At 45.3% G+C, this 62155-nt stretch overlaps 1 protein-coding gene across 2 annotated transcripts; it reads left to right on the top strand.

Annotated features, from left to right (window-relative positions):
• The first annotated feature begins 11048 nt into the window (after positions 1-11048).
• On the top strand, positions 11049-57425 carry Dsg2 (desmoglein 2). Of its 2 annotated transcripts, none has more exons than XM_075969250.1 (15): positions 11049-11217; positions 27301-27336; positions 28941-29075; positions 32831-32992; positions 33119-33263; positions 34375-34541; positions 36982-37119; positions 37217-37402; positions 40323-40588; positions 43672-43814; positions 44077-44304; positions 46632-46859; positions 48396-48517; positions 51449-51793; positions 54297-57425. In XM_075969250.1, exons 1-15 carry the CDS (start codon positions 11170-11172, stop codon positions 55311-55313), a joined length of 3366 nt encoding a protein of 1121 aa, XP_075825365.1. In that variant the 5' UTR covers positions 11049-11169; the 3' UTR covers positions 55314-57425. The 2 variants fall into 2 exon arrangements, with proteins under 2 accessions (XP_075825365.1, XP_075825364.1); XM_075969249.1 differs by having other exon boundaries at positions 11049-11220.
• The last annotated feature ends 4730 nt before the right edge of the window (positions 57426-62155 follow it).

Here is a 62155-nt window from a genome sequence, read left to right as displayed (position 1 = left end):
GTTGTTTGCTTTTGGTTTTTTTGAGACAGGGTTTCTCTACATAGCCCTGGATATCCTGGAACTTACACAGAAGATCAAGCAGGTCTCGAACTCAGAGATCTGAGTTCTCTGACACCTGAGGGTTGGGATTAAAGACTGTGTCACTGCTGCCCTGCCACGACCTCCTCTTCTTCCTCCTCCTCCTCCTCTTCCTCCTCCTCCTCCTCCTCCTCCTCCTCTTCTTCTTCTTCTTCTTCTTCTTCTTCTTCTTCTTCTTCCTTTTTGGCAGTTTCTTTTTATTTTTCTTTAATTTTTATATTAATTATTTTTAAACTTCTTGCTGAGCCCTACTTTGGTAGGGCCACCCAGATCTGTATGGCCCCAACAGCAGCTTGATTTTCAAAGACTAACATGACCTCAGCTGTCAGCCCAGACTGCAGGCCATAGCAGGTCCATGGACCCAGACACGGCCCTTAGCAGCAGCCCAAGCCCAGACATCACCATGGTCCATCCACATTGGACCATTCCTCACCACACTTGCCTTTCCAGATCTGCCTCTCTCCCTAGCACATGAACCCTTCTGCCTCTATCTCCCATTCCCCACTCTGTATTCCTTCACCATAATGGTGCCCAACAACGCAGCACCATGGGCTCAGGGTTGATTTCCACCTGCCCAGGCCAAAGGGCCTGGGGTGGAGGTAATAGCCTTTTTTTATGCATATGCTCAAATCAAGCCTGGGGGATGACTTGTTGGTGGATGGCTCATTTAAGAATGAGCTATCCTCAGCTACAGATTGAATTTAGGCCAATCTGAGCATGAAACTCTGCATCAAAACCAATGCATACATTTGGAGTGATGGCGCACACCTTTAATCCGGGATTCGGAAGACAAAGGCAGGTAGAGCTCTGTGAGTTCAAGACCAGCCTCGTCTACAGAGTCTACACAGTGAGTTCCAAGATACCCAGAGCTATAAATGGAGAACTTGTTTCAAAAAACAAAACAATGCAAAAACCAAATAAATCATATATTTGCTATCTGTCTGTGTAGCGCCATCTCTGTGTAAATAAACACCTTGAACTCAGATCTCCCATTCTGACCAATTGGTTTAATGCTGCTAGAGACTGAGAAATAAAAGAAATCAGAGGGCTAGAGAGATGCCTCTGTGATTAAGAGCATTGGCTGCACTTCCAAATGTCCTGAGTTCAATTCCCAGCAACCACATGGTGGCTCACAATCATAGGTAATGAGATCTGGTGCTCTTTTCTTGCCTGCAGGCAAACATGCAGTCAGAACACTGTATGCATAATAAATAAATAAAATCTTTAAAGCAAAACAATAAAAAGAAATCAGATTTGACTCTCTTCTATTGGGAGAAAGTGGTCATTTTCAATATCCTACCAAATTCTAAACTGAAAGTCAGGGTATGTATTCTAGGACAACAATTATCCTCTGCTGCATGTTTTGACTTTGTTCTTAAGATGGTATCTTAGCTAGGGTTTCTATTGCTGTGAAGAGACACCATGACCATGGCAACTCTTATAAAGGAAAACATTTAATTAGGCTAGCTTACAGTTTCAGAGGTTTGGTCCATTATCATCATGGCCTAACATGAAGGCTTACAGGCAGATATGGTGCTGGAGAAGGAGCTTAGAGGTCTAAGTCAAGATCTGCAAAAAACAGGAAGTGAACTGTGTTCCACACTGGGCATAACTTGAGCATAGGAGACTTCAAAACAATGACCCACTTCCTCCAACAAGGACACAGCTCCTCCAAATAGTGCTACTCCCTATGGAGACCATTTCCTTTGAAAACACCACAGCATCTACTGAAAATTCTGAGACAGGCTGATTGTCTCACAGTGCTAACTAATGGAAACTCACGTGCTCTTAGCAACCACAGAATTCTTCATATACATATCCTCCAAGGCCTCCCTGGAATACTGCCCTGCTTAACTTGTTCACTTGACATCCATTAACCAATTAATTTAGATGACAGCTCTAATCCCAACATTAAGAAATAAAAATAATGTCAGACTTTCTTTCTCTTACATACCCACTGGAAAATTAATCAAAACAAGTTTTTGTTGTCAGGCTTACCTTTATTGTAGCTGAATTTGCATGAAACCTGTGTGACTCATTCCAAAGGTCTGACATCACTTAGATATTGTTGCTTCAGTAAAGGTTAAGAGAGACAGTCTGGTAGTGAGTGAAGTAGAAAATTATGCAGAAGTTAACTGACAATTACCTCGCTAAATGACAAGTCACCTTTCAAGGTATACAGTCATGTTTGTAATAAACATTATGATTTTTACTGAAAATTAACCATAATATCCTTATACAAGCTAGTAAGAGTTACTGTGATTGTGAAGTAAAAAGCTTTCCCATGTATTTCTTTTGTATAAAACTTCCTTTCCTCTATATAAGACCTTTCTAGAAAGGCCGCATGTATCCCAAGCTAGCCTGGAATTCATTATGTAGCCAAAAATGACCTTAAACTTTGGTCCTCCTAACTGTACCTTCACAGTGCTGGGACTGCAGGTATACTCCAGACACCGACTTCATGTAGTTCTGGAGCAAACTCAGGGCTCTGTGCACGCTAGGCAAAGAGTCTGCCAACTGAGCTACATCTCCAGACCCTGTATCAAGTTTTGTTTCATTGGTTGCTTAATATTTGAACATAATTCTTTTTTAATAAAATCTCTACTTTGAGGAAGAATTAGAAGTGATGAAAACCAAACAAGTTCACAAAAACAAAGCTGTAATAACGCTAACAAAACAAATTTTAAGAACTCTTCTGAGTGTTGGGGTGGCTTACCTTTAATCCCAGCACTCAGGAGGCAGAGGCAGGCAAATCTCTGTGAGTTTGAAGCCAGCCTGGTGTCCCAAGTGAGTTCCAGGACAGTCAGGTCTACACGAAGAAACCCAGGCTTGAAAAACCAAAACCACTCTCCTGAGATGCTGAACAAGGCTCTGCTGCCCCTCCCAAATAGTATGTAAAAGGCTGATTCAGCGTTCCTGTTCCCTGTGTGTTTATCACAGAAGTGGACTTGACTTAACTGCCATGTTTCCTGCTCTGAGGTTCTCGATTACTTTTGCTACAAAAGTAGAGTTACTGAATAGAAATGCCATTCACAATGTCAAACTGGAAGTCATGAAAATCATTTCCCGTCAGAACAGTTTGTGCAAATAACCCCCATAGCAATGGTTTCCACTGTCTTCCCTGGAGGAACAAACTCTTGCCCTCTTAAGGACAAAAACACATGGACACTTATCTCTCATATCCTGGTGGGATTTACCTCCTACCTCCTTTTAAGAATGCAAGCCAGCGACATCTTTGTTTTCAGCACCTAGACTCAAACCTGGGGCATACGAGGCACATCTTCGAGCATCGCTAGGCTCCCAGAAGAACCATCACCATTGTATACCCTTAACTGCACTCTAAGCATCTTAACAGAGTCAACCATCCATGGACTTCTGAACATGAGGGTTACATATCAGCTTAAAAGGCATCAACATTCTAAAGAGATCATATTCATGTTTGTGTATTTTAAAACAATCTTTAAAGTGGATTAAAATAAATATTTTCTTTAAGGCCTGAAGAGGTTTATTTTTGAGATTTTTGTGTGTTTGTTCTATGATCTAAGACATCATGATAGGTCATTTCAACGAGATTTTCAACACAACATGATTCTGTCAAGACCTTCTGGGGTTGTATTCCAAAACTATCACATGGTATCTATTTAGCTTTTTGTTGCTATTGTTTTGGGTCTTTTGTTGTTGTTGTTTTGTGGTTGGTAGATGATTGGTTGGTGAGGTTTTTGTTATATAGAAAAAGGCTACTTATCTGTGTACAAGTGAATGAAACATCCAAGAAATTTCTTTTCATCTTCTGATGGTTTCTTTCTATGTGTTTCTACGGGCCCATGAGTCATCTTTGGTCAGTAGTGGCTTGTTTCTGTTGAATGTTTTCTATAAACGCTGCTGTTGGCCTCCTGTAAAACCCTACCCACTTTGTCAGACCACAGATGGATTCCAGGCCACTGTCAGCAGCCAAGGACACCCTCCTCTCATTCCTGACCATCACTGGTGACTTTATCTTTCTAAGAATTCCCATAAACAATCCCAGGACAAAACCAAAGCCATAGATTGACCATGAGTGGATAAAATCAACCTTCCTAGTATTGGATTCCTGTAGTGAAGGTCTGTTCTGCTTGGTACCAGACAGAACGGGACTTTCCCAATTGCTCATGTTTTCTCATTCTGTCCTCCTGGGTGTTGGCTGCTTCTCTCTTTGATGTAACAAGATACCTGACAAAGGCAAGCAACTAAGGAAGGATTATTTTGGTTCACAGCGTAAAAGCATGGTCTGTCATGGTAGGGAAGGCATTGAGGCAGGAGCCTGAGGCATCTGGTCACATTGCACCCCAATGACCAGAGAGATTGAAAGCTGGTGCAGGCTACCCTCGCTTGTTGTTCAGTCTGGAACCCCAGCCAGTAGGATGGTGCCGCCCACATGCTGGGTCAGACAACCCTTCTCTGTTACATCTTTTGGAACCACTCATAGCAAGCTCAGACGTGAGTTTCCATGGTGACACTATGTCCTGTCAAATGGGCAATCACGATTGACTGTCACACTTCGGGTGGACACATATGTTTGCCAGTGGCTTCTAAGCTTCCCAGTTTCCCAGTCACCTTTGAACAAACGGGGACGTCAGAAAATTTTGTCCTTCGTGAACGAGGTTCAACCACGCCCCTCCCTCATTTGGAGAGTTACCCATAAGCTCCAGGAAACTGGGATCTTCTTGCTCTTTCCCCACTTTGCCCTTATTACACACCACACACACACACACACATGCACGCACACACAAACACACACACACGTATGCACACACCTTCCAAAAACTTTCAAAAGCCTATTCACTTCTTCATTTATATACTTAACTCATAGTTACTGGATGACTGCACCTGTTTAATTTTTGATTACATTTGTTCTTTGACGTTTTCAAGGATGCACGCAGTGGCTTCTGGGTACCCTCAATCCCTCCCTTCCACTGTGTCCCTCCAACTCCTGGGAACTTCTCTCTGCAAGCCCCTTCCCATATGCATGTGTTTTTTCACAGTGGTGCTTTTCCAAGAGAAACTGGAAACACAGCAGAAACACACAGAGAGACATCCCAGCCTGTACAGAGTTTGCATTCTGGGCAATGTAGTAAGAGAAATATAAACTGTTAGGATGTGATGTGCCAAGGAGAAACAGGGCACAGAGAAGCACGGAGAGGGGCAGTGACACCATTAAAGCCGCGGGGCAGAGAAGGACTTTATGGAGAAGATAAAGTCCGAGAACAAAGAAAGTGAAGAATGAAGAAATTATCAGCACAGATCGTGAAAAGGGAAAAGCCACTGGGAACAAAGGCTCTAGGGGGGGAGCACAGAGGGTACATTTGAGGTGGAAGAGTCACACGCAGATCATGGACAGTAGGTCAACATGCCACCTCCCCACAACACTCACTGGATACCAAGGGAGTTTTCAGCAGGCATGACTCAGAAGGAGGGTGTGTCAGGCGAGGAGTGCAGTACCACCTGCCTGGGCTTTCCCAGGCCCGCTCTGTATACATCACAAGACAGCTTGATCACATTTTGGTCACACTGGAAAATACTTTGACCCAAGAGTAAACACTTTGTCCCCCACTGCACAAATTTCTCCTTGCTACTTTTGCATCTTTTTCTATTTCTCCTCTTCCTCGTGATCAACTAACAGTTTCCTTAAAATACTTGGGTTAAGGGACTCTGTCCCCACAGTCATGGGTCCTAGGGTGTTGACTCACACAGAAGGTGTGGGGAGCTGCTGAGTGAGACACCAACTCACTGCGGTAGACTATGTCATTCTTCTCAAAGATCAGTGTCCTTGCCAGTGCTCAGGGCTGCGTCTGCCTCCCAGGTGCTGTTTATTCACAATGTTGCTGCCTCCTCTGAGCTCTGCCAGCTCTCCCACTGCTGACTTTACCTCTCCGCCCACCTTTCCATCAGCAACTCGTAGCCTATAGTGCTTCCTTCTCACTTCCTAAGCTCCTGCATTTGACCGCTGGTCCAAAAAGTGAGGGAATCCAGACACTTCAAGACCCGGCTATGACGTGTCTGACGCTCATACCTTTGCCTCTGGGGCATAGGACACGGCTCCCTCTCCTGGACTGAGAGGAAGGATAATTCTGTTAACTTCTCCACCTTCAAGGTGATGAACTCTGTTCTCAGTTGGCTCCTGGACTCCGACGGCTTCACCCTCCCCCTCCCAGCCACACTCAGTTCCATGTATATCCTGGATACTTTAAATCTCTCAGCCATCAGCCAGGGTGCTCCACAACCTGACTCACACCTTCTCTGTTTGGCTGCAGGGTTGCTGAGGAAACACACATACACAGATCACATGTATATGCATGTGATTACATTCACAGAGAGAGGGGGAGGGAGAGGGAGAGGGAGAGGGAGAGGGAGAGGGAGAGGGAGAGGGAGAGGGAGAGGGAGAGGGAGAGGGAGAGGGAGAAGGAGAAGGAGAAGAAGAAGAAGAAGAAGAAGAAGAAGAAGAAGAAGAAGAAGAAGAAGAAGAAGAAATACACATCACAGAGCAGCTTTTTCTAACTAACCTATCAATTCACTCACGAATGGTATTCAAAGCATTATCCTTCTTAATACTCATTTTTCACTTATAATTAATTAATTCCTTCTGGCCTGTAAGCTAGGTCCAACGAATTTGTATCGCTCTTCCTGTATGAAACTGACTAGGGCTGAGTCGCTATCTTAGAGAACTAACAGTCTTCAGACAGCAGGCTGGGAGAGCTGCTGACCTGGGTGAAACAGCCATGTATCACAGCGATTGCTGCTCCACACAGGGAGTAGGATTCGCTGTGGATTCGGGAGTCCTAATGGGAGATTGAGAATGATAGAGAGGGTCCGGCTTGGGTAGCTAGGTGACAAGGCCACCACTCACTCTAACAAGCAGGTGAGGAATGAGCACACCTGCTCTGGGGAGGGGGCAACAGGACAGAAATCCTTCTCTGTCGGCGTGCTGAGTGACAGCTTGCCACATCATCATGGTTGTTTGAGGTTCCCAGGCAACATCCACATGTGTAGTAATGGCTCGTGTTTGAAGCTTAAAAGAAAGACTGTGACCGATCTGCACAATAGAAACAGCTTACTAAACCTGGATGGAGGTGGGTGGTCCTTGGACTTCCCACAGGTCAGGGAACCCTGATTGCTCTTCGAGCTGATGAGGGACAGGGACTTGATCGGGGGAGGGGGAGGGAAATGGGAGGCGGTGGAGGGGAGGAGGCAGAAATCCTTAATAAATAAAAAAAAAAAAGAAAGAAACAGCTGCAGATTATGCCCAGTGTCGGGGAAGAAGAAGGAAGTGAAAACACACCTCAAAAGACACATCATTGTGTGAGCAGGCAGGGAAGGGCCAGGAAAGAGCAGGCAAGATGGCTCAGAGAGTGAAGACGTGGCTGCCGAGCCTGAGGACCCCAGTTCTCCCAGGAACCCACACGCCATCCCCCGACTCCATATGTGTGTCTTCTACTTCCAGCCTTGACACCCGCACCTCCGCCAACACACACAATGACAAAATAAGTGTAAAATCATTTTTAATAACTAAAAGGGGGAAAAACCGGAGAAAGAGATTACTTGACCATTCCTTCCCCCACAAATCTAAACCAAAAGCAGATTCCTCCCTGTATTGTCCTTCTAGGTTACGTTGAGGTATTTCATATTTTGTTCTGTCTTTGTCTTACTTAGACTTATCTTTCTATCATCTATTTTATGGTGTCAGTGTTATGGATAGGATGTCAAGTCCTCCACAGAATCATGTGTTTAATTGCTTGGTCCCCAGATGGTGGCGCTGTTCTGGGCAGTGGTAGAACCATCTGGAGATTGGGCCTAGCTAAAGGAAGTGGGCTGCTGGACTCGAACCTTGAGGGTTTACAGCCGAGCCCCACTTCTTTCCACTTCCTGACAGAGGACTCAGTGGAACCAAAACTTTAGTTTCCACCACGATGCCTTCCCTGTCATGATGGACTCTACCTTTCAAACTGTGAGCCAAACAAACTCTTCCCCTCTTCCTTAAGCTGCTTCTTGACAGTTATCTGGTTATGGCATCAAGCCAAGGTAGGGCTTAAACCCAGGGCACCAGTACCAGCCAAGCAAGCACTCTACCACTAAGTTACATCCCCAAATTGGTATCATTTACTAATTAAAATTCTGAAGGTAAGCCTACTGACCACAACAACTTTGTGCCTTGCGTGATTTTCTGGGGAGGTATTTTCTTATGACAACAGCCAAGTTGGGTTTTCAAAGTCTGGAAGATTAACTCTAATAATGCACTTAGAAGGATTGTCAATGGAATTACATGGTCAGCTAACTATCTGACCTTTAGCTAAAAGACGTCAATTATAAAACTCTTCCCAAGTGGTGGGAAGAGGAGGCAGTGATGGTAGGGAGGAGATACACGAATTTTTATTGACCTTTAAAACATTTATTTTAGGTGATATTAGGAGTGAACCCAAGACTAATCACTTAGAAATTATCATCATTCCCACTATGGAAAACAGGCAAATTTTAATGCCTGTGTGTGTGTGTGTTTGAATGTTTTGCCTGTGTGTATACATGTGCACCATGTGTGTGCCTGGTGCCCAGAGAGGTCAGAAGAAGATGAACCCCCAGGAATTGGCATTACAAATGGTTGTGATCTACCATGTGTGTTCTGACAACCAAACCTGGCTCTTCTGCAAAAGCAACAAGCAGTCTTAACCACTGAGTCATTTCTCCAGGCCAATTTCAACATATTTTAATATAGTTATTGGAACAAAATATGTTTTGTGCTAATAAGCTTAAGCATCTAAAGAAAATATGTGTACCATAATCTTAAACCACTTTAGGTAGGAAGGAGCCTAGGAATTAAATTTTTCACATCTTGTCAACATTTCCATTATCCTGAAGTCATCTTTACTGCTTCATTGGAAAGGACCACACTTAGCTTTATAGGCAGAGATTTATTAAATAAGTTTAACATCATCCAGGTGTGAAGAAATCAGAGCCTAAAGAGGTAGATATGAATTATCTGGTTCTCAGAAATTCCCCTCAACTGAGCCCTAGGCTCAGAATTGGCAAAGTGATGGCATCACACGGTGCAGGTAGGACTGACACCTGCAGGTCCTGGGACAGAACCTTATAGAGGGATGCTGCCTGAAGCTTACTTTGACAGTCCCATAGGCTGTTGAATAATTCAAGAGAAATAAAATCTGTATCCACTAGTTCTTACACTGGAAGCTACAATTATCTATCTTCATTAGGAAACAGTTCCTGTGGTCTTAATAAGGAAGCATAAATACATGTCTACAGGGCTCAAAGACCAGAGTGCTCTTAGATAGAGCTGAGAGGAAGCTTCCTGGGACGGTCTGCAGACACATTTTGGTAAGTCCTGCTGTCTCCGGTTCGTTCTTCCAGCATTGTGAAGAACGAGTATTACTGCAGGTTATGGAGTACCCACCCACATCTAGCTCAAGAGGAAGACATAGAAACTGAAAGACACTCTTCCCTCAACATTTAACTGTGTAACCAGGCAGAGGGGTTCGCTCCACTGAGGAGGACAGTGAGCAGAAACTCATCTGTCACCAGCTCATCTACTGACCACCATATACAAAACAGGGTAAGTCAGCCAGAGACCAAACTTTATAAACAAGAGGATGTGCTTCTCAGCTCATAGGACGCTTTGCAGACTCAGGACAGGGGCTGACAATAACATAGATAAGGATGGCATTGAACTGTGAAAACTGTCAGTTTGCAACTGAGGGGCAAAGAGTAGGGGATCCTCAGAGAAAAAAAGGAGCCACTTGTGACTACAGCAGTAACTAGGCTGCTCGAGCTAAATTTAGCGGCTCCAGTTTCCCATCAGCCCTCTGCAAACATAGAGGATCTTCCACTACTGTGATAGCAACCAGAAATAAACAGAAGTGTTAATAAGATGTGAAAATTAAAACTTACAAAGCCCCCATCAGCTAAAGATTATGGCAAACACCTTTCTTTAGATGCTGTACTGTGTTAGTTCAAAATATATTTGTGCAGATAATTAATGCACATATGATCAAATTTACCTGAGTGTTTTCCATAATACTTTACTTCTTATGTGCTAAAGGGGATTTTTCTAACCTGTGCTGACGTCAATGTCTGGACACCCATATTCAGTTTCTGCTTTTCATGAATTTATTTAACCAGGCCTGGTAGCACACTTGTAATCACAGAACCAGACAGGGAGGATGGGGAAGGAGGATCTCAAGTCTGAGGTGGGCCTGGGTTACAAGTGAGACTATGTCTAAAAATAATAGTAATTAGAATAACAATGTAACAGAGTTCAGTTTAACATTTACTCACTCTTGCAATAATATTGTTTTAATTTTAACAGCTATCACTGAGTCCTAAAGTGCTGGCTACTGCAGAAAGATTCATAAAGACTTTGTAATTTTATTCCTACAGCAGCTCACTGTATTGGACGTTACTAACCGAGTTCAGCAGGACAAAGACCTGACTCTGGTGCCTAGCTATGAGAGCCTTCTACGGCCTTCTGGGTCTCCTCGCTGCGGCAGAAAAGTTGCAAACCTGCTGGAAAGGGCCACACAGATGAGTGAGAGGCCCTTAGAGGGACACTACTGAAGCCTCGCTTGCAACAGCAGGCCCCACGCCGCGTGGCCCGCGTGTCTCCCGGTCGCCACCTGCGCTCATTCCTGCACCGCCAGCCCGTTTCCACAGCAGCCTTGCGATCGTGGGTTCCGAGTCCCGCTTTTTAGACCCTGTTTCCTGGGGTCTGGACAAGCTGCTAGAAAGTTCTCTACTCCAGCTGGTCCGGGAGGAAGAGGGGATCAGGGAGGAGACACGACGGGGCGGGGCCAGCCACTCAAGGTCCCCAGCAGGGGACGTCACCGCCCCAGGTGCGGAGGGCGGGAACTGGCTCGCACCTCCCCGCGAAGCGCATTCCCCACCTCCAGGCTCGCGGGCCGGCCCCCGGCTACCCTTTCTGACCCGGCCACACCTGGAACCGCACCCCGGGCAGGGCTGAGGCGGAGAGGGGCGGCCTCGGGTGGGACCTGGTCTGGAGGTTCCTCGGGGCGCCGGCGAGGTCCGGAGGCGAGGGTGCGGCGGAGCGAGGCGATGGCGCGGAGCCCCGGCGGCCAGTGCGCCCTGCTGCTGCTGCTGCTAGTGGTAAGTGCAGTGACCCCCGCCCCCCGGCGCCCCAGCCAGGAACGCACCCGGTGTCCCCGCTGTGGGACAGCATTGAGCCCGACTTGCAGCGACCCCGAGGTAGGACTGAACTGGGCCCGACCTGTGGCGACCCCGCGGTGGGACAGCACTGGGCCCGACCTGCGGCGAGCAGAGTGGGCAGAATTCACGCTCAATCACTCTCTCTTTGACCGTCACATTCCGGCCCTCGTGACCTTTCTAACTGTGATCTGTGGGTGCGGTGAGCCCAAGGGCAGGGAAATCCCTTCCTGGGGTCTCAGGACTTGATTTGTAGCCTTCTGGACAGGGAAACATGGAGGCAGTGGGAAGCCTCATGCGCACCCTCTTTCAAGTTTGCTAAACTTCCCGCAGTTTCCCAGCTCCTGAAGCTACTGATAATGTCCGTGAACCGGGAAACCAGGAAAGACCTGAGTTCCTAGAGTGAAAAACTGCAACTGAAAATACCTTCTTTAAAAGTGGTGTTTTCAAAGCTTAAAGTTTTTAGGAGCTTTGGTCACTCGCCTGAACGGTTAGTACTTTCCCGGTATTAACACGAATATGTTTAATAGCTTTTGTAATTTAGAGGGAAATCGAAGCCAACTCCATCAAAGTGGGTTTTCAGAAACGACCCTTTTAAAGAAAAGGGCTTTCCTCAGAAGAGGCAGGGCTCTAACCCAGAGTCTAGATTTCTCTTACGTTTGGTTTCTATGATCAACTTGGATTTTAAATGGCTGAGTTTGTTTGTTTGTTAGCTAACAAAATTGCATATAATTTAATTTCATTGGTTTGCCCACTGGGTTTTGGTCAAGTGTGGGATCATATCGCCGAGACTTCACAAATAGGTTCGGAGAGATTAGATACAAAATCACACCTCGTTTTCCTACATCATTATTGTGATTTAAAAAGCAAATGTTTTCACTTTATTGTAAATTCTTGCCTCTGAACAATGAATTTAAAGTTATGGTGGTGGATGGGAGGGATGAAGGGGGGTTGTGATGAGAGGGGGTGGAGGGAGAAAATAGATTTTTTTTTTAAAAAAAAAGGCAAACCAGAATAAAAGATGAGTAAATTCAACCTAAAGATTTTGATGAGCTCACTTTCCACAGACACCTTGGTAACCAGGAACTGCAGGCTGTTGGTACAGTCTGTTTTGGTTTTGCTTTTCCCATATTGTTGAGGTAATTTTTCATGAGATATTTCTATGACATAATGTTGGGCTTTGTTTTGGCCTGAGGAATAACTTTATCCCTCAAAGATAAAGCCAACAGCCGTTGGCTCACCTGGAATGTTCGATACAAATTATCTCCTTATAGGAAAAGAAACTTCATTTAACTTCCACATGGTATAGTAAGCAAGCCAGCTCATAGCCAGAGAAACAGGTGAGGTGAGGGTTTCTATCCTAGCATTTTATATAGGTTTTTACTTGCTTAGACGTGATGGGCTACTCCTTTGGAAAGGGACAGAATCTTCCAGCTAGTCTATATATTTCTAGAGTGCTTTCAGTGATATGAATCCGAAGGGGAGTGGTGACCCAAGAAGAGTAGGCAAAAAAATAAAAACAAATAAACACACAAACGGAAAAGATCAGGAGGCATGCCAGCATTCTGCTCTCAGTTTGTAGACGTTGGCCCAGCCATGCTTGGTAAGGGGTGGAAAGCAGAAGCAGTGGGTGCTTCACAGCAGGGAATGTAAGTTGTAGCCAGTTTGGTCAGTTCAGGCCTGCATGACAGCATTTACTCTAGCCTGTTGGGGGGGGGGGGAGTTAGGACAAGAGAGGGTTCAGCTGAATAAATGTTTATCCTGCAAGCAGGAGGTCCTGAGTTTGATTCCCACAATCATTCAAAAGTGTACCTAGTGCAGAGGTGCTCCTTTATAGTCCCAGTGCCCAGGAGGCAGAGACAGACATACTTCCTGGGACTTGGTAGGTGACTGGCCCAGCCAGCTCCGCAAGTTCCAGGTTTAATGAAAGCCCTGTCCCCAAAGACGACGTGGTCCTAAGAAACACGACCCATGCGGCTAACAAATGAGGTTAACCCCATACCCAAACAAGTGTACGTGCGCGTGCGCACACACACACACAGATATCAACACGAGCACACTCACAGGCACACACACACAAAAGGGGTTTATTTTAGAACATTAAAGTTTCACTCTATATGAAAAAAAGGATTGCAGAAATCTACACCCATTTGAGCTGTTGAAATTTCAAAATCACAGACCCAGCCACGCAGAGAGCTGCTGTCTCAGCTGAGGTCGGGGGCCACACTGTCGCTCCCACAATCTAGCGAACACTGTTAGTGGACCACATAAGAAGCTTCATGTCTGTGTCTTGCCTCTGGCCACCCACGGATTCCGCAGAGGCTACAAAACCTCAGGTCATCCTCATCTGTGCACCGGGAGAAGAGCAGCCAGGCAGCCTCCCTCGAGTGCCATGGGAGTACGGGTGGAGTGTCCTCACCTGAAGTGACCCAAGAGCATTTCAGACTGGAGTTTTAGATTGGAGATGCTTTGTCAGTAAAGTCTGCCGATATATTGGTTTTGTAAAAAGACTGAAATCTGATACACATGTGGTCCCAAGCATTTCAGTTAAGGGTACTCTACTAAGAGTGCCCAGGCCCAGATGTTGAGCACTGAGCTGCAGCAGTCTCTGGCTTGCCCCTTCGGTAGCACCCACAAAGTAAGGGTTGACTGTCAGCCAGGTTTAGGCCAAATCTGTCAAAACGACAAAGAGAGTTTCTGAATAAAACCCAAGAGTACCCAGATGATGTCTGGAAATGCAGGATCATATGTGCCCATGTGTTCCCATGCGGGGACTTATGTACACGTGTATTCCCTTGCGGGGACTTATGTACATGTGTGTTCCCATGCGGGGACTTATGTGCATGTGTGTTCCCATGCGGGGACTTATGTACACGTGTGTTCCCATGCGGGGACTTATGTACACGTGTGTTCCCATGCGGGGACTTATGTACACGTGTGTTCCCATGCGGGGACTTATGTACACGTGTGTTCCCATGCGGGGACTTATGTACACGTGTGTTCCCATGCGGGGACTTATGTACACGTGTGTTCCCATGCGGGGACTTATGTACACGTGTGTTCCCATGCGGGGACTTATGTACACGTGTGTTCCCATGCGGGGACTTATGTGCATATGTGTTCCCATGCGGGGACTTATGTACACGTGTGTTCCCATGCAGGGACTTATGTACACGTGTGTTCCCATGCGGGGACTTATGTACACGTGTGTTCCCATGCGGGGACTTATGTACACGTGTGTTCCCATGCGGGGACTTATGTACACGTGTGTTCCCATGCGGGGACTTATGTACACGTGTGTTCCCATGCGGGGACTTATGTACACGTGTGTTCCCATGAGGGGACTTATGTGCACGTGTGTTCCCATGCGGGGACTTATGTGCACGTGTGTTCCCATGCAGGGACATGTGCACGTGTGTTCCCATGCGGGGACTTATGTGCATGTGTGTTCCCATGTGGGGACTTATGTACATGTGTGTTCCAATGCAAGGACTTACACGCACATGTATTCCCATTATCCTCTAGCTGAGATTTCGTATTTGTTTAAGTTGTGGTGACGTGTCCACATTAGCAAAACTTGTGGCATCTTCACAACGTGTCTCAACATTTTGATATATTGGTTATTTCAAGATACCATTCATTTTAAATTCCACTAATAAATTCTAGCATACTCTTTAAACTCACGTTTCAGTAGCAAAGTATGTGAAGTTACTATAACCTTTTTAGTTTATAAATTCTGAAGTAATTCTAATATACTTGGGCTTATAATGCAGTATGTTGTATACATTTAAAGCCATTCTAAGAGGGCAGGTAGCTGTGGATGTAAAGGTATATTGGTTTGCCAGGCCTTTAAGAAAGTACTAAAACTGGGTGGCCTGAACCAGCAACTGTTTCCTATCTCCCAGTTCTAGAGCTGGGAGGCCCAGGATCAAGGTCAGAGGGCCCTGGTTCCTGCATCCCCTCCATGCCTCTTTCCAGCCTTTGACAGCCGGCAGGCTGTCTTTGACCCTCCCTCTCTGCAGCTTACTACTCTAGTCCTCACACACACGGTTACTCTGTACCCCTTCATGTGTCTGTGCCCAGGTTTTGAGAGAACATCAGTAATGCTTAGTGAGGTCCACCCTCAGGGGCTCAGCTGAATCTGCATAGACCCTTGTTTGCAAGTCATTAACATCTCAACACCTTCTTTTAGGGGCACAGTTTAACAAGTGGGCTCCACAAATTGCCAGTAATTAGATAATTATGCAAGCTATGCAACTAAATTGCCCAGATTTAATAATAAAGTACAAATTGCACAGTCAACATTGATGCTCATAGGAATGATCAGATATCCGTGAATTTCGAAAAGGACAGCTCATGTGTTTTGCTTTCTAAAAATGAGTTAATAGGGAAATGCCAAGAGTTTTTTTAATTATAAATTTCAGTCAGCGGACTTTACCAATGAAGCTGTGCCAGTCTAAATTCTCCCTTATAGTGAGGAACTCTTAAGCTAAAGTTGTCTAAGCCTGAGGTCCAGAAAGATGTATTTACAGACACTTCAGGTAACCTTAGAATTACTGGTCTATATTTTCCAAAATACGTGAAAGCATACCAGTGCCCACATGGGCGAGATGTTACACATTAGTGCCAGGTTTGGCGGTACACATCCATGATCGCTGCACGTAGGAGGCTAAGGCAATAGAGTCATGAGTTCCAGGCTACCCTGGGCTACAGTACTGTAAGTTCCAGACCAGCCTGAATTACATAACAAGACCCTGTCTTTAGAAAAGAAAAAAAAAAGTCAAATGTAGATTGGTATTTTTAAGTTTTTCTTCAAAAGGTTTTTTGTGTGTGTGTGAAAGAGAGAGAGAGAGAACATGTATACCACTGTGTACATATGTAAGTCAGAGGACAAGCATTCTCTACTTCTACGATGCGTGTTCCAAGAATCAAACTCAGAACTCTGGTCTTGCACCAAGCACCTACACTGCTGAACCATCTTGCTGGCCCCAGGGCTGATACCTTTTAAAATGGTCAAATTCTATCAAATTAGAGTCTTTAGAGTTTTATTTATTTTGTGTGTGAGCGCTGTGTCTTCATGTATGTAAGTACACTACATACATACAGAGCTCAGAGGCCAGAAGAGGGCATTGGGTCCTCTGGGTCTGGAATTACAGACAATTGTGAGGCAACATACTGTGCTCTGAGACCCAAATCCAGGTCCACTGCAAGAGCTGCAAATGTTCTTAACCACAGAGCCATTTCTCCAGTTCCCAATTTGAAAGTAGAAATGAGCCAGCTGTGTGTAAGCCTCCCACTTGCGACTTCTTCCCCAGGGCTGCCACGAAGCTCAGCTGCTTTGGAGCACTCTTTAACCGTGTGCCTATGACGAAAGACGTCGTCCCAGCTCAATTCATCCTAACATTTCAGAAGTATGCCTCGTACGACGTTTAGCTTCTTTGCTTCAAAACCCATTGATAATTGGTTTGATAATTAATATGCAGGAATTTGGGGTGCCAGGGTGTCATGGTAAGATGAGAAATGCATGTAAGAAAAGAAACCAGTTATGTATAACCTCTTAGTGCCAGGCAGTGTGCTAGACACAAGAAGTCTGAAGCAAAGACAGACATTCCCTGCGCACATGATGCCTCCAGTCTCGGAAATGGTACAGTGAAATGACGAACTTCCCTCTGGGTGAGAAGAGAACAGCGATTAGCACAGGACAGAAGGAGCAACCAGCCCAGCTCTGATTGTTTCAGCCAAGATATGAGAAATTGATCTGAAATTTATAATATGAAATATTATAAATTGATATGCTGGCAGAAAGAGGGAGAGCATTCTAGGTTGAGAGGACTAAGCACAAACCCAAAGGCCTGTTCTTTGGAGGAGCTAGAGGAGTCCACTTTTGTAGGTGGAGCCTGCTTGTTCATTTCCCAACTGCTCAGACCCAAATAATCACACAAAAACTATATTAATTATAACACTGTTTGGGCAATAGCTTAGGCATATTCTTAGCTACCTCCTACATCTTAAATTAACCCATTTCTACTAATCTGTGTATCTACTAAGGCTGTGGTTTACCGGATAAAGTTTTGGGCATCTTTCTCCTTCAGAAGCTACAAGGTATCTCCCTGACTCCACCTACTCTCTCTAGCTCTGTTCAGATTTCTCTCCTGTCTTTATTCTGCTAAGCCATTGGCGGAAGCAGCTTCTTTATTAACCGATGGTAATAAAACATACTGACAACATACAGAGGGAAATCCCACATCACATGTTGCCTTAACACGGACTGTGAGGCTGAAGGGTGTCTAGGATGTAGGTCTTCGGCCTCTAAGCTTAGGGAAGAGGCCGGAAAAGTTCCTTGCCGAGTGGGTGTTCTGGGAGAACATTACCTAACTTCACGGTGCTGTGAGCAGTATGCCCACAGAAGCAATCCAAAGAAGGAATGATTTATTGTGGCTTTTTGTCTTTAGTGAGTTCTGCCTGTAACCCAGTTTTTCCGAACAAACAGGATGTAAGGACAGTCATAGGTGCCTCACTGGAAGACACCACATAGGACTAGAAGCTGGGACGGAGTAGGTGGCAGCAGCTGAGAGGGTACAGGCCTTGGGATCACAGGAGTAAGAAGGCTGGGAGGTTAGTGGTGGCCAGGCTGGGTATCTCTGACCTGAGCACCCCACTGTTTGTCACTCCCTAATCAGTTTCCTCAGCATCCTAGCTTAACATAGCTCCAATGCATCCTGAAAACTCAGCCTTCCAGATACTCACCTGTAAGCCTGAGTCCTCCTGTGCCTCCTTCCGGTGCTGTCCCCACACCAAGGGCATTACCAAGGATGAACCCCCACCCATCTGTCTCATTTTTATTACCCTAGGACTGCTTCCATTCCTCCTGGATTATTCCTTTCATCTTCAAACTGTCACCTGCCCTTTTCGTCACACTGTAATAGCAGAGAATCCTTCAGAAGCCCAGGGGCAAAGTCCCCATTCGAAACTGGCGGTGACTCATTCCTCATGGTCAGAGAAAGTCCTTCACACTTTTGTCTGATTTCGCCTTGCCACCACCATCTTACAGTGGGTGCTAGAGGCAGCACTTCTGCATGACTTCAAATCTCTGTCTTTTGATTTGTCTTCTATCTACACAGACCAATTCTGTGCCCTCTCCAAAGCCACGCCCATTGCCACCTCCTCCCTGCCAGCAGGAAGTACCTTCTGCCTCCCACAGAACCTTGTTTGCAAATGGTTGTCACAGTTAAGACTGTCTCCCTCAGCAGCTTTTAGTCCCAGAAGTTGTAATTAGCCTTGGCCAATCATGGTAGAAAACTATTAAATAAAGAGCTCAAGGTATAAACAATGCATACAATTTAAATAACTTTTACTTTTGTACAGGATTGAAATCATTTTTACAGTTGTTGTTCATCTCTTACTATGCCCAACTTACAACTTTCTGTTGATATGATTATGTCCGAAATAATCTCATAGACACAGAGGTCAGGATTATCTGGTCTGGAGTCTCGGGCCTCCATGGGGTCTGTGGACCCTTCCGTCTTGGGAGGGATAATGACTTGCTTATTCTCTCCTAACTAAAACTCTGAAAGTCATTAGATGGTGTCCTTGTTGCATATGCCTGGAAACTCACTAATTTTATTAGGCACAGAAACGATCCTTCAAAATGAGCTTGTTTCTCCCTGTGCTTGAGAAGCTAGCAAAGCAATTTGAATTTCACTGAAGAATTTGCAAATAAAATTGGAGATTATTGCCTTAAGCAAAATAGGCCAACTTCAGACAAAATGGCATGTTTCCTCCCACACATAGAATCTCCATTTAAATGATATTTTTGTGGAGCACAAAAGTTTTGTTTTGTTTTTCTTTTTTATTGTTTTTATTGAACTATATTTTTTTCCCACCTCCTCTTCTGCCCTCTCCTGTGGTCCCCATGCTCCCAATTTTCTCAGGAGCTCTTGTCTTTTTCCACTTCCCATGCAGATTAGATCCTTGTATGTCGCTTTTAGGGTCCTCATCGTTGTCTAGGTTCTCTGGGATCGTGAATTGTAGGCTGGTTTTCTTTGCTTTATGTCTAAAAACCACTTATGAGTGAGTACATGTGATAATTGTGTTTCTGGGTCTGAGTTACCTCCCTCAGTATGCTGTTTTCTAGCTGCTTTCATTTGCCTGTAAATTTCAAGATGTCGTTTTGTTTTGTTTTGTTTTGTTTCTGCTGTGTAGGAATGAAGAAGCCTAAACAAAATGGGAAGGGAAGCAATTATGGGATGTATGTCATAAAAGCAAAAGTTAGGACTGTTTGGAGAGAAGGGGAACGACAAACAAGGGGTTGGGACTGTGGAGGAAAAGGTAGGCCAGAGTGCAGTCGTGTACACGTAAAATGTCACCTGAGATCCGTTACTCTGCATGCTAACTGGCGGGAGGGGGCATAAATATCGAGTGCCTAGATAGACTGAATAGGAAATACTTGACTCCCACGCACTTCACACTCATGAATTGTGCGTGTGCAAAACGGTCTTCTGGGTGCACTCACACTCTCCTGTGATCATGAAGCATACAGTGGGGAAGAGGAGCGTGGATAGCACCCTCACACGCCAGTGCACGGAGCCTCGATGAAATGTAAAGCAAAATGTACCTAGTTCCATGGCTAGACTCCTGCAAACGTGTTCGTGCAGCTCTCCAAGCCCTTCCATATGCCAGTCCACTTTTCTGGAGACAATTGTTGGGTCAGTTTCCCGTGGTTCCTGGAGTTGGCCTTCCTGGCAGACCAGTGCCACCTAGTGGTAGGAAGAAGGCTGCATTCTTAAACCTCAGTGATGAGGAAGACCAGTTTCCCTCGTTTTATTTTTTTAGAGTAATTTTCAGAGATAACTATCTACAGAAAACAAGAGAGAGAGACAGAGATGGAGAGAAACCGCCCACAGTTTTTATTTGTCCAATAAAGTGAGCACACTGCACACTTTAACTTCTGTTTTGCCTGATTACAAAGGCATTTGTAGCTGTTAGAGAAATGTGGCGATAAAATGGTAATATTTTTAATGACAAATGTCCAGGATTGGTGAAACTTGTAAACTTGAAGGAGAGATAGAAACCAGAAAGAAAACACCTTTGAAAGTGATCTTGGGACTGGAGAGATGGCTCAGCAGTTGAGAGCATTTACTCTTCCTGAAGGGGATCACTTAGGTTTCCACATGGGACAACTCTCAACTGTTGGGGACCTTCTGGCCTCCATGGGCACTGGCACACATCACACACACACACACACACACACACACGCACGCACGCACGCACACACACACAAACACACACACGTTCTAAAGCAATCCTACGGCACATAACTGGCCCTTACAAGATGAAGTCTTCTTGTCTTGAATTTCACCATTTAGAAGTCATGTCCGTACACAGCTCTCGGCATCAAAGCGTTCATTATCTGGTTTATAAATTGCCCCGGCTCAGGCTGTTATCTTTTCTCCTTGCTAGCCTGTGATTTTTTAGGCAGTGGTTTTTAAAACTGGCCTTCAAGGCCATGAAGCAACAATGTTACCTGGAAAGTGAAGAGAAATGCATGCCCAGGACCAAGCCCAGACTATGAACAGGAAGTGTCCAGGGTGGGCGGGGCCGTCTTCATTGTAATCAGGATGCCACCCAAGTGTGAAAAACACTTCACATCTCTGTATGGTGAAAATGGGAGTAGAAAAGAATAAACATTAGAAAAGCTTACTTTGCTAACCATCGGGGTGTCTTTGGAGAAGAATTTAGGAATCCACAATGAATGAAAATTTATTTTGACTTTTTTGAGGTTTCTGTCAGTTTGTCTAGGAACTAACCATAATGACACAGAACTTCACTGGATATAAAAATTCCTTACAGAATAGAATGGGGTAGCACAGTATGGCTCAATTCATGTTTCAGAATTCTGAGTCAGTAAAATGGCACCGAGTAGATGCCTTCCTGTTGGAGCCAACTTCAATAGGTGATTCATCTGAAGTCAGAGTCATTACATCGAGATTAGCCTGGTGTCTGAAGAGCAGACAGGAGATTATGGCAATCATACACTTTGCTAGTCACCTGGCAAGTATTCATCAGGTCCAAATGCAGAGCTCATAAATTAGAAAATAGAGTTCAGAGTCCTCTTTCCTCTGCTGTTGAAGAGTTTTCCAAGTTAGCATCTGAGAAATACAACAGCTACACCCTTACACCGACTGTTGAGGGACACTTGTTGTAATATGAACGGCGGCAGGGTTGCGTCCCCAAACACCCCAGCCGCCTGCCCTGCCCGGCTAGCTTATGCCCCAAATAATTACACGGACACTGTATTCTTTTAAACACTGCTCTGGCCCATTTCTAATAATCTATGTAGCGCCCCTAGGTGCGCTTACCGGGAAGATTCTAGCCTAAGTCCATCCTGGGTTGGAGCTTCATAGCGTGCGTCTTCCCTGGAGCGGGCAGCATGGCGTCTCTCTGAAGTGTCTGCTCCGGAGAGCAGAGCTGCGGAGTCTGACCTCACTTCCTCTTCCTCCCGGCATTCTGTTCTGTTTACTCCACCCACCTAAGGGTGGGCCTATCCAATGGGCCTAGCAGTTTCTTTATTGCTTAACCAAGGAAATCAACAGATTGATATATGACACTCCCCCATCAGACACTGTCTGGCTCATTCACAAGTTGAAGGTTTAAATTGGATTATTTATTCATTTATGAGTTCATTTATTTACTGACTGACTTACTGACACAGGGTCTCACTATATGTCCTTGGCTGGCCTGGAACTCACTATGTAGACGAAGCTGTGGTGTCAGACACAGAGATCCATCCGCCTGCCTTAGCCTCCAGAGCTCTGGAATGAAAGGAGTGCGCCATTCTGCCTAATGGGATTTTTATTTATTTATTGTGATTATTATTAGGGGGAGGACACAAGCAATGGCACACGTGGGAGTCCGCGAACAGTTTTATGGAGTGGGTTCTCTCCTTCCACCTTTACATGGGTCCCAGGGATTGAGTCCAATCAGCAGGCTCATGCAGCAAATGCCTTTACCCACTCCCACACCACTGTCCCCAAAGTTGGGGTTTTTTTTTTAACTAAGTTTTAACATTTACCTATAAAATGAGAACTACAAAAACTAATCCCACTTCATAAAAAAAAAAATAAGAAGAAAGGATGGCCTTTTAAATTTCAGAATAAATCTGGTCCACATCAGATTTATCAGAAAAGTGCTACTAAATCATGTCACTCTTGACAGCACCAAGTCCCGACCTCTGTCAGCCTTGTAAGGTCCTATGGCTGCAGAAGCCCTGTCAAAACCTTTGAAGCTACCCAGGGCCAGATCTCCAGCTCTGCTGATACAGACATGAAGTAATAAACAAGTGGCCTTCAGTACCCTCGGTTTATCTCATCTTGTTTACTTTTTTCATCCAAAGTTGAACTCATTTTATGAATGGACTTGAGCAGAACCAAGCATCCTCAGTCTAATGCCTTCTATATAGCTCAAGGGGAAACAAAGGATTTTGGAATATTCTTCATGGTTAGACAGGTGGGTGAAAGTGTTCTAGAATGGTCTTGAAAGTTAATAGGAGTTTCTCTTGTCGTTGCTAACACACGCACACACACACACACACACACACACACACACACACGCACACTGTAACTTCGGGCTTACTCTGACTCACCGGTTGAGAGTACAGCCCATCACAGCGAGGAAGTCCTGTTGGGCAGAGCCTGAGGCCGGTGGTGGCCTCATTGCGTTTGCTGGCAGAGAGATGCACACTGGCGCTCACTTCCATTCTCCTGTTATTCAGTCTGGGACCCCACCATATGAAATGCTGCCATTATCCCTGATCACCAGCAACTCATAGACGTCCCCAGAGATTTGTCTCTGACGTGGTGATAGATCCTGTCAAGTTGACAACATTAACCAACGCAGAGAGGGTCTGAATTTAAAGAACAACCAGCCATGCTAAGCCAAACCTGTACAGAACCCAAACCTGAGCACTGTTCGCCCTCTCGGACATCCCTGCTAGCATGGAAATATCGCACTACCGCCATGCCTTCAAGTTGAAACAATTTGAAATTACTTCCTGCACCTCTATATTCAGTAGAAGATACTAGTTTGAGATGTTGAAGCTTGAGGGTCACCCCACCATGGAACCACAGGTCCACAGAAGGAAGTTCAAGGTCACCTGCTGTGGAGGAAGATTTCACAGGGCTTGTCAGCCAGATGGAGCTATCAGCCAGCGACAGCCAGTCCTCCAGAGTGCACTGCTGGCGTTTGTCAGACGGAGCTGTCAGCCAGGACAGCCAGTCCTCCAGAGCGCACTGCTGGCGTTTGTCAGACGGAGCTGTCAGCCAGGACACCCAGTCCTCCAGAGTGCACTGCTGGCGTTTGTCAGAGAAGCCTCAGAGCAGGAAGCCTTTCTAAAGCTGCTGCACATTTTCCAGTGCTATTTGGCCTTCCTTACTACTAAAGTTTTGTTTTAACTGGTTGGTTTCAGTTATTGCCTGTTATCAGGAAGGCCAAGTTTTACATGAGGCACCGGACCTAACAGTAGACACATTTAAGCTTTTGTGGCATGAGGGAGCTTTTGAAGGATTTTTCTGGTTCATCTAAAAACATTGTTTGAGCTAAGTACACAGAAGCTTACTTTTCTCATCCAGGCGTTGCACGTGACATTTACCTGTCATCAAGTTCCCTAGGAGGAAAGAAACGAGTCATGACTGCTCTCCTATGAGATGCCTGTTCCCATACTTGAGGAATGTCTTTGCTGCCTTCTAATCTGTGTTTCTAAGCAAACACCTAGGAAACCGGTCTCAATAAATCACTGAAGATTCTCACATGATCGGTTTACTTTTTAGTAGACAGTAATAAATCACTTCCTTTTATCGAGGAAAATGCTATTTGGTTACAATGATAATACTAAAGTAACACATGAGTGTACTTTTTTGCTAGGGCCAGTAAGATTTTAGACAAGAATGAAATGGGAAACTGAAGACATGACTCAACAGGTTAACAGTCCTTGCTGCTCCTGCAGAGAACCTGAGTTCCGTTCCCAGCACCACCCGTAACTCCAGCTCCAAGGGACTCTGACGTTTTCTTCTGGCCTCCAGGCACACCCCCCTAACACACATGGGCGCCCGCGCATGCCCCCACACACACACACTAAAATAAGAAAGAAAGAAAGAAAGAAAGAAAGAAAGAAAGAAAGAAAGAAAGAAAGAAAGAAAGAAAGAAAGGAAGAAAGAAAAGAAAAGAAAAGAAAAGAAAGAACAAAAATGTTTTCTTTTTTAGTGGCATACGAAGTCATAATCTATCTCAACATAGCCACCATGTCATTGAAAATATAAAAGTTTGGGCAGCACATCTCAGTTAGACATTTCTAGCCACTGCCCACTAGATAAAGTAATTTATATCTGGCTATAACATAGAAGGTGGGTAATTGACTAAGGCTGCTGTATTAGTTAATTTTCTATATGCAAAGACATCATGACCAAAGCAACTTACAGAAGGAAATTCCCTTGGGGCTAGATGGCAGAGTGGAGGCAGGTGGCAGGTGATTAGAGCAACATCTCATAGCTTTTATCTCAAACCTCAGAAAGCTAACTCAAAATGGCACGAGTCTTTTGAAACCCCAAACCCTGCCCTACAGCAATACACTTCCACCAAGGCCACACCTCCTAATCCTGCCCACCAGCCACCAGCCAGGGACCAGTTGTTCAAATGCTGGAGACTTTGGCAGACACCACCATAGCGCCTCTCTGCCCGGAGGCTCGCCTTAGAGCCTTTTAGATGAGGTGAGGAAAGAGAGGGTTAAGTGTCAACACAAAGCGCGGGCTGCACAGGAAACCACGTGAGTATGAAGGCTGTCCGAGAGCTCACATTTTCAGAGAAAGCCTTGATTCCCACTTTGCATGGGCTTTGTGGATCTGTGTTTCCTAAGACACCTGGGGAAAGGCAATCATGGCTGCAAAAATCCAAGCTGAAGGCACATTACAGTTACTTCATACACACAGTGGAGAAGCAAAGTCAATGGAGGCAAGCTATTCCTAGTTCAGACGCAGAAGGGTTCAAGCCTAAGAATTCAGTGTTAGCAGAAGCAAAGGCAAGTCTTCTGAGATAAGAAAGTCCCAGATGGGTTTGGTTAGCCATTGCAGACAGAACAAACACATTTAATTAGCCTCAGAAAATGGTGGACGCTTAGCCAAATGGCCGCGATTCCTGAAATGGCGAATGTGAGCTAGCTGAGTTGAAAGGAAAGTATACAGTTGGTGGCTAAATGTGGCAAGTCCTCCGGTCGTCTCTCGGCCTGGGGACGAGGAGGGGGTGACTGAAGGTGTGCTCTCAGATTGCACGTGGCCTCACTGAACAGTGTGTCTGTCCGGAAGTCAGTGTGACTCCCTGGTTTTGAAGTTTGAGATGCCAGTGGTGGGGGATACAGCGAGTGGGGACGAGACCACAGCGGTGGCTGTAATTTGCAGTCTAACTGGAGTGCTTTTGCAGATGGGAACAGTGCTAATAGAGGGACTTCCTAGCAGCAGGTGTCCAGCAGCTGAGCCACTCCGAGCAAATGAAAGTGAGGTCGCATAGAAAGAGTCCCCACTTCCACGGAGAAGCAAAGGATGGGCTGTTAAAGGTCTATACACCATAAGCTCGTCTAGCAGTATGGCCAGAGCAGAGAGAAGCTAGAGCAGTAATGGCTTACCAGAGTTGGAGAGAATGAGAGGAACGAATAACAGAGGGTTAAGGAAACAAGTCTCCCTGGCTGCCATTGGTGACATTGTGAGGACAGCTGGCTGGTCTCCAGTGATTAAAATGACCTCATTCTGCACTGTGCTAACAGTAGCTACTGGGGCTGTTGTGAGCACTGAGCAACTAAATTTCTGACGCCAAATGTTTTCGTTTTCATATAAATGTGAGAGGCAGTGCTCATTGGATGAAGCTCAAGAGGGAAATGAGGCCAACAGAAGACTGATGGACAGCAAAGAAATTTCGCCAAAATCAGAAGTAGGAAGGGGGCTAGGGAGCAGGCTGAGACGAGGACTGGGTGTACTACACCCTGTTCCGCATTGTGGGGACAGCCACACTGTAACGGTGCCTGCAAAGGACCGAGTAAGGGGAGCTGAACATGAACTAGAGGTCAGATCGCAGGGCAGGGAGGGGTGTACATGCGCGTGCAACCATGGGGATGTTGGGGATCCCCTTGGAGACTCATCGCTGACCTACAGCCCTGAAGAAAAGTAAGCATGCCCCAGAAAGCATGAGATAAAAACCACAGGGTGAGGAGAAACAGTTGAGATGGTCTAAGGCTTCATGAAGCAAATAATTTTTTTTATTTTTAATTTTTGTTTATTTATGCATGTGAGTATAAGAAGACAACTTTTGAGAGTTAATTCTCCCCTCACTGAGGCGGTTTCTCTTACTGCTTCTACCGTGACAGACCAGCCCCCAGCTTCTGGATGGTCCTCCTTGCCTCTGTAGGAGTTGTAGCTGGCATTACAGATGTGTGCCACTGCAGAGCTGGGCAGTCAGGCTGGCGCAGCTCACGCCTTTACCCTTGAGCCACATTCCCGGACCTATTTTGTTCATTGAAAGAAAGAAAGAGAGAGAGAGAGAGAGGGAGAGAGAGAGGAGGGAGAGAAGCTAGTTGTTCTCAGGGCCAGCAAGATGGCTCAACAAGAAAAGGCACTTGCTGACAAGCCTGAGGACCTGAAATCAACCCCCAGAATCTGGGAAGACGGAGCCTCTTAGATTATTCTCTGATCTCAGCATACACCCTGTGGCACATGTATACCTTCCCATACGTGCGTATACATGGACATATAAATACATACACATATGTGTATGCATAATATATATGTCTATATGGTGTATATACTATATAGGGATATGTGTGTGTGTGTGTCTTCTCTGAAGGAGTCTCTGAGGACCAAGGAAAAAAGAAATTCTGCTCTCTGAGTCTGGTTTTTTGTAAGGGAGAACATTATAATTTGTTTCTTTTCCCAAATGATGTTAATGATAGTTAGTCGTATTTTTCATGTCTGTAATTTTATTTTACAGGTCTGCTTGGATTTTGGAAATGGACTTCACTTCGAGGTGAGGAACTATGGGAGATTAATCCCATTTTGGGGACCCAGTGCCTTGGTTTTTCTGGTGAACAAGTTGGCTATGCCTTACTAGATTAGAGATTTACACTGTTTTGACCTGGACCATCTCACTCAAACAAACACAGAGGAAACCACATCAAAGAATACTCAGCCTACAAAAAAAAAAAGACCTTGCCAGGCATAGAGGAGCACACGTTTATGGTCCTAGCACTCATGAGGCAGAGGCAGATGGGTCTTTCCATCCAACTGGAGGCCAGCCTGGTCTACAGAGTGAGATGAAAGGCCAGCCTGGTCTACAGAGTGAGATGAAAGTCCTTTACCCATGGCTGTGAACTGTGTGCCCAGGGAGATCATGCCAGATTTTCCTTAAGACATTAACATGGAATGAGTTAAGAATGGGATTTCTACAGTTTTTTATTGTAAACTTTAATGTCCTCACCTGCTCTTAGAGAGAGAACATGAAGTTGGGTTGGGAAGATCTGGGAGGAGAGAAGGGAGAGGAAAACATGATCATATTGCATGAAGGTTTTTATTGAAAAATATTTCAAGCTGTAATTCACATTTTATTAAGAAAAAAGTTTCAAATAGAAACAAAGGAAAATGAGTGGCAGTATAAACACTGCGAAATAAAACACGTGGTTATTTAGAATAACAACACGGGTAGATGAGATGAACCTGGTGCGGAATTACTCTGATCTTAAGACACTAAGTCAGCTGCAGTGAAATTTTCCTTGGATAAAAAATATTTACAGGCCAACAAGATGGCCCAGCAGGTAAAGTCGCCTGCGGTCAAGCCTTAGGACCTGAGTTCAGTTTCCAAGAACATGGAGGAAGGAGAGAAATGACTACTAAAGTGGTCCCCAGACCTCCATGCACACCCCCGACACACACACACACACACACACACACACACACGTAAATAAATGTTTAAAATATATACGCAATCTCTATAAAACCTAATTGAAAATACTCTAAATAATTTTCCCATGTCAAGTTTTAAAAATAAGAAAAGGGCAAACTTAATTATTTACTAATGGTAGAGCTGGGCTAGGCCCATAGCCTAGGCTAGCCTCAAACTTAGAATCCTGCCTATACTTCTCAGGTGCTAGGATTACACACGCACAACCGTGCCTGCTGGGGTCAAATTTATATCAGCCCATGTCTGAGGAGAAAGTCCTAAAACACAGAGTCATGTGTTTTCAACCCAAAAGTCATCACAGAAAGTTAAACTCAGTTGTCAGTCGGAAAGAAAGCCCTTGACAAAGTATTCTTTCTAATCTGTAAGGGACTAGCTTGGTTGTTGGGCTTCTGTGGACATTGCCTTGGGAACCTCTTCTTACTATGGAAAGCGAACCCTTAGAGGCCCTCTCTCTCATGTGCCTGTAGAGTTTGTTAGAATGTATACATTTCCTCTACGTAAGTGCGGCTTGTTAAAAAATGCAAAACATATCTCAAGTTTTGCACTATTTTGTTTTTTAATCAAATAGGTTTATTTTAACTAAAACATTAAAATGTGCGCTATATTTAATTTTAAGGCAGAATGTCTCACTACAGCTTTGGGGATGTAATAATTGAAGGTAACCTTGTTAACAGGTTTTCAGCACCAGTAGAGAAGACAAAGTGGTCCCTAAGCACAGTCACTTGCTGCGGCAGAAGCGGGCGTGGATCACGGCTCCTGTGGCTCTCCGGGAGGGAGAGGACCTTTCCAGAAAAAACCCAATTGCCAAGGTGAGGAATATGGCTGTGGGAGTGTGTGCATGTGTGAGTGTCTGCATGTGTGAGTGTCTGTGCATGTGCAAGTCTGTATGTGAGTGTCTAGATGTGCAAGTGTGTGTTTGAGAGTTCTGTGCATGTGCAAGTGTGTGTGTGTCTATATGTGAAAGTGTGTGTGAGTGTCTACATGTGCAAGTGTGTGTTTGAGAGTTCTGTGCATTTGCAAGTGTGTGTGTGCATGTGAGTGTGTATGCATGTGCAAGTGTGTGTGTGCATGAGAGTGTGTGTGCATGTGAGTGTGTGTGCATGTGCAAGTGTGTGTGTGTGCATGTGAGTGTGTGTGCATGTGTGAGTGTGTGAGTTTCTACATATACAAGTGTGAGTTTCTGCATGTGCAAGTGTGTGAGTGTGTATGTGAGTGCCTACATGTGCGAGTGTATGTATGTCAGTGTATATGTGTGCATGTAAGTGTGTGTGAGTGTGTGTATGAGTGCCTACATGTGCCAGTGTATGTATGTCAGTGTGTGTTTTGTTTTCTTTTAACTGTATTTATTCATTATTTTCACATTGGATTAGTGGAGAAGCTCCACAATCATGTAAGGTCCGAGGACAACTTCTAAGAGTCTGTTCTCTCCCTCTGCCATGTGTGTTCCAGGCACTGAAGGCAGGCCATCAGGCTTGACAGCAAAGCGCCTTTACCCAGCAAGCCATCTTGCTGAACCTCCTTTATGCTTTCATAGTTTTCCACATACCCGCAGTTTGTCACTTCACAGCCTGCTGCCCTCCGCTCCCCTTCTGTCTGTCTTCCTACATTGTCCAGAGTGACTACACCATTAGAAATGGCATCATCTCCTCCAGCAACCGTGAACAGTCCTGCCTCCTCAGGAAGGGTGGCACTCATAGACCCCACTCCTCCTCACGATGGAAAGTTAGAGGCCCCTACCTAGGTCTCAAGTTGGAAATCTAGCCGTTCCTATCAATTTTACCCTCAAAACACAACACAAACCATCCATTTCTCAGCCCCATTGTCAGGGTCCCTGTCCCCTCCACCTTCTCCTCAGCCCCCCTGCCAGGGTCCCTGTCCCCTCCACCTTCTCCTCAGCCCCCCTGCCAGGGTCCCTGTCTCCTCCCCTTCTCCTCAGCTCCACTGCCAGGGTTCCTGTCACCTCCTCCTCCTCAGCCCCACTGCCAGGGTCCCTGTCCCCTCCACCTCACACCTGGTCTTCCTGATTTCGCTCTTGCCAAATCTTCACCCACGTAACATCTGTTCTCTGGAATTAACAAGAGCAAACTTCTGAAGACAAACCAAAGCATGCCCACCCATTACTGAGGCCTGAAATCAGCTAAGGGAAAGGCAGAGAGGAAAATGCCCCCTGCCCGGTCTGTGGAAGCTCATGTGCTGATCTGGCCACTGTTTGCTCCAGCCTCTATCCTGGGTCCTTGCAGTTCTCTCTTCCCGGAGTCGGTTCCCCGGGGGATTTTTAATACATAGCATCATCACATCCCTGATCGAGTGTCGCCTCCTCTCCACCTCCCTCTCTTTTCTGTCTGTGCTCTTACCTGTACGAGTTTGGCTCACAGCATATTTGTGCTAGACATTGGCCAGGCTCTGCTTGCTAGTTACCCACCCCCCTCAGCACAGAAGCTCCCAAGGACGTAGTCAGTGCCTTGCTTACGAAGTGGGTGCTCAGTAGCATCCACATAAATGCATGCTCGCCTGCATCTGAGTTTGATCTTCAACTTTCCGGTCTTATCTGTAAAGGGTTTCTATAAGAGAAATACAGTTATAGAACCAAAGACAATAGTTTCCTTTTTCCAGTACCATGTTGTATTTACTTTTATTTGTTTTTTTAAACATGACCATTGTTTTTTATTTTTATTTTATGTGTGTTTTCCCACATGAATGTGTGGGTGCCGTGCCCACAGAAGCTAGGAGAGGGTGTTGGATCCCCCAAAACTGGAGTTACAGACAGTTGTGAGCCACCATGTGGGTACTGGGACCCCAACCTGGGTCCTCTAAGAGAAAAGTCCGTGTTCTTTACCACTGAGCCATCTCTCCAGCCCCACCGAATTGTTTTATAAAAGCCTTCTCAAGTCGAGACTTCCTCTGTGGCTTCACAAAGCCGCGTGTGTACAGCAAGCAGCTGAATGTGGGACTTCGCTTGCTTTTGGTTTTGTTGCTGTTTTTTGTATCTGAGACCTTCATACTGTCTGTCAATAGGTTTCCGTAAAACTGACTCTTATGAGTCTAACAAGTGTTTTCTGTCCTTATTTATTTTAATTACCCAGTTGTTTTAAGTAAAATTTTCACAAAAAGCAAGGGGCTGGAGAGATGGCTCAGTAGGAAGAGCACTCGCTTGAGTTCAGTTCCCAGCACCTCCTGCGCCTCACAACCACCTGGCCACCGTAACTACAGCGCCAGGAGATGTGATGCTGCCCTCTGGCCTCTGCAGGCCTCTGCATTCACATCCACAAACTCGCCCATCCCCATCTCGCTACATACCTACGCGTAATTAAAAATAAAATTCATCTTAAAATACTTTATACGGAAGGCAAAATATCTCAGGAAATTCTCCATACTTTCCAACTCCCCACCTAAAAGCAGTTCTCCCCACAGCCCCACCCCAGGGTATTTGGGAAACCGTGGGAAGAATGTGTCATTAATCCTAAGGTGTCAGTCCAGAGAGCTGGTTGGGCCGGTAGGGATCTATGTCTTCAGTGATGTGTGACGACAAACTACAGACACGGAGAAGCCTAGGGGAGGGAGCACAGGGAAACACGACTAATGAAACATAGGTGGGAATAAGACCGCTTGTGGAGAGCAAAGAGGCTGGAGGGCACCCAGCAGGCTAGCAACAGTATTGATCCGCCAACGTATTTATTCCAAACAGAGGAAGTACTTAGCTGTATCTACCCCTGTCTGGGAAGATGCTCTCTTCATACCTTCCAGGCAAATGGGTGGATTTATGAAAGTGATTTTTTTAAACATTTATTTATTTATTTATTTATTTATTTATTATGTATACAATATTCTGTCTGCGTGTATGCCTGCAGGCCAGAAGAGGGCACCAGACCTCATTACAGATGGTTGTGAGCCACCATGTGGTTGCTGGGAATTGAACTCAGGACCTTTGGAAGAGCAGGCAATGCTCTTAACCTCTAAGCCATCTCTCCAGCCCATGAAAGTGATTTTTATTCTGCAGTGTTCTACCTGTCTGTACCAAATTTAAAATATACTCCCCCTGAGTCAGGCTTAGTGGAACGTGCCTATAACCCCTTCTCTGGGGAGATAAATGCAGGAGGATCAGGAGTTCATGGTCAGCTACACAGCTACAAGCAAGCTGGAGGCTAGCCTGGGCTGTATGAAATCCTATCTCATAAAACCTACTTTCAGTAAGTAGCTCAGTAAGAGCTCTCTGCCGGCATGCGTAAGTCACTGGTTTCTATCATAGTACACCAAAGAAAGATGAAAAATCCTGCTGCCCTCCAAGATGTGCTCCAACTATATCTTAATTCCACAACAGTCGTAAACGGTGAGCTTTATCCTAGTTTCCATTTCACAGATAGGAAACTGAAACCCAGGGAGGCCACTAGCCAGTGTCACACACTCGTGTATGCTGAGAGGGGATTAGACCATGGCTCTATGTGACCACTACATGTCTTGGGCCACCTGCCTCCTGTCCATACCGTGGCATCTTCAACAGGACATTATCATTAAAATGTCTTATAAAGGTTTTAACTTGAGACATTCCCTGTTCTTTTTGCATCAGATACATTCTGACCTTGCAGAAGAAAAAGGGATAAAAATCACCTACAAATACACTGGGAAGGGAATTACAGAGCCACCTTTTGGTATATTTGTCTTCGATAAAAACACAGGAAACCTAAACGTTACCAGCATTCTTGACCGGGAAGAAACACCGTATTTTCTGGTAAGAGAAATTTTACCCTTATTCATTGTTCTTCTTTGTTTTTATGTGTTTATGATTTTTTATGTTTATACCATAACAATTGATTAAGTTTAGCTTAAATCTGTTCTTGTTCCTGTCACAATTCAGCTGACAGGTTATGCCCTGGACTCCAGAGGAAACAACCTGGAGAAGCCCTTAGAGCTACGCATCAAAGTTCTCGACATCAATGACAACGAACCAGTGTTCCAACAGGATGTCTTTGTTGGGTCTATTGAAGAATTGAGTGCTGCCCGTAAGGACATGGCTTCTTTTCTTTTAATTCTGTGTGTTTGCATGTGAGGGCTTGACTGTATGTGCATCACCTGTGGGCAGGTGCCTCTGGAGTTACAGGCAGTGGTAAACCACCTGATGTGGGTGCTAAGAACTGAACCTGAGTTCTCTGCAAGAGCAGCCAGTGCTCTTACCCACTAAGCCATCTCTCCAGACCCAAAACCCAAATATGTTTCCTTTCTTTTTGTTTGTTTGGTTGGTTTTTGTTGTTGAAATGTAAAACCAAGGTTATTTATTCCCCATATATAAAAACATAAAATTCTATCTTTTAGTAAAAGTTAAGTATTACTCAGGAAGAATGATAATAAATCCATCACTCCAGGTTTGGACCTCTTGTTATTTTAAATTTAAAGAACCTTAAGAATCATGACCTTTCTGAAAAAGATGATAGATTAGATTAATGCAGCAGGTAAGGTCTCCACAGCAACTGTTCAAACCCGCGCCTGTAAGGGGAAGTCAGCTATAGACACTGTAAAATGGGCAGGGTTGTGTTCTAGTCAAGCTTTGTGAGCAAAAACAAGCAGCCTCCTGGCTTGGGGCTACGTGGGGTGTCGTTGACCTCTGACTTGTATTATTTCACTATTAGACCTGCTGCTGGTATTGTTCGATGCAATGCGCTCCCTAAGACCTGAAGGAGAGCGCTCTCTTTGGTCATAATAAAAAGAACAGTTGTACTAATCCTAATTTGCTTGCATCTGAATAAGCATCCAGGATCTTGGATAATAAACATGAGTGGTCTTGGCTATAAGATTAAATGTGTGGCCCTCATATAGCAATTTTTCAAAACGTTCCTAGTATTCTATGTATAGTTATTCATGTGACAAATGCTTGGCGTGAGAGAAGAGCCTGTGAGGGTCAGTTCTCTCCTCCCGTCTTGTCGCCCCAAGTATCTATCTCAGTTTGTCAGGCTTGGCAACAAATGCCTTCAGCCCTGAGCCATCTCTCTGTCCCCATCCAGATAAATTTCCGATAGTGGTATAGTGTCATTCTGATAAGAACCATAGATCCCTGTAAGGAAAAACCAAGAGGATTTGTAAGCACCCTTACTTCAACACTTTTATTCCTCACGCCAGATACACTCGTGATGAAAGTCATCGCTACGGATGCGGATGACCCCACTACCCGCAATGCCGAAATCGCCTACAGAATTGTCTCTCAGGAGCCTGCCAACACTCCCGTGTTCTACCTCAAAAAAGACACAGGCGAGATTTATACAACCAGTTTTACTTTGGACAGAGAGGTAAGTTAATGTTATATACGATCCTCCTTTTTTTACACTCTCTCCTTTTTTAGTCTTTCCACTCTTTATTTTTCTAATTTTCACTTGTCCTGCATTCCTCACCTGTGGAATAATGTGGGGAAAGGATCATCGTGTGGGAATGCGCTGCCCGACATGGTAGTTGGTAGCCTTGTGTGGCTAGTGTGCTCTTGGAATGTGACCAGGCCAAACTGAGGTGTGTCGTGTTCATGCTGAAATGGGTGAAATAAGCAACAGATTGGAAAACTTAGCACGAAGGCTCAGACCGTGAGCACATCTGCACTCCTAGCTCTCAGAAGGCAGCTCAAGTCAAGGCTACATAGGGAGCTCTGCCTTGCTCAAGTTCAAGGCTAGCCTGCTCTACATAGGGAGCTCTGCCTTGCTCAAGTTCAAAGCTAGCCTGTTCTATATAGAGAGTTCTTCCTTGCTCAAGTTCAAGGCTAGCCTGTACTACATAGCTCTGCCTTGCTCATGTTCAAGGCTAGCCTGTTCTACATAGGGAGCTCTGCCTGCCTTGCTCAAGTTCAAGGCTAGCCTGCTCTACATAGAGAGCTCTGCTTTGCTCAAGTTCAAGGCTAGCCTGCTCTACATAGGGAGCTCTGCCTTGCTCAAGTTCAAGGCTAGCCTGCTCTACATAGGGAGCTCTGACTTATCCTGGGTGACATAGTGAAATCAGCTTCACAGACAGTGCTTGGCCTGATAGCGCAGGCCTTTAGTCCCAGCGTTCAGGAGGAAGAGGTGACTAGCGGTGAGTTGAGGCCAGCCTAGTTTCCATAAGAGAATTCCAAGCCAGCCAGGGCTGGATAGTGAGACTTGCGCTCAATAACAAAAAAAAGAAAATCAAAAAGCTCATAATGGAGAAAATTCTTGCTTTGAATCACAAAGGAAACTTTGAGTTGTTCCCCAGAAAGATTATTCTCTCGAACCTTGTTCTTTTTTATTTCTAATTCAAAAGGAGTTTTAATTTTATGTATGTGAGTATCTTGCTTGCACTGATGTATATCTGTGCTCCGATGTGTGCCTGGGGCCTGTGGAGATCAGAAGAGGGCATCAGATCCCCTGAAATGGGAATTATAGGACAGCTGTGAGCCGCTGTAGATGCTGGAAACAGATCTGGGTCCTCTGAGAAAGCTTCCAGGGCTCACACTGAGCCATCTCTCCAATCCCTAAGTCTAATATTTAATCAAAGGGGAGATCAATAACCTTTAAGTGCCACATGCGCAAAAATGTTAACAGCATAGCAGAGTCAAGTGTTAGCAGTTCCAAGGACACAGCACTTTTACCAGACGTAAATCTGAACAGACGCACTGTGTCGTGTTTGGGAGTCAACTGCTCAACAGGAAGGACCTTGGCCAGCATTCCTGTTGAGATCTCTCTGAAACGTAAGGTCTCAGTGAGTCCTAACTTCTGCTGACGCACTTTCGCCTGAATCTTGAGTGGGGAAGACTCCTCTAGTGCTCCTCGAGAAGCTGCTGTTTCCGAGGTGTGGGCGTGGAGCTGATCGTCACAGCTGCCACTCCTCGGGCAGCCTCCAGGTTTATCTTGTGTGCGTGTGCGGCAAATCCAGCTCTTATTCCCATCTTACACATAAGGAAACTGGGGCTCAAAAGGATTAAGTCTGTGTCCAGACAAGCAAGCAGCTAACCGCAGAGATGAGACTCTCCTCTATCCCACACAGGACCCTCCCACACTGAAGTGGCTGTTAAGTCCCTTTAGCCCCAGACTCGATGAATGGAGCCATGGATTGGAGACCACATATAAGAAAGGGGTTCACTTTCTCTATTGTTTTGCTTTGTGCTATGATCTGATTTTTTTATGTTTTCTCATGGAGCTGAGGATGACCAGGAGCTTCTGTTCCTCCTGCTTCCACCTCCAGAAAAGAATACACTATTTTTTGTTTGGCTTTGGTTTGGGTTTTTTTTTTCTTACTTTTGAGTGACATTTGACATCAGGGCATCTGTTGGACATGTTTCCTAGGCGTCCTCTCTCTACAGGAGTCTGGACCAAGCCTTCCAAGTTTTACCTCCCCTGGCCAAGTCTTCCTGACTTGGCATTTAACTTGGATGAAATTGTATAGGAGCAGAACAAAAGTGACCGCCTCAGTCCCACAGCTTCCTCCAGCACAGAACAAGCTACATCTCGAACAGTCCACCTTTGTCTGAAGAAGCCGTCTCCTCAGACTGTTCCCAGTGACACAGTAGGATTATCAAAAACTCCCCCAAGTTTTCCACCTTTCTGTAAAAGCTCTGACTACATATAAATAGCATTCCCAAACCAGCAATAGACCACGGAGGTTACTTGTGAATGAACTAGACAGTGATTCATTTCCTAAGGGTAGGGTGAACCAAAACCAGAAAGGCAGCTTCCAGAAGTACTAATTCCCTCCTCAGATGGGTCTTCTTCATTTTTTATTGTTCTGCAGGAACACAGCAGCTATTCCTTGATAGTGGAAGCAAGAGATGCCGATGGGCAGATAACAGATAAACCCGTACAGCAGGCTCAAGTTCAGATTCAGATCCTGGATGTCAATGACAATATACCTGTGGTGGAAAATAAATTGGTAACTTATTTTTATAGTACATTTACTATTTCTTGAGTCCCAACTAAAATTGATTTATTGCATTAATAAAAGCTGTGTGTTTCTTCATGTTTTGCAGTATGAAGGGATTGTGGAAGAAAACCAAGTCAATGTGGAAGTCATGCGTATCAAAGTGACCGATGCAGATGAAATAGGCTCAGATAACTGGTTAGCAAATTTTACATTTGCATCAGGAAATGAAGGGGGTTATTTCCACATTGAGACTGACACGCAGACTAATGAAGGGATTGTGACCCTTGTCAAGGTGAGTTGTGAGTGTTTGCCATCAGAGCAGACTGCGGCTGTTGGAGAAACCAACATATTTTGAGCCCCATACTCTCACGGGTGCTTTATGAGGACATGATCAACCTTGCTCAGGATCAGAGACATCCTTACTGGGCCAAGTCAGGAACTCAGATCCCAGCCACATGGCCTCGCATGGCACACTTCCAGGCAGCTCACTATCTAGCGTGAGCTTGGTGGGCCAGGGCTCCATAACTTGCTGTTTGTTATGATTTTAAAATCATATCGTGATTTTACCGCAAGTGTTGTAAGGGCTGCACTTTGGAACACAGTAGTCTGCTTTCCTATGTCTCCTGGGTCAATAAAGGAAAAACTGAATTAAGTAGTCTTGGAGAGCATGTGTAATTCAGCTCAGCAGTGGACGGCCTACCTAGTATGCGTGAGGTCCTCGGTTTAATCCCCAGTGCCAAATAAATTAAAACTTGGTGGGATATGGTGATTTGGACCTATAATCCCAGCATTTTGCGGGAGACTGTTGAAAGTTGAAGGCCAACCTAGACCTCATTAGAAATTCCAGGATAGCCTGGGCTACAAAGTGAAACCCTGTCTTAAAAAACAGTGATGATGATGATGATGATGATGATGATGATGATGATGATGATGATGAACATCTGTGTGGCGGTGGTGGTACACGCCTTTAATCCCAGCAATCAGGAGGCAGAGGCAGGCAGATCTCTGTAAATTCAAAACCAGCCTGGTCTACATAGCAAATCCCAGGACAGATGTAAAAAACAGCAAATCCACAGGGAAGGGATCCCGAGATCATCCAGTCACTAGGGAAGATGCAGAATACGCTGAAGCACAAGCCCACACCTACCCTACTCAGAACACTGCCAGAGATAAAAGCGATGAAAGGCTAGAATCCAAGTGAATTTGGGTAGGTGATTTTTTTTTAATGATAGGCTATATATAAGTCAATACAGGGGAAAAAATAGCTGCATAAAAATTCTCAGAACAACATCAATTTTATATAAAAATTGTAAATTGCTCAAAAGCTAGTCACAGATTGACTAAGTGAGTTAAGTGTAGCTTAATACCAATATTTATTTTTAAAATTGAGAGTTAGAACATACACTATGTACATGGTGATCACACAAACTGCCTAGTGGGTGTTGTAAATAGCAGAGTTTACCAAGAGCTTGCTGAAGGAAGGCTGATCTGCCTTGGACTCAGCAGCCCAGAGGAAAGATGCTCATTGCACTGCAAAAGTAGGGAGCAGGCTATTGTTTAAATGTATTTCCCTGGGCTTTCTCTTTACACCAGGAAAGATCAGATTCTTTAGCATGTTAAGGTGCAGTGTAAAATCTGTCTTAGGATCCAAGCAGTGGTGGCGCACACCTTTAATCCCAGCACTCAGGAAGCAGAGGCAGGTGGATCTCTGAGTTCGAGGCCAGCCTGGTCTACAGAGCTAGTTACCAACAGCCAGGGCTGCACAGAGAAACCCTGTCACAAAAAAAAAAGAAAGAAAGAAAGAAAGAGAGGGGGGAGGAGGTAGGCAGGGAGGTAGAGGGAAGGAAGGAAAGGAAAGAAAGAAAGGAAAGGAAAAGGAAAGGAAACCTTACCTTAGGAACAGAGCTTGCAGTGCCATTGTCTTAGAGTCATGATGAAACCCACTACCAAAAGTAAGCTGGAGAGACTGGAGGCAGGAGCTGATGTAGAGGCCATGGAGGAGTGTTGCTTACTGGTTTGCTCGTCATGGCTTGCTCAGCCTGCTTTCTTATAGAACCTAAGACCCCAGCAGCCCAGGGGTGACCCACCCCCATCAATCACCAATTTTATAAAGGCCCTACAGGCTTGCCTACAGCCCGATCTTATTGAGGCGCTTTCGTAATTGAGACCCCATCTTCTCAGATGACTCTAGCTTGTGTTGAGATAACTGTCCAGCACAGCCACCATGTACTCCACACCCATTCATCAAAACAAATGCATGGAACGTGTGTTACTAAATATTAATTTTTACTAAATGCCCATGAATTTCCCTATTGCAAAAAAAAATCTTTTACTTGTAAAAAAAAGGTAGAAATATATGCTTCTGAAAACAGTTATGACCTTTATAAAAATCAATCGAAAGTACTTGCTTTGTTAGACATGGAGGATCAGGCCACCTAAGGCAGCACCTACTGCAGGGAGCAGAAAGATGGAGAAACATCCAAGGCCAGCTTGGCTTGCAGAGTGAGTTCTAGGCCACAAAAGAGCTATATTTTTTGTTCCAAAAATACTAATAATTGTAAGGGCCAGAGGTAGTAGATGACTTCAAAGATAGTGTTTCTTGTCACATGTGAACTCACAGAGACTGTGACATCATATATAAGACATGCTCAAGCCAGACAAACTCCTGGCATGGAGGGGAAAGTTGGGTACCAAGTTCCAGCCGTTACTGGGAAGCTATTGGCATTTGAAGGCTGCTGGAAAAGGAAGAGTCAGTTTTAATGGCGTGGCATAGACACAGTCTATGGCAGACCTCTTACCCAAGAGTAACTGAACAGCACAAACTGGACTCCATGGGTTGAGAGAGAGAGGAAGAGAGAAAGAGAGAGAGAGAGAGAGAGAGAGAGAGAGAGAGAGAGAGAGAGAGAGAGAGAGAACACAGAGTTCAGTGAGAAGGAAAGTGGAGGCAGAGCTGGAAGGTTGTGAGGTGGACGTGAAGCTGATCAAAATCCACTGAGTAAAATTCTCAAAAAATAATAAAAAAAACAATAATAATGAAACCTCCTAAACCTTTCATATTTATGGATTTCCAAGCTAATAGGATTTGCAGCTGGTTGCTGTCGGTGTGACAGTGGACTGCCTGTGCAGCTGTGTCCCCAGGTTTAAATCATGTGTCTCTGCGTGTGCTCATGGGCTCCTCTTCCTCTGCAGTAATGTTGGCTTTGTCTCTCTAGGAAGTGGACTACGAGACAATGAAGGATCTCAACTTCAGCATCGTTGTCACTAATAAAGCAGCTTTCCACAAGTCTGTTAGGAACAAGTTCAAGCCCACGCCCATCCCCATCACGGTCAAGGTCAAGAACGTGGTTGAAGGCATCCATTTCAAGAGCAACGTGGTCTCCGTCCGAGCCAGTGAAGCGATGGATAGATCCAGCCTCAGCCAGTCGATCGGAAAATTTCAAGTTTTTGATGAAGACACTGGACAAGCAGCCAAAGTAAAGTAAGATATGGCTATGAGTGTGCTTCCAGGTTTCAATACCTTACATGCCAGGTTTTTAAATGTTGGTTTTCAAAACTCATTAGAAAATCATAGCAGCTCATTCCTTCACACCCCAGAATTACAGTTTGAGGAAGGCCCTAAAATCAGTTCTCCCTAAACTGAGCCTACCGTTAAAGGAAGGCGGAGTTTCCATCTTTCCGTCAGCCTCTGTGTGGAGCAGGGCTGGGCTGGTTACTAGAGAAGGCTGAAAGTGTCTCAGAAAATAACTGTAAAATTCTCTTATTTCCCAGCATACTAGGAGGTGAGGAAGCAGCAGATAAGGTTAACCACATGCAAAAGATGCCAGCACACTAATATAACCAGGACTGTGAAGGCTGAGGCAGGGGGATTCTGAGATCCTGGCCAACCTGAGCTGTACAGTGACACCCTGTCTCAAATAGGTGAATGAAGAGAGAATCTTGTCACAAATTCTACTTTACACACGCATCGTTTTAATAGTTTCACACGTTCCTGGGCTTGGGGATTTAGCTCAGAAGTAGATTGCTTACTTAGCAAATGCAAGGCCCTGGGTTCAGTCCTGAGCTTGAGAGGATGGGGATGTAATTTCACACATTTCAGTATGGGAGTAGTAATTTATGTACAAATAAATTCTGAGACTTAATCTTTATTTAAGCCACTTTATTTATTTCAAGGAGAGGTGAGATTTTCTCCTTGTGCACATGAATAAATATCTGTACCACATGTCTGCATGAACCCACAGACATCAGAAGAGGGAGCCAGGCTCCCGGATCTAAAGTTACAGGCACTTGTGAGCCACTTGGTGGGTGCTGGGAATGGAAGCCTGGTCCTCTCCAAGATGGCTAAGCACTCTTGACCACTGAACCATCTTTCCAGGGAACTTGGGTATTGGGGGTGGGAGAGGTCACAATGGTCATTACTAAGAATACATCTGCAGTCACCGTGCTCAGAAGTTCATTTTGCCCTGTCTCTATAGCTTACACTAACATCTTTTAAGATTATCAGAGTGCATCTCTCTATACAAAGCTGCTGTTTATTAAGTTACGTAGTTGAGTTTGAAGACTTCCTCCTGCAGCTCAGACACACAGGCTTGGAGACCTTCTGCTCTATAACAAAGACGCTCTGGTGCTCACCTTCCTTAGGCCTGTGTCCCTGGGTGCTGGCGCTTCATAAAACATCTAAAAACAGGACCAGCTGTGGCAGGAAAGCTCCCCAACTGTCTGATTATATTTCCTGAGTCTCCATTAATGGAATCTATGGGCCATAGAGTGGGTGACTCTTCCCCAAATTGGTACTAATAAGTGCCTTCCACTAACGTCTTTGTAAGCATCTTTTATTCGCCCTTTCACAGGGGTCTTCTTTTAGCTTCTGCTACTCTGTGTGCCCCACAGGGCCACATGTAACCAAGTCCCCAGACTAGAGGACTCTGTGTGATTTTTCTCCACATTTGCTGAGAAGCTTGTATGTTCTAATACTATTGAGAATGGCCTCCTGGCATTTTTTTTAATTTTTGCTATTTGTATCAAGGCCTGTGACTATTATGAAAAGGGTGTGCATTCTTTGAAGAAAATAAAATATGCTTCTTTACCAAAAGAGTCTTCCTTCCTTCTTTAGCGTGCACTTTAGAACAGGAGTGACCTAACCATCCACTCGCATTTGTGAGTTTTCATAAGTTCTGGGAGGCACAGCTAAGTTAAACCATTTAACTCATTAGTAGTTCCTGCTTTTGAAGTCTTCATAAAGACGGTAAGGTCTAGAAATGGCTCGGCACTTAGAGCACCTGCAGCTTTTGTAGAGGACCCAGATTGGTTCCTAGAGCCTCAGTGGCCCACAGTCACCTGTACCAGCTCCGGAGGCTCTGACCCCCTCTTCCGGCCTCTGAAGGCATCTGCTTGCGCATGCACACATCCACACGCAGATAAGCACACTTACACATAATTCAATATTAAAATAATAAAATCCTTTTAAAGATATACTAAGGACAGCAAAAGAATCATGTCTTTAATTTTGTCATAGTGTGGTATTGAACTGATTACCCATCCAGTGATTTATGGATATAACATGTGAGCTGCTTGTCCTGCCCAAATGCTGAGTTCCACAACGGATCAGTTGCAAAGCTCCTTACATGGCATCACGTAACACATGCCCTGTGCCGTGTCGATTAGACGACTTAGTTTGAAATGGCTATGGAAATGGATAATCGGGGCAGGCAAATTCCTGACGGGCTTTCAGAAGTACCTGTGAAAACCCAAATGTGCTGCCATCTGCTTTTTACATTTTATTTTCACGGTTTTAGTTTTACAGCTTTAGGTGTTGTTTGTTTGTTTGAAGACAGAGTGTCATTAGCCCAGGCTGGCCTTGAACTCACTATGTAAGACAAGAATAACCTTCAACTCCTGATCCTTCTGCCTTCACCTCCCAAGTTCTGGATCATACCTTCCTCTATAATCAGTTACTAGTAACAACGGCAGGCATAAAAGGCAGTTCAAGCATACAAGTGGGTTATTTCCAAATAGTGTACACAAATATTACTATAGATCAGCCATCTGTTCCCATGTGCTTAAATAGCTACTTACTAGAAAATGAATTATTGATTTCATTGAACCAAGAGACTCGTGTTTGCCTTGTGTTTGTAGTTTATATATTAAACTCAATTGTACTTGCTGTATACAATTCTGACAACTTAATATGAGCATATTTCCTGTGCCTTCTTGTAGCTGGCTTTTCACACTGATTTTCCTCACTTCAGAGAAGAAACCTAGAATGCATCGTCTTCACTTTTAGCCTGTTCACTTGAAAGTCATCATTCCTAACAACATACAGCATCGCAAAATGTTTAGGTGCTTCCAATTGAGGCAACCACTGTTTTCTAAGTTATTTTTAAATATTGGCAACATCCCAGTATACTGTATACCATAAGCCTATTCCACTACCACGTGACATTCAAATCCAGTGTGTATAACAAGTACCTGCACAATGGGGTGTAGTTAAGTTGAAGGAGGGTACGGATGTTAGTCCCAGTGTGCCCAGAATTAAGGATGAACTTGGTGTTTGTTTTGAAACAGATTTGCGAAAGTGGAAGACATAGACAACTGGGTCTCCGTGGATTCTGCCACTTCAGAAATTAAGCTTGTAAAGATTCCCGATTTTGAATCTAGATATGTTCAGAATGGCACCTACACTGTAAAGGTTGTGGCCATATCCAGTGGTAAGTTGTTAAACAGATGTTTTGTGTGACTAAATGCATTCAGATGTTATCTTTCAGCACAGGAAGCATGTGTTCTGTGTATAAAAGTCTCATCTCTTTGGTGGTTATGCCTTCATATTCTTGCTTACATAGTGACTTAGAACTGACTCAAATCTGAGACCCAGTTGAGATGGGAGGTGCCCTCAGCGGCTAGCACGCCCTCCTTACCTGATTGGCTGGTGTTCAGCCATAGACTCAGAACGCTCTCCTGTTTATTTTCAAGATCATCCTCAAAAAACCGTCACTGGCACTGTTGTTATCACCGTTGAAGACAGCAATGACAATTGCCCCATGCTGGTGGAACCAGTGCAGAGTATCTGCAAGGATGCCCCTTACGTGAATGTCACCGCAAAGGATCTGGATGGACCCCAGAACAGCGGGCCGTTCACGTTCTCCATCCTCGACCAGCCGTCTGGAACAGCAGAGCAGTGGAAAATAGTACACCAAGAAGGTACGTAAATGATTGACCTACATCAAAATCTAAACAGGAAGCATGGTAGATAACAAAGCTGTTTATAACATAGGCTGTTTCTTCTCTCAAATTTTACTTCTAGTATAATTCCCATGCTTTCTGACCAGGCATGGTGACATTTTTAGTCACAGCACTTGGGAGGTAGAATAACTAGATGTCTGTGAGTTCAAGGCCTGCTTAGTCTCCATCAGGAGTTCAACCCAGCCAGAGCTACACAGTGAGACCCTATACCAAAAATAATAGTCACAATAATAATGTAGGCCATGTTTCTTCTCTCGAATTGTACTTCCACTGTAATCCCCAGTGTAGTTCTCAAGGGGCTTGTGAAATGAGGCTCTCAGCCTACAGGAGTATTTCAGCTCAAGCATTTTTGTCTCATAAGATGGGGAGACTGGAGCCATGTACAGCAATCAGACATTTACAAAGTGAACTCATAATTCTGTTTTAAAATGTGTTTATTGAGCATGTACTGTGTGCCGGGCCCTCTGCACACACCGTCTCAGCTAATCCTTGCTCAGTCGCATCATTTCCTGATGGTGGAGAACGCTGGCCTTACTCAGGTGTAGGGACTTGTTAAAAGGCACAAAGCTAGTTTGTGATGGACATGACCTGGCAAAGGGTCTGATGCTCATGCTAACCCGGCGCCTGTGGACACAGTCACTGTATCTTGGGCTTATTTCTCTTGCTGGTGTGATCTTTTGAGTGTCCTTGGGACAGTCTCAAATGCGGAAAATTCTACCCAGAAAACTGTTTAGCAAGCAGTGTTCATGTCAGAAAAATTTACAGCAATTATCAGCAACCATCTTATCAGTTATTATAACTTACTTAAAATAGTTCAGAGGAAAGTTTTGTTGGGTTACTTTTTTTTTTGGATACACACACAAGTCTGGTACAGTGGTTCTCACAACCCTCGCACTTGGGAGGCAGAAGCAAGACAACTGTTTTGAGATTAGCCTTGACCTCACATCAAGTTCCAGACCAGCCTAATCTACATAGCTAGGCCCTGTCTCAAAGAAATAATGTCAGCAAGGTAACCCAATAGGAGAAGGTGTTTAATGCCAAGCTCTTAACTACTGAGTTCACACCCAGGACCCATCTTTAACCTCCGCATGCTGACAGTGGTACTGGAACACACAGGCATAGCCACACCCACAATAAATAAATAAATGTAACACTCTCTCTCTTTCTGTGTGTGTGTGTGTTGTTGTTGTTGTTGTTATTGTTGTCATTTCTGTTTGCTTGATTTTTGAAACAGGGTCTTACTCTGTAGCCTATGATGGTCTCAAACTCTGCTATTATCCTGCCTCAACAGTTGGGTGCTAACTGTAGGCAGAGGCCGCTTGTTCATTTCCTGGCTGCCCAGACCCGAAATAATCACACAGAAATTATATTAATTAAAACATTGCTCAGTCTATTAGCTTAGGTTTCTTATTACCTAACTCTTACATCTTAAATTAGCCCATTTCTATTCTTCTGTGTATCACCATGTGGCTATGACCTACCAGTAAGGTTCTGTCCTGCTTCTGTCTCCTTTGGTGGCCACAAGGCATCTTCCTGATTCCGCCTTCTTTTCTCCTCTATCTCTGCTTGGAATTCCCACCTTGCTCTATTCTGCGTTGTCATAGGACCAAAGCAGCTTCTTTATTAACCAATGGTAATAAAATATATTCACAGCACACTGAGGGGAATCTCACATCAGTTAACATCTTTCTTTACCTTTTTTTATATGTCTTTTACTGTATTCTAATGCTTGTAAAATAATGTGAAATTCTATTATCAAATTTCTTAAGAAAAGAAACAGAACAATAGGTATATACAGAAAAGGTATTGTCTCAAAAGAGTGGAACAAGATAAAAATAAGATGGGCCTGTGCTGAAAATTTATCCAAACTGGGGGTGACACCGTGCAGGTTCTGCTACACTGGAAAACTACTTTGGCAGCTTATTTTTTAATAATCAGTAAGATAAACATCATTGAATGAAAATTTTTCTCATATAAATGTCATGTCATGCATCGCTGCATTCCTGCTGACTGGACAGTGTTGTGGCTGTTCCAGCATTTGCTAGGCCACACACGTTAGTTAAAAACAAACCTCAGGAAAGCTGAGTCTAACCCTACCCCTCTGCTGGTCAAACTTCTTTTGAAATCTAAGGACACATTTGATGAACACAGGGAATGAACTCCATGGGGAAGGCTGGGGAGGGATAATGCTCACACCCGGAGCTACACTAAGACCCTTCCCGTGGGTTAGTCTCTCTTTCCTCGGCAGCCGCTCGTTTTCATTCCCTTGTGCCTCCCCCTCCCAGGAACCAGTGTGCTGCTGCAGCAAAGCGAGTGGAAGCTCGGGAGGAGTGAGGTCCCCGTCCTCATTTCCGACAGCCAGGGCTTCAGCTGCCCCGAGACGCAGGTCCTTCAGCTCACCGTCTGTGAGTGTCTGAAGGGCGGTGGCTGTGCAGCAGCCCAGTATGACAACTACGTTGGCCTGGGGCCCGCCGCAATCGCTCTCATGATCCTGGCCCTGCTGCTCTTGCTGCGTAAGTCCTCAGAGCCTGTCTTCAGTGTCTTCCCACCAGAGTGACGTCATCTTGATAAGCTCTGCGGGGGGTGGGGGGGTTCCCAGTACCAGAAACAGTGTCAATAGGTCTTCAGAAAAGCTTGCCACGTGCATGTGCCATGTGGATATAAGGTTATTTTTACAAACCTCTTTTATTCCAATCCAACCATGCTTTGCACAGTCAAGTCATTGAGGCTCCCCTGCCTCCATTCCTGCCTTTTCAGCTTGCCTCTGGCCAGCCTCAGACACAGTCAACTCTTTTCTAAGTACTCTGCGTGTCTTTGCAATAGCAAGCTGAGCCCAGACAGTCCTGCTCGCCCTCCAGTCCACCAAAGGCCTGAGGTCGCCTGCAGTCCCAGTCTACTTGAACTTGGGCAGAGCCTGGGCTATCTCCATGGAAAGAAGAGGAACCCATTAAAGACACTTGTAGATGGCTAGTTAAATACACAGAACCCAACAATTTACAGCGGCGCTCTAGCCCATTGGTTCTATTTGCTGGTGAGTGGCTTGTTCTGACTTACCATGGAGTTGGGTTGTGCATATTTTACCCAGGGATTCCACGCCCTGGCTTCCCATCTCAGCTTCTCTGAAGCCTAACCTGTCACTCAGCCCATGACACTTGATTACTATAGGAGCTGGTTGTGTAGCTCAGTGGTAGAGCGCTTACCTAACATGCCTGGGCTCAACTTCCAAATTTCATAGAAATGAGCATGGTGGTACAGCACACTTGTGACCCCAAAACTTAGGAAGAGGAAACAGAGGTGTCAGAACTTCAGAGTCTTTCTCAGTTACACATTGAGTTTAAGGCCTGTCTGGGTTGTATAATCACTTGACAGAAAATAAAACAAAAATAGAAACCAAAGAAAAGGAAATAGTATTAGGTAATTGAAAGGCAAACTGGAGCGTCAGAGAGTCAGGTCTTGTACCCAGCCCCACTCTGAGGTAAAGTGCAATAGCTTTGGTGTGTTAGAACATATTGATGTTTTCATCTGTTCTTACCACCCCCCAGGTTTTGTGTGTGCATGTGCACAGGCGTGTGCAAGTGTTTTGGATGGAACTTTAGAGAGAGACAAGGTTTCAGGCTCCCAAGCAACTAAGCGCTGGGAGATCACAGGCACGTGCCGCCGTGCTTGGCTGCTTTCAATCGCTCTGCTACATCTCTTAGATAGCAGCCTGACAAAAAAGATTTCTACAGTAGCCTTAAAACATTTCGGCTTTACCTTGGTCCTCTGATTTACATCTGATCTCATCCAATCACAGTATTCTGCTCACTAGCCAGAGACAGGCTCTCTCTAATGAATAAAACCTTTGAGTCAGAGGGCTCTGTCTGCCTTCAGGCTTTGGTGTAATTCAACCAAAGCAAAGTTGGGAAGGTTCGACCACAGTGAAGAAACACAAAACATAAAGATGAAGTGTCAAGTAAGTAGCACCTGGGCTCCAAAAAGTCCAGTGTGAATGCTAAATGGTGTGGCCTTCGTTGGAAAATGGACTCTGGACTCTGCTTTGCTTTGTACAGTTGTACCGCTCTTGCTGCTGTTATGCCACTGTGGAGAGGGCGCCAAAGGCTTCGCTCCCATTCCCGGGACCATAGAGATGCTGCACCCTTGGAATAATGAAGGGGCACCTCCTGAGGACAAGGTCAGTTCATCAGACAGTGGCACTCTGGTCTGATTTCATCGGGAGGATGTGGGGCGTTCTAACAATCTCACTCTGTAGTCCAGACTAGTCTTGAACTCAAAACAGTCCTCCTGCCTTGGACTCCCGAGTATGGGGATTACAGCTGTGAACCACCATGCCCAGCCTTATTTTATGATTTTAAAGGGGTCTTACTTAGAGGGTATTTGCAATATTTTTGGTCATGAGAGATTGACACAGTTATTGAATTGCGAAACGTATACGTTAAGAACTGGCATCCAACTCTTTTTTTTTTTTTTTTATTTTCGAGACAGGGTTTCTCCGTAGCTTTTGGTTCCTGTCCTGGAACTAGCTCTTGTAGACCAGGCTGGCCTCGAACTCACAGAGATCCGCCTGCCTCTGCCTCCCGAGTGCTGGGATTAAAGGTGTGCGCCACCACCGCCCGGCTTGGCATCCAACTCTTAAAGTCCTTAGCATCTAGGAAGTGACAGTGTCTGGAAGACTGGGCTCTCCGTCTTTGGGATCTGACCGTTCACAGTGGAACTGAATAGAGGGACCCAGCAGATGACCACGCTTGCTGGAGAGGAAAAGCCCTCTACCTTTCAACATCAGGGAGCCTGTGCTGGTGTTGTGGTGTGACAGAGAGGGCAGAACAATGGCCGTTAAATTGCATGCACATGCTTATCCAGCAGTGGTCATTGGATCTCACCACACGCCTCGGTTAAACAGCAGGTTCCCGCAATAGTGTATTCTCGTGCACTAGAGCAGACTTGAGGGGCTTTGACTGTACTGTGGTATATCCTGTGCTAACGAGAATGCAGACCAGGAGTCAGCAGGTGATCCAAGCTATGTAGAACAAGAGCAGGAGCCTGTGGGAATTTAGACTTGGAACTTCTGCCCACTACTAAGTGGTCCTCTCACCACCCCTTCCGTTCTCAGCATGGTCCACTGACAGAGGTAGACCCCAACCCCACAGGTGCTTTTGAAGTGACCCAAATCCCTTTTCCTATTGCTTGATGGTCAGATCCCCTATTCTTCCAATGTGTCTTCACCCGGGGTCTCTTTTCATCTGCCACAAGTACCATTTCCTGCAGGATATATGTTTCAACAGAAAGTGTCAGGAAGCTGAATATTGGCAAGGAAGAACACGATGTTCTCCATGTTGATTACTGTCTTAGTTAGGGTTTCTAATACTGTGCAGAGACACCATGGCAACTCTTACAAAGGAAAGCATTTAATGGGCTGGCTTACTGTTCAAAGGTTTAGTCCATTATCATCATGGTGAGATACAGTGAAAGCAGGCAGACATGGTGCTGGAGAAGAAGCTGATGTTCCTACATCTTGACCTATAGGCAACAGGAAGTGATCTGAGACACTGGGTGTGGCTTGAGCTTATATGAGACCTCAAAGCCCACCTCCACAATGACACATTTCCTCCAACAAGGCTATACCCACTTCAACAAAGCCACACCTAATAGCGCCACTCCCCTTGGGGACCATTTTCTTTCAAACCACAATTACTTTCCTTGTGACTGTAGCAACAGTAACAAAGCAAATTAAGGAAGTAGAGGCCTATTTGGCTCACAGTTTGAGAGATACAGTTCAGCATAGCAAGGAAGGCTTAGCAGCTTGAGTGTGAAGAGGCTGGTGACATTGCATCTGGAGTTAGGAAGCAGAGAGCACACAGGAAGTGGTCCACACCCAGTGATACACTGCCTTTATTGACGCTTCATCTCCTAACAGTTCCACAGTGTTTCAGAGCATCCCACAAGCTGAGGACCAAGTGGTCAAACACATGAGTCTATGGGGTTCATTTCATATTCAAGCTGCAACACAGGTATCTGGGAGAGCAGTGGCAGAGGGTCACAAGTTCAAGACCAGTCTAGACTATATAGTGAAATTTTGTGTCAAACATAAATGAGTAAATGCAGGCAGTCCTTAATCAAGCAGCATGGAGCTACCTCAACACGCTCCCCTCCCGCCTCCTTCCAGATGCCCCACAGATGGGTTCCATCCTAGACACTAGTTCCTGTCCTCATGCTGGAGTAGCAGCTGAGACATCATGAAGAACTGCCCTGTAGGCAGTTTTTACAAGTTGCATTTACTGCTTCTTCTTCTTCTTCATTCTCTTTAATCAGAAGGCAAGAGACTCCTATCTGGTAGCAATGGAAGACTGGAAATAGAATCTTTATTGTGAATGGCCATGTGTCCAGCTGAAGCTTCAGAGTTTTGTAACTGTCACAGACAACCTCAAGGGGGAGGTGGATTCTGGGAAAGAGAGTATATCAAGACCACATGAGGAAATCTGGGCTTTGGGTCCTCCACAGGTTATAGTCAGCTGTAGTGAGGAGGCAAGCAGGCCTGCTTTTCATCCTGCCCGGCTCCTGCACGACTAGCTTTATACCCAAAATAACAACACACAAATTGTATTCATTTAAACACTGCCTGGCCCATTATATCTAGCCTCTTACCGGCTAACTCTCATATCTTGATTAACCCATTTCTAATAATCTGTGTAGCACCACGAGGTGGTGGCTTACCAGGAAAGATTAAGCATGTCTGACCTGGCGTCTGGCTCCATAGCGTCTGCCCAGAGAAAAGAGGCAGGGCGATTGCTTCACTTCCCTCTTCCTTTCAGCATTCTGTTCTGTCTACTCCACCCAACCTAAGGGCTGGCCTATCAAATGGCCAAGGCAGTTTCTTTATTAACCAATGAAATCAACACAAAATAGAAGACCCTCCCACAACAGTCAGCTCTGAAGCAGGAAGAAGAAATCCTTCACATGACCCCAACAGATGTGTCCCACCCCGTTTTCCTAATTTGTTGAGGAAAAAATAGTTTCTCCCGCCTTACATTCACTTAGCTCACATCTTCTGCCAAGCACACCCACCCTCTGTCCTTCAAATTCATTTCTGAGCCGCGTTTTCCCCTAGGTGGTGCCATCGCTTCTGGTGGCAGATCATGCCGAGAATTCAGCAATGAGAAACGGACTAGGAGGTGCAGGCGGCGCGATGATCAAGGAAAGCCTGGTGAAAGGCAGTAGCTCAGCTTCCTTTACCAAAGGACAGCATGAGATGTCCGATATGGACGGGAGATGGGAAGAACACAGAAGCCTCCTTACTGCCGGGGCCACTCATCAAGTGGGGACAGCAGGAGTCATAGCAGCCAATGAAACACTAAGGATAACAAGAGCCACCGGGGCTTCCGGAGGCATGGGTGGGGCTCGAGGAGCTGCTGTGGCAATGAATGAGGAATTCCTAAGAAGCTACTTCACAGAGGTAAGCCCTGGAGGGAGAGGGAAGCATTTACCTAAAAATGTGAAATTCTAGGTTACTAAGTAGGCTATTGTGAGAGGTATAATTAGTGGGAAAGTTTGGGGGCTCTGTTTAGTTGTGTTTACAGGCAATGGGAACGAGAGCTGGGGTCCTTTGAGACAGACAGTGTTCACCAAGTAATGCATTCACAAATGGATGCATAGTCCGCTTAGTTCTTACAAAGGTCTTTTCTCTTCGAGACCAGCCTGGTCTACAGAGCTAGTTCCAGGACAGGCTCCAAAGCCACAGAGAAACCCTGTCTCAAAAAACCAAAAAAACAAAAAAAACAAAGGCCTTTTCTCCGTGTTTCTACTGTCAACTTCCTCCTGCTCTGTTTGTTCCATGTCATTATCATTCTAAGATGCACACTAAGGAAGCAGATTGAGCCCCAGAAGCTCCCATCCTGTGGCGCAGGGCAAACCACAGTGGCAGAACCAGACGTGGGCTCTGGTGGCTGCTTATCTCATTAAGATAAAACACCTGACAGACAGGGCTTGAGGGAGCGTTGTGCTGGGCTCGTGGCTGGAGAAGTTAGCTGCAGACCATCACCAGGAAGGCATGGTGACGGACTCATGAGATAGTTAGTCAAATTATGTCACTGTCAGGAGGCTGAGGTGCAGGTTGGTGCTCGGCTCACGGTCTTCTTCTTTCCTTTCTTTGGTTTGGGAGCCCAGCCCATGGATGGCACCACCCACATTTAGTGTGGGTGAGCCTTCCACCCTCATTCAATCCTCTTTGCAAACTGCCTCATAGACACACATAGAGGCATGCTGGCAAGGTGATTCTCCATTCAGTCAAGTCAATAATGAAGATTAATCATCACAGGCTCTTTCGGACTCTCTCCCTTTCTACACTTGCATTTCTTTGGTCAAAGGAAGTCATGTGACTATGATAAGTGACCCTGGGTCAAAAAAATACAACCTCCATGAGGAAGCAGGCATGGGGGGATTAAACACGGGAAGGAGGACAGAGAACATAGCCTAAAACAGGCAGGCTAGTAGATCTACTTACAGTTTTGTTTCTTTGGTTTGTTTGTTTTAATTTATTCATTGATTTTGTGTGTACAGATGCTTTGCCTGCATGTCTGTCTATGCACCACATGCAGGCAACGAAAAGGGCATCCGATCCCGGGAACTGGAGGAACATATGGCTGTGAGCTGTCATGTGGGTGGTGGGAATCAAACCTGTGTCCTCTGGAAGATCAGCAAGTGTTCTTAAGCACTGAGCTATCTCTTCAGTTCCACATGGTTGCTGTTTATACGATAAAACATGTCATTCTGATGGGAATTCACAACGAAACCATGGAGAAAGTTCCATGAAAGATTGTGGTCAGAGATCGTGGCCTGAGACTAGCGACTGAAAACAGGACTGCAAACAAGTGTTACATGTAGACAGAATTCATCCAGAATATATGCATTACTAGAACCAAATCTGTTTCAAAACGAAAACTAGTCAATTCATGCAGAAGCCAACCACTCCTAAGTATGTCTTTGCCTTACAACAGGAATTAGAAGCCTTGATTTTTTTTTTTCAAATCAAGCCAAAACTCCTGGAGAAATAGACAAACCCACAATTATAGTTGCAGGATGGAGCCTATTCTGTCAGAGTAGAGAGGAAGTTGGCAAGGATGCAAGAAACATAGCAGCACTGTTAACGGACTGAATCTAACAGCCACGGTTGAGCGCTGGGTATCACAGTGCTTGAATAGGTCTGGTAGCATTGCAGGGGTTAGAAGTTTAGCTCAACGGAAGCCCTTAAAGCTCTAGGTTCAAAGTCCAGTCTCTCCCCCAAAAGAGGAATGGGAGCCAGAACTTCAAAGCTTTCATAGGATTGTCAGAGGAATCGACGGCTGGATGTGGAGACACACATCTCTAACTGCAGCATGCAGGAGGCAGAGGCAGGAAGACCCAGCCGCATACTGAGTTTGAGGCCAGCCTGGGATACATAGCATTATATCTGAAAGATAGCAGAAATTTCCAAGCCTATTCATTGCTTATATGGGCTTTTGCCAATTCCGTTTGCTATTATTTTCTACCTGTTTTTTCTGCTCTGTCTCACACTCTCACAAACGCATATGCACACCTACAAACACACACATGTTCTCTATTACCACAGTACAGCTAACAAACTAAGAAATTTACATCTCAGTTTAGTCAGTGGTAAATTCCATGATAATGGTAATTGTCTTCAAATGCTTTCCTGTGTGATGTCTAATTGGGTTGCCATGACACTATTCACTTTCCGTCTGGCATTGCACTCCCGACGGTTTTTCATCTTGCATAGTATTGATGTTTATGAGAAGACAGGCCAGCTGTGATGTAGGATGTCTCATTGTGTTGCTCTTACGTTTTCTTGTAATTAGACTCAATTTTCCTTAGCTTTTGCCTTATAAACATGAGCATCAAGCCTTGCTTTTAAATGAATTTGTGTCGGTAATGATCCGGCCCCAATCTTTTTTCCTTGTTAGAAAGCAGCCTCCTATGCTGAAGACGACGACCTCCACATGGCCAAAGACTGCCTCCTCGTTTACTCCCAGGAAGAGACGGACTCTCTCCGAGGCTCCATTGGCTGCTGCAGCTTTATCGAGGGAGAACGTGATGACCTCTTCTTAGACGACCTGGGGCTTAAATTCAAGACACTAGCCGAAGTTTGCCTGGGCCGAAAAATCAATTTGGATGTGGACGTTGAACACAGGCAAAAGCCTGTCCAAGAAGCGAGCGTGAAGCCAGCTTCAGGCTCACACTATGAGCAAATGGCAGTCAGCTCAGAGAGCACATACTCCTCTGACCGTGGCTTCCAAGTCTCGAAACCTCTGCCCGAAGCACACACAGAGAAAGTCATGCAGGAAATTGTCACTGAAAGCTCTGTGTCTTCCAGGCAGAGTCAAAAGGTAGTGCCACCAGCTCCTGATCCCGTGGCTTCTGGTAACATCATAGTGACAGAAACTTCCTATGCCACAGGCGCCACAGGGCCGCCCAGCACTGTGATCCTGGGTCCTAGACAGCCGCAGAGCCTAATTGTGACAGAGAGGGTGTACGCTCCAGCCACCACCTTGGTAGATCAGCATTATGCCAATGGCGAAAATGTCGTTGTTACTGAACGACTGATCCAGCCCAATGGCAGCGTCCCTAAGCCCGTCGAGGTCACCCAGCATCTGAAAGATGCACGGTATGTCATGGTGAGTGAAAGGGAGAGCATCCTTGCCCCCAGCTCTGCCGTGCAGCCCACTCTGGTAATGCCCAGTGTGGCAGCAGGACAGAACGTCACAGTGACAGAAAGAGTAATGACCCCTGCTTCCACACTGCAGTCCGGTTACCAGATTCCTAGCGAAACCTCTCTCAAGGCTAGGAAGACTGTGGTTTCCAGTGTGGGAGGCCTGGGCCCTCTGCATAGTTCAGAGGAATCTGGCCATCGCAATTCTACCGTAACCACCTCTTCCACCAGGGTCACCAAGCACAGCACCGTGCAGCATTCTTACTCCTAAACAGAAACCAGCTGCAGTCTGGCCCAAGCTTAACCGGCTTCGCTGGATGTGTGTCCGCATGCCCCTAACCTTATATGAGCCGTACAAAGGCCTACACACTGAAAAAAGTCACAGATGTGTCTAGGGCCACAGTGTCTCTGGAAAGGCTGCATTTCAGAAATACTCTGTGATACTCAGGAGATGGAGGGAAGATGTTGGGCCCTAAGTGCCTTTTAGCATGCTATGCAAGCCAGACAAGAAAAGTTAGCTTCCAGGAATTTACCAAATTAAAGCATGGTTTCTAGTTCATGCGGTCTAGAAGGATGGGTCTCTGCACAATGCATTGATACCCAGGAGGGACAGTCCCACCCCTTATATTATAAAACCTCATAGGTTACAGGTACCAAATAGCTCATCTACCCAGAGGAGCATCTCCACTCTGGGCCTCTACTTCTGATGCAGGTTCTCTTTAACACTGGAACCCTGAGTATAATGGGAGGCCAGAAGGCAGAAACAGAAAAAAACTTGATGCCCTTTTAATTGTGTAAATTGTTGGAACTTTAGAAAGCTGACAAGCTAAGAATACATATTGTGTATTTGCTCTACACATGTCCTGTGAGCTTAAAAAAAAAATGACTGCATAGTTCTCCTTGTTTCTCAGAGGTCATAAAATATTAAGCATTTCACATTCAGTTAAATACTCCAGGACAGCCACCTGTGGTGACAAGTGCCTTTTAGTCCCAGCACTTAGGAGGCAGGAGGTATCTGTGAGTTTGAGGTCAGCCTGGTCTATATAAAGAATTCCAGGACATTCAGAGCTACAAAGAGAAACTCAGTCTCAAAGAAAAAAAAAACCAATAATAATCTAGGATAAAATTCATACTTAATTTTTCTGTAATGTGATAATAGTCTTTTTAAAACACTCAGCATATATTTGTTATATATTACAATTTAATGCACTTAGAGGCCGGGTTGATGGCGCAGTGGTTAAGAGTACATTACTACTCTTGCAGAGAGCACTGGTTTAGTCTCTGCCGTCCAGCTCCTATGGCTCACTGCCACTGCTAATCCCAACTCGGGGGTCTGATGCCCCCTAATGGCCTCCAGAGGCACTGCACTTACACAATTCCAGGTAGTCAAGAGGCTGGCCCTATCCCACCCTGCGTTCACTGCTTCTTCATCCCCAGGGCCTCACATAGATACCAAACCAGTGTCTGGGGGTCAAGCTGAGTCCCACAAACCACTCTTTGCTCACAACTATTCAAACATCAAAAGGACTCTGTTTTCACAATTCTAAATTCTGATTTTTTTACCACTCTGACGTCTAAACGTAACTAAAGTTGATATACATGAAGTAAATATTTTACCATAAAAAACTTGAATTATTGGATCAGTTTCACTCTGCTTCCTTGCCTTGTTTCTTTAAAGAAGTCATTTGATTTGTTCAGCACGTCAGTGGAAAGTATTTTATAAATAAAATTGTCTCTGAAAACAATGTTTCAAAACAAAAAATAAAAACCATGTTTCAGAACCTATATGTATATTAGTAACAATTTATATGTATGCTTCCCACAAAAAAAAACTGTTGAAAACAGTCAAATTTCTCAATATTTTGCTAGATAAATGGAAATTCTCCACTTAAACTTTTGTAGATATTTTTGAAATAATGTTTACATGTGCTCCATTATGAAAACATTTATACCATGCACCCCGCTAACTGACTGGTGAAGGGCTTTTACAAATGGTCTGCTAGGGAGTGGAGGCCAACTTATTTCTGCAACCTAGAACTGTTTACTTTCCGCACAGCAAGCTTCGTGTGGGTTTGTTTTGTTTTGTTTTGTTTTCGTTGTAATTGCTGTTATTTCGCCATGCTACAGCAGGGATCATCCTACTGTGTGAAGCTACAACTATGGTCCATGTGCTTAGGAAACCAAAACTCAGTCTAGAACTTTCTCTGTGGGTAGGCTTGGGCCCCACTTCTCGTCTGCACATGTATGGTCTTCCTCGTTGGTCTTCCTCGTTCCTAAAAGGGTGGTTGGGTGGTTTGTCAGTTTTTACATTTGTTCCTTCGGAGGACTGTATTTGCGTGTGTGTTCATGTAAAATATTTCAATAAAAAGACTGTCTTCCTTCATAGTGGCCCTTCTGCCTGTCTCCCTACTGATCTGTCGTATATTACAGGGGGTGCTGCTGCCTGGGGAAGAGAGCTGCCTTGGCAGATGTTCCTGGATTTCCTTATTTAATATGATCTCACTAAATATGATGGGGGAAATTGTGGGGACCCGGGAAAAGGCAGGAGCCCTCACTCCAGAGTTCAGTCAAAGCCTCTGTCAAGTGAAAGTGAAGAATTCCAGAACAATTAACGTTTGCTTTGAAGGTTGATGACATACAGTTTCCCTTCTGCGTGAGGTATTTTCAAATAAGAATGTTAAAATAGCGATGAGCCCTGAGTAACCATGAACACGTGGACTTCAGTGTGGCCATCTTCCTTCCCAGATGATGTTTTGAAAGCTCAGCTTCCCTTGCAATTCTTAGGATCTAAGGAGTAAGAGCATCAGCTAAAGCCCTGCAGAGCACATGGCAAGAACCACCTGCCACGACCTCTACATTCCTCGGCAACCCTTGACAGATAACCTTAGATCCTGTGTACGGCTGTTGCAAAGGCTAGGCAAGGGGACTCTCGCACCTCAAATCCTGTGTATGACTGTTGCAAGGGCTAGGCAAGGGGACTCTCAAGAAGCCTATACCACTCTTGAGTGTGTCTTCTCTTCCCCTGGACACCTCTCCTACTGACCCCCAACACTTACACCTATGGTGAAAATCCATTTTAGGAGTTGGAAAGTGGGCTAAGTGGTTAAGAGTACTGGCCGCTCTTACAGAGGGCCTAGGTGCAGTTCCTAGCATACATGAAGGCTCACAACTCTCTGTAACTCTAGTTCCATGGGAGCCAACAGCCTCTTCTGGCCTCCACAGGCACCATGCATGCATGTGATACACAGACATCCATGCAGTAGAAACACCCATAAACATAAAAATTAATAAATCTTTTTTGAAACCTTTAATAAACTTGCCTCTACTTCAAACTGGCACATGCCAGATTCCTTTCTGCAGTGAAGCCAAGGATGCAGCTTGTCTCTCAAAGGAACCCCTCAGGCTGCTGCAGCCATTGCATCATGGAGAAGCATCTCCGCTTGCTGTCCGGCCTCTGCTGGCAGACTCTAGTAGTGTCCTCATGATGAAAAGCCATCTGTCGAGGTGGCACACTTGGTCTCCCACACTGGCAATACTACACTGAACACTAATGACAACTTCACAACACTGGTGTGTCAGGATCTCCTGAAGCATGGAGACCCAGGGTCTGCACTCCAGGTGGCACACCTGTGAAGACCACATGCCCATCATCACAACCTCAAAATGTACAGTGAGATGGAGCTAGTGCTTGGCACTAGAAACTAGAAAGAGTTTCAGGTAGCGACCCTCACATGATTAATTCTTACCTACTTACTTTGGTGTAATTTAAATATTATGTATCTTTTATATTCTCTTCCTACCCTGTGTGTGGCTGGAAGGAAACTATTAAAATCACCAACATCATTCAGTTGTGCTTCTGTCACTGGTGTAGGAGGTCCTTCTGTATTTGTGTTGCTTTCATTGGTTGGATAAAGAGACTGCCTTGGCCTTTTGATAGGGCAGCACTGAGGTAGGTGGAGTAGACAGAACAGGATGCTGGGAAGAAGGACAGTATGACAGATGCCATGAAGCTCCTGCCTGAAACTGACGCTGGTTATAATCTTTCCCAGTAAGCCATGACCTCATGGTGATACAAATTAATAGGCCAAGGCAGTTTCTTTATCCAACCAATGAAAGCAACACAAATACAGAACATTCTACACCATGTCACCTATGGTTCTGCCTTGGGTTCCTGTATTCTGGAGCTTTTTATCTGTGCTGTTGCCAGGCACAGAGATTTAGAACTAGTTAACTAATGCTCCTTTAAAATGGGTTTCTTTAGCCTTGTGCATTATTTCACTGTATCTCTGGTCTTCTTGTTCCCCTTAGAATCGACTTTGCTCATCATTAAAATGACCAGCCGGCTTTCTGGCGCCCAGTGCTTCCATGGTTTGCCTTTCTGGTTCTCCTGCTCACTGCCTGTCTGTCTATGCCTCCAGCACACACCATGTCAAGGGTGTGTAGGTAGGCTTTGTAGCGATTGTTTACGTGGCTGAGCCTCAGTCTTCTGTCTTGGTGCTGACTCTCTCTGCCTCATCGGCTTTTTTACTCCCGCCTTCAGGCATGTTCACGTCTGTGACCCTTGCTGAAGCTCTGCTGCTGTGAGAGGAGATACCCAATGATCTGGCATGATCAGGCATGTTCACGTCTGTGACCCTTGCTGAAGCTCTGCTGCTGTGAGAGGAGATACCCAATGATCTGGCATGATCAGGCATGTTCACGTCTGTGACCCTTGCTGAAGCTCTGCTGCTGTGAGAGGAGATACCCAATGATCTGGCATGATCAGGCATGTTCACGTCTGTGACCCTTGCTGAAGCTCTGCTGCTGTGAGAGGAGATACCCAATGATCTGGCATGATCAGGCATGTTCACGTCTGTGACCCTTGCTGAAGCTCTGCTGCTGTGAGAGGAGATACCCAATGATCTGGCTGCATCTTTCATGTCACCTTATCACAAACCTTGGGCTCATTTGCACAGTGCAGCTTTTTGGCGCATGCTGTGCAGTATGTAACTCTACATGTAACTTCACGTATCGCATGCCTTTGGTTGGGGTGTGCATTTAGGTGTTAGGGTGGACCGTAGGTCACTCTGGAACATTATGGACCACTTCTGTGTCCAGGAACTTTGGCCTGGCCAGGATTTCTAGCCTTCCTCTTGGACAACTTGTTTGTTCAGTTTGCAAATTTTGTAGGGCTTTGTGCAAATCCTTCCAGACCTGAATCTCCACCCTACTCTCCAGTCTCACAACACTGATAACACCCCTTGTGCAATGCTCTCTTTAGGGGTCCACATAGCTCCTCTGCTGACTTGGGAACTACACATTCTTGTATTTATTTACTTACTGCTTTAGGTGCAAGGGCTAAAGTTATGTTTTAAGTTTAAATTACTATGCTTAATAGATCCGTAAAACAAAATGCCTCTGACATTTAAGCCCCACTTGCCCAAGGACAGATAATGCCCAAGAACACTGGGTTCTGTTGTTCATGTAAGATAACAAGTCACGTGTTTTCTCTTCTATAAACAAGGTTGGTTGCCCCAACTGCACAGGACGTGCTTGAGCACACATAGGTGGGAGATACGTAGACAGGAAGTACTTCAGGATGCATGCTTGCTCCCGTGGGACAAAGGCAGGAAGCACATAGGCTTGTGGGTTTTGCCTTTATAAGCCCCTGACTAATTCCCATTCTCTGGGAATCCTTGCTTCAATTTTGGCTCAAACTTTGTGATAGAGGTCTTATCCTCACCCAGGGGATAAGCAGGGTTCTACTTCAGCTGTTCTATTGACTTTTTAACTAAACCTCCTGTGTTTATTGCTTTATTGTTGCTCTGTGGGAAAATAATTGTTTTAACTTTCTTTTTATTCATTCTTTGTGTCTTCACATCATGCCTCCCAATTGCACCCATCTTTCTCCCCACCATGAAGAATAAAACCAAATAAAATTTAAGGGGGAGAGAGAAAGGGAAAAATCTCATCACGGAAGCTTCAGTGTGACACAGTGAACCACGCAGCAAACCCCTTTATCCATACATTTTTACTTCACACTTTCATCACAAAGAATCCTTGGTCTGGGCTCAAAGGTCCCCTGGTCTACACCATCAACACAGGGCCCTCTCTGGGACTCTTCCTGGGCATCCTGCTACTGTCCTGTGTCGTAGAGACCCTGCAACCGTAGGTCCACAGGACCGACCTTACCCTCACCCTCCACCCTCATGCTCTAGCAGCTCACAGATGGGTTTGATGGATGTTGGGGTGGGCCAACACTTAACCCCGATTCAGGACCTGGGTAGTTGCAGGGTTGGTCAGCCCCCCAGCTCTTCCCCGTCTTCACCACCAGGGTGCGCTCTCTAGCACTGCCCTGGCGAGTTCAGGAGCAATGAGCAAGGAGTGGGGCCCGTTCTGCTTTCACAGCCTCAGGATCAGTTCTCCCACACCTACGGCTTCAGGGCCAGCAATACTGTGTTGTCCAGGAATAGGGGTCACTTTCCCGCGTGCTCTAGCTGATGAGGAACAGGGACCACTCCCCCACTCTTATGCTCTCAGCGCCAACTCTTCCACCTGCTTCAGGAATTGTTGGTTGGTAAGGGGTTAGAGGGAGGAGGCGTCTCTCTGCTGCCAATGCTTCTGCATGATAGATGAGAAACGGAGACAGCTCTCCCATGCTCACAGCTTTGGGACTGTCTCCCACACCTTTGCTACCACGGACAGCTCTACTGTGCTGCCCAGGCTCAGTGCAGGGTCCACTTTCCCGAGTGCGGCAGCTGGTAACTGGGAAGGTCAGCTTGTTAGTCTGGTCAAGCCGTAAGGGGGTGCATCTGCCCCCGCCCCAACTCAAACCAATGCATGACAGACAAGAAGTGGGGTCAGCTCTCCCATACAGCTCTGGAGCTGGCTCACCCACCTCTGCCAACAGGGTTGGCTCTCTCGTGCTGCCCAGACGAGGTGCAGGACCCTCTTCCCCAAGTGATGCAGCCGACAAAAAGGTCAGTTCACTCACCAGCTGGAGGTGGTAGAGGCAAGAGGGGAGGGCATCTTTCCCTTATCCCCACCACCACACACAACAGACAAGGGAGGTGGTACCAGCTACGCCCCTAGCACACCCTCAGGGCTGGCTCATCCTTGCCTCTGTCTACACGG

The sequence above is a fragment of the Microtus pennsylvanicus genome, chromosome 4 (assembly GCF_037038515.1).
Source record: "Microtus pennsylvanicus isolate mMicPen1 chromosome 4, mMicPen1.hap1, whole genome shotgun sequence".
Lineage (NCBI taxonomy): Eukaryota > Metazoa > Chordata > Mammalia > Rodentia > Cricetidae > Microtus > Microtus pennsylvanicus.
The sequence above is the reverse complement of the archived record's forward strand: the minus strand, read 5'-3'. Positions and strand labels throughout refer to the sequence as shown.

Excerpts from the sequence above, each read along its gene's own strand:
- Dsg2 (XM_075969249.1), top strand. The coding sequence starts at position 11,170 with ATGGCGCGGAGCCCCGGCGGCCAGTGCGCCCTGCTGCTGCTGCTGCTA. Across the intron at positions 29,076-32,830 it reads GAAAAAACCCAATTGCCAAG|ATACATTCTGACCTTGCAGA; the intron begins GTGAGGAATATG and ends TTTTTGCATCAG. Across the intron at positions 48,518-51,448 it reads GGGCACCTCCTGAGGACAAG|GTGGTGCCATCGCTTCTGGT; the intron begins GTCAGTTCATCA and ends GTTTTCCCCTAG.